General features: G+C 38.1%; 1 non-coding gene and 1 pseudogene across 1 annotated transcript; one reads left to right on the top strand and one right to left on the bottom strand.

Moving 5' to 3' along the window:
* The first annotated feature begins 27,094 nt into the window (after nt 1-27,094).
* LOC126021483 (U6 spliceosomal RNA) lies at nt 27,095-27,201 on the top strand. Its single transcript, XR_007499996.1, has one exon. It is a non-coding gene; the product is annotated as a U6 spliceosomal RNA (small nuclear RNA).
* A 71-nt stretch (nt 27,202-27,272) lies between these two features.
* On the bottom strand, nt 27,273-51,498 carry LOC126020206 (short transient receptor potential channel 3-like; annotated as a pseudogene).
* Between the last annotated feature and the right edge of the window lie 20,591 nt (nt 51,499-72,089).

Here is a 72,089-nt window from a genome sequence, read left to right as displayed (position 1 = left end):
ATTAGAACAGTGGTGACTAGATTTCAGTATGCTTCATGTTAGACATAGCACTCAATGATTTACCATTCTTCAAATCCTGGAAAGCAAACTGATTAAATAAATCTGAAAATATAATTTCTGCACTGAGTTTTATCCCATCCATGAATATTCTCTGCTCATGTTTTCTTTACTCCACTAAAATCTCCATCACATTGTTATTACCCCAGCATGATGTCAGCTCCCATTAGTTCCACTCCTGGGAAGCAGACTCGGCCTGTGGGAAATGTACACTAAATACTTGTTGAATCAAGAAACAACTGAGAGAAAAAGAAGGTGGACAGATCAAAGTAGAGCTGAGATGAAAGAGCAAGTCAGCCAAAATACCTCTTAACTTGCATTGCATGTAACCTGGGATTCAGAATTTACTGGAATATTCCTTCCTTCCTCTGAAATAATAACCTCAAACTTTGGATTTCTTTTTTTTTTAATTAAAAAAATTTATTTGTGGCACCATGACATACAATTCTATTATTTGAAGTTTATTAACATAAATTTTACAACATTACATTCTCCACCAAGGTCTAATTCCCTCCCTTATTGTCTCAAGGTCCTCCCAAGTCCTCTCCTTAGAAAATTTTCTTATTTTTTCCTTTATTGAAACATCCTGATTAGATATATGATTGTGATTAGGTTTCAGTCATGTAAAGAACAGCACCTTCACCAGTGCAACTTTCCCATCACCAATGTCCCAAATCTCCCTCCATCCCACCCCACCCCACCCACCTGTACTCCAGACAGGCTTTCCAGGTCCCTCATTAATTCACATGATTATGGTAGTTCTCTGTGTAGTTATTTTTATAACTGCACTCATCACTTTGTGGTGAGCTTCATGAAGTGAGCTGGAAGTTCCAGCCCTCCTCTCATTGTCTCTGAGGATTGTTGCAAAAATGACTTTAATTTTTCTTCAAACCCATAGATGAGTGAGACTATTCTGTGTCTCTCTCCCTCTGACTTATTTCACTCAGCATGATAGATTCCATGTACATCCATGTATAGGAAAATTTCATGTCTTCATCTCTCCTGATGGCTTCATAATATTCCATTGTGTATATGTACCACAGTTTCTTTAGCCATTCGTTTGTTGAAGGGCATCTTGGTTGTTTCCAGAGCCTGGCTATTGTGAATAGTGCTGTAATAAATATAGGTGTGAGGAAGGGGTTTTTGTATTATATTCTTGTGTTCTTAGGGTATATCCCTATGAGTGGAACAGCAGGGTCGAATGTGAGCTCAATGTGAGGAAGGGGTTTTTGTATTATATTCTTGTGTTCTTAGGGTATATCCCTAGGAGTGGAACAGCAGGGTCGATTGGGAGCTCAATTTCCAGTTTTTGGAGGAATCTCCATATCACTTTCTATAGAGGTTGGACTAGACAGCATTCCCACTAGCAGTGGATAAGAGTTCCTTTCTCTCCAACATCCCTGACAGCACTGATTGTTCTCATTCTTTGTGATGTATGCCAATCTCTGTGGTGTGGTGTGAGATGGTATCTCATCGTTGTTTTGATTTGCATCTCTCTGAAGATTAGTGACAAGGAGCATTTTTTCATGTGCCTTTTGGCCATTTGTATTTCTTTTTTATCAAAGCATCTGTTCATTTCTTCTCCCCATTTATTGATGGGATTAGATGTTTTTTTTCTTATAAAGTTCTGTCAGTGCCCTGTACATTTTGGATATTAGCCCCTTATCTGATGGGTGTTGGGTGAATAGTTTCTCCCACTAGGTGGGTGGCTCTTGTATCCTGGGCATTATTTCTTTTGAGGTGCAGAAGCTTCTCAGCTTAATGTATTCCCATCTGTTGATCTCTGCTTCCACTTGTTTGGAAAGTGCAGTTTCCTCTTTGAAGATGCCTTTAGTCTCAATGTCATGGAGTCTTTTACCAATGTGTTGTTCTATATACCTTATGGTATCAGGTCTAATATCAAGGTCTTTAATCTATTTGGATTTTACCATTGTACATGATGTTAACTGTAGGTCTATGTTCGCTTTTTTGCAAATGGCTAACCAGTTCTGCCAGCACCACTTGTTGAAGAGGTTTTCTCTGCTCCAGTTAGGATTTCTTGCTCCTTTGTCAAAAATTAGGTAATTATATGTCTGGGGAACATTGTCTGAGAACTCAAGCCTATTCCACTGATCTGAGGGTCTGTCTTTATTTCAATACCATGCTGTTTTGATAACTATTGCTTTGTAGTACAGTTTAAAGTTGGGGAAAGTAATGCCTCCCATTTTTCTTTTCCCTATGAGTGCTTTAGCTATTAGAAGGTGTTTATTGTTCCAGATGAACTTCATAAGTGTTTGATCCATTTCTTTGAAGAATGTCATGGGTATGTTTAAGGGGATCACATTAAATATATATAATGCTTTGGGGAGTATTGCCATTTTAATTATGTTAATCCTGCCAATCCATGAGCAGGGTATGTGTTTCCATTTCCATGTGTCCTCTCTTATTTCTTGGAGCAGGCTTTATAGGTTTCTTTGTATAGGTCATTCACGTCTTTAGTCAAGTTGACTCTAAGATAATTGAGTTTGTGTGGCAATAATGTGAATTAGAAAGCCTTCTTGACTTCCTTCTCTTCCCTATCATTATTGGTGTATAAAAAGGCCATTGATTTCTGTGTCTTAATTTTGTAGCCTGCCACCTTGCTATATGAGTCTATTGTTACTAGAAGCTTTTTGGTAGAGTCTTTAGGGTTTTCTAAGTAGAGTATCATGTCATCTGCAAAGAGTGAGAGCTTGATTTCTTCCTTTCCTATCTGGATTACTTTGATATCTTTTTCTTGCCTGATCGCTATAGCAAGAACTTCCAGTACTATGTTGAAGAGGAGTGGTGAGAGCGGACAGCATTGTCTTGTACCTGAAATTAAGAGGAAAGGCTTTTAGTTTTTCTCAATTGAGGATAATATTTGCCATTGGCTTGTGGTAGATGGCTTCAACTAGAATGAGAAAAGTTCCTTCTGTTCCCATCTTGCTGAGAGTTTTTATCAAGAATGGGTGTTGGAACTTATCAAATGCTTTCTCTGCGTCTATTGATATGATCATGTGATTTTTATTTTTCTTGTTGTTGATGTTGTGTATGATGTTGATAGATTGATGTTGATAGATTTATGGATGTTAAACCATCCTTGCATTCCTGGGATGAAACCTACTTGGTCGTAGCAAATGATCTTCTTGATCATGCATTGGATCCTATTTGCCAGGATTTTGTTGAAGATCTTTGCATGTGCATTCATCAGGGATATTGGTCTGTAATTTTCTTTTTTTGGCAGCATCTCTGTCTGGTTTTGGTATCAAGGTGATGTTGGCTTCATAAAAGCTGTTTTGGGAGTTTTCTCGTTTTTTCAATTTCATGGAAGAGCCTGACTAGAATTGGTAGCAGCTCCTCTGGAAAGATTTGAAAAAATGCATTAGGAAATCTATCTGGGCCTGGGCTTTTCTTTTTGAGCAGATGTTTCAATTTCCTCAGTAGTGATGGGGGTGTTTAGTTATGCTACATCCTCCTTACTTAAACGTGGAAGGTTATAAGTGTCCAAGAATTTTTCCATATCTTCTAGGTTCTCATGTTTAGCAGCATAAAGTTTCTCAAAGTAGTCTCTGCTTTCCCTTTGATTCTCTGCAGTATCTGTCGTGATCTCCCCCTTTTCATTTCTAATACAGGTTATCAGATTTTTCTCTCTCTCTCTCTCTTTCTTTGTGAGTTTTGCCAATGGTCTATCAATCTTGTATATTTTTTCAAAGAACCAACTTCTGTTTTCATTGATCTTTCGGATTATTTTTTGTTTTCCACTTCATTGAGTTCTACTTTCAGCTTTGTTATTTCCTTCTGTCTCCCTATTTTTGGTTCCTTTTGTTGGTTATTTTCTAATTTTTTGAGGTGCGTCATTAAGTTATTAAGGTATGCCCCTTCTTCCTTCATTTTGTGTGCTTGTAGAGCTATAAATTTTCCTCTCAGGACTGCTTTTGCTGTTTCCCATAGATTCTGGCAGTTTGTGTCTTCATTATCATTTGTTTCCAGGAAAGTTTTGATTTCCTTTTTGATTTAATCTCAGACCCACTGGTAGTTCAGTAGCAGGGTGTCTAATTTCCAATTGTTAAAGTTTTTCTTCTGTGTGCCTTTGTAGTTCACATCTAATTTTAGAGCCTTGTGGTCAGCAAAGGTAGCCTGAAAGATTTTTATCCTCTTGATTTTATGGAGGTATGTTTAATGTGTCAGCATGTAGTCTATCCTGAAGAATGACCCATGTACATTGAAGAAGAATGTGTATCCAGGTTTTTTTGGATGGAGTGTCCTATATATATCTACTAGTCCTCTTTCTTCCATTACTCTTTTCAGGGCTAGTATGTTTTTGTTGGGTTTCATCTGGTTGACCTATCATGTGTTGATAGGGCCGTGTTGAGGTCTCCCACAGTTATTGTGTTATTATTGATTTCTTCTTTCAGATTTGTCAGTAACTGCATTAAATAATTTGCTGGTCTCTCATTGGGTGCATTTATGTTTAATAGTCTGATTTATTCCTGTTGCACATATCCCTTGATAGTACATAGTGTCTATCTTTTTCCCTTATGACTTTTCTGAGTATAAAGTTGGTGTCATCAGATATTAATATGGCCACCCCAGCTTTTTTGAGGGTTTTGTTTGCTTGGATGATTTTCTTCCAGCCTTTTATATTGAGTCTATTTTTGTTCTGACAATTCAGATGTGTTTCTTGTAGGCATCAGAAGGTTGGATTCATCTTTTGACCCATTTTGCCACTCTGTGTCTTATTTATTGAATTTAATCCATTGACATTGAGGGAGATGATTGTCATAGGATTTAATGTCGTCTTTGTAGATAATTTTGCTGTGTTTATTGGTCTCTCTTGTCTTAGAGTAGTCCTGTCAGTTTTTTCTTTACGGCTGGTTTTTCATCTGTGACATTTCTGAGCTGTTGCTTATCCATGAAGCTATGTATTCTTCCTTCAAACCTGAATGAGAGTCGGGCTGGGTGCAGTATTCTCGGTGAGGCATTCATTTCATTCAGTCTTGTCTCAATAACCCACCACTGTCTTCTGGCCTTGATAATTTCTTATGACAAGTCTCTCTAACTCTTAGGGATGTTCCTTTGAATGTAATTTTCCTTTTTGATCTTTCTGATTTCAGTATTCTATCTCTATCTGTGGGACTTGTTATTGTAACAAGAACATGTCTTGGGGTATTTTTCTTTGGGTCTCTTTTAGCTGGGCATGCAGGATTTGATTGCATGTATTCTTTAACTCTGGGAGTATCTTTTTTATGATGTCTTTGACAGTTGATTCTTCCTGGAGATCTCCTACCTGGGTCTCTGGGACTCCACTGATTCTTTTGTTATTTCTGTTGATTCTATCAAAAACTTCTATTTTCATCTGTTCGCATTCCTTGAGTCCTTTTACCATTGCCTATTCGTTTGTCTAAAGGTTCTTTTTCAATTTCTTCTGCTTTGTTGAGTTTTTTTCTGCATCACATCTTCCAGTACTCCAATTCTCTCCTCAGCTGCTGTTACCCTGATGGCGAGGCCATCCATTGAGGTTTTCAGTTGAGGTACCATGTTTTTCAGATCTGTTATTTCAGTTTGGAGTTTTCTGATTTCTGTATTTGTGTTCTGTTCAGATCGATCTATGCTTTCTTTGAGTTCTACAAACATCTTCCATATTGCTATTTTAAGTTCCTTATCCGAGAGGTTAATCAGGTGGTTGGAATTTATTAGGTCGTCCGTGCTTTCGTCTTCATTCTCTGTGCATTGTATTTGCCTGCATGGTTTCCCCATTGTCACGCCTGTAGTGTGGTTTTTCCTGCATGTTGTGGTGGGGTTCATTGGTTAGAAAGAGTGCATGGCTGCGAAGCGGAGTGGCTGTGCTCTTCTGCTGCCTCTAGATGACAGTATTTTTTTTTGGGGGGGTGCTCTTCCTAGGCCTCTGAGTAGAGCTTCGAGTATTCAGGGAAGACAGACAAGCAAAGCAAAGAGTTTCCTTCAAGTCCTCAGGGTCATCCAAGGCACAGCAGGAGGGCGGAGCCAGCCAAGAACTCTCTGTAGTAGGCAGGATTGCCCGCAGGAACGCTAATAAAATCCAGTCTCAGGTGGCTGGAAGCACTATGGCCCAAGATGGCTTCTGTGCCCTTCTGAAACCCATCAGAAACCAGCAGGAATCAGTGTGTGTATGTCCAGACCCACCTCTCAAGCAGGCAGGATCACCAGCAGGAACGCAGATGAAATCCAGTCTCAGGCAGCTCTGAAGCAGGCAGGATCACCAGCGGGAACGCTAATGAAATACAGTGTCAGGCAGCTCTGAAGCAGGCAGAATCAACTGCAGGAACGCTGATGAAATCCAGTCTCTGGCAGCTGAAAACAGCATGACCCAAGATGGCTTCTGCCCCTTCTCCAAACTTTAGATTTCATTTGCTTATTCTAATAAGTACCATTCATCCAAAAAAAGCCTCTAATTTTCTTTTGTGTGCTAATTTATGCCAGGCAGGATATTTGATGAAAATGCAGGCTTAGAAAGATTAATTATGGTTGGAAGTCACCAGCACGATAGAATAAATTTTATCAAATATTTAATGCACTTTTAGCTGTAATATAATATTTCTAACTGCATTGGGATAAAAAGAATCCAAATTAAAAATAACAAGATAATATAACTTTCCATATTCATGTACCTATGAAGGTACAGAGTCAGTCAAGAAGGCTGGGTCTTCAGTTTTGGCTTCAGGATTCAGGGCATTTTTCTTTCCCTTTCTGCAATTTCAACTAATCTCTCTGTAATAATATTAATATTCATGTGTTAATGCAACATTAAAAGATGAATCTTTTAATATTAATTTTACAATGAGTTAGAAAATTGTATATATGAGAAAGTCTATGTAAAAGAATAGATCTTAAAAACTAATATTGAGCTAAAGAAGGTACTATTGCATTTCTAGAGTTAAATAAAAGTCAAAAATGTCTATCTAAGGATTGGACATGAGACAAAGAGTGGCCTAGAAGATCATCTTTTTCTTCTCTGTGTAAAGAAGTCTCAGCATTTTTTCTCAACAGTTATTCTCTGTCCATTTTTAATTTTTACTCTCATTTAACTGAGACTTTGGGGAAATATACCTGGCAATTCTCAAGGCTTACTCCTTGTTCTGTATCAGGGATCACTCCAGGAAGCACTCAGAGAAACATATGGGATACCAGAGATCAAAATCCAGTTGGTCTTGTGCAAGGCAAGTGCCTTACACACTACACTATTCCAGCTCCAGCTTAATTTTGGTTTTAATCCATAAAACCATTCTTTCTAATTGGACACCCCAAGCCCATTTCTTTTTTTTACTCATTTATTATGATTATTTTTTATTTAAGCACCATGATTACAAACATGATTATAGTTGGGTTATAGTCACAAACGTAACATCCCCCTTCACCAGAGTAACATTCCCCCCCCTCAATTACCCCCTACCCTCTTCCCAAGGCAGGCAGGCATTCTACTATAGTTATTTGTTTTTAAGTTCAGTAAACTGTTTTTTTTTTTTTTCTTATATAAGTGTTAAAAAATACAATAGTAAAAGTATGACAGTAGCAATCGGCATTGATTGCATAAGCCCAGAAAAATATGGGGAAAACGGAAAAAAATTCTTGGTCTGATTACAAGAAGGCCTCACCCCAGAAGTTTATTGGCATAAGAGTGACTCTGGGCTCCAGGCATACCAGTCTGTCCAACCCGAGTCATTCTCCGTGGTCCCAGTGAAACTTTTTCACACTTTAGCTCTTGTGGGTATCAGGTTCCTATATTTAAAGATTCTGGATTTTATGCATTTCTTTTACCTAAGTCAGGCTGATGTGGAGCATTTTCTAGTTTCAGCACACCACTAGATGCAGAACAATATGCCCTGCATGCAGGTTGTTGCTGAGTCATCTGGGTATTGAGAGCACTCTTTGAAGTAGAGTGCCACTTTATGGCCTCTCTTTGGCCATAAAGAGCGAAGAGCCAGAGCAGTGGTAGGTCTTCCCTGGTAGAGGTTTGCATCCTGTTATAGACAATTGTGGTTGTTTCCATAGATGGTGTCCATTGTTCAGGGGTGTATGGGCAATGCTTATTCTTCTGAGGCCTAAGCCAAATCATTATGCCAATGTTCAGGGTATAAGGCCTAATTGCATTACCAAATTTGTGTTCCCATCTCTATTAGATAAGAACCTATTTTGCATATGTATTATTTTCTCATTTTAATTTGCCTATGCAAAAGAGAAACAATGCCACATTATATTGTTGGTACATCTGGGGGCCAACGGATCAAGTCCAATATTCCCCATAACTTGGTTCAAACATGAATTCTATACAGAGGTACTCTAACAGCATTGCTTATAAAACAGATATCAATGGGGAAAAAGCAAATGAACAATCAAATAAAAAAAAGCATTGGGCAAAATTGTCACTATATAAGAGGATATTCAGAAAAGAGTTATAGATGTTAAGGGAATACATCTGACATATACAAAGGAGATACATATGTCCCTTTTATGTTTTAGAAATAGTCTAGGGGGAGGGTGTTATTTTCTGGACACCACTTTGGTCTGTGATTTGGCCATCTAGAGTCCATAAACAACTCACAACACCTCATATCAGGAAATGTCTTTGACTGGGGGCTTCTTAGAGACTGGTTATGGTAGCAAGCACAGGTATCCAGTGAAGAGAGTTGGAAGATGGGAGTCCATTGATAATAATAGATTGATAGGAGCAGAGTTTTGGTTTCTTCTCAGGCGGAGAGTCTATTTTTTCATTTTGGGAACTGTTTGGCTGTTAACTTGGAAGAGGATATTAATCTGCTTCATAAAGAGTGAAGAGCTGAGGGTAAAAATGGTTACATGTGGGGTGATAGACAGTGAGGATGAGAGTAAAGAACTAGAAATGAGCCTGTAGGGTGGAGAGACAATGTAGGGGTAATAATACAACATAGACATTCTGTATATTTCAAATATAGATGAACCCCTATGATATCCGATTTAACTATCTGTACTGTATAATGAAAGTGGATTAACTGATATGATATCCTACAAATTAATATAAATGTTTCACGCGGGGGGCTTCTGCCCCCGTGCAGTTTGAAAAGGGGAATAGAGAAGTCTTTGGGTGGCAGCCGAGGTTGCATCTTCCCCAAATCTTGCCCAAAGAGCCTACCGCATGGAGCCATGTCATATCTGTGTTGCCTGTTGAAGCTTCTGGCTCCCTGAGAGGCGTTTGCTTCCTAATTGATGGAAGCTAAGAATTCAACAGATACCTCCCCATCCCCTGCAGGAAGGGGAAGCCTGGGGTCTCCTTTAAACTGCTCCTCACCAGAACCCACTTGCTGGGACCCAGAGCAGATGGCCAGGGGTAACCCTGGGGCCCAGAAGGAAGGAGAGAGAAGGCTGCCCATTTGTTAAAAGCTGATGTTGGGCTTCTGTAAATCATTGTTCTCACTCCCCAAATTGTTTTTGAAACTCCTTGTTTTCTGCTTCTCAGAGTCTCAGATTTGATGGCTATAGTACCTTATCCCAGTTCTTTGGAGACAACTATCTACACAATGCCTGTGTAGGGACTATTTGGTTCTAGCATTCTTTCCCTAGAGATCTCCATGACGCAGAATGCCCCATGACACCAGCTTACCATCTAGAAATTGGAGATTTTATCTGTATTGCAGAGGTAATGTAAACATTATAGCAAGTAAGATCATCACATTACAATTTCTCTCTTTCCTCCCAGAGAGCAAAGCAAATTGCCTAACCTAGAGACATGCAGGGATGGGGGTGGAGGTGGGAGGTAAACAGGAGACATTGGTGGTAGGAAAGGTGCACTGTGAAGGACAGTGTTCATTGTGAGACTGAAACCCAACAATGAACAATTTTATAACCCTCATATTTAAATAAAGCAATTGATTTTTTTTCTCTCCAGAATATGTAGGCATAGAAATGAAAAAAATTAAAAGTATAAAAAAGAAACACAGACTAGTCCTATTAAACAAACATAGAAAACACATCAGTCTGTAAGGAATTTTTCATTTATTTAATTAAAATGTATACATATTTGTCATAACTGATCATAATACATTTTTTTCAGGATGACAGAAAGCAAAAATATTAAGAAATAGAAAGAATAATTCAAAATGGAGAAAGAAAGGGAGAGAGTTCATTAGCAATTATATTTGGGAAAATTATTATATTAGCAATAAAGTCATATTACACTAGCTGAAGGTTTAGTATGCACCCCCCCTTTTTTTTTCTAGAGATGGTAGATACACTTAAAAAAGATGTGTGTGTGTGTTGCAGTTGTTGTTTGCATAGGAAAAATGGAAGAAATTTAAAAGAAAGACCTTTGGCCTAAAAAAACAGGGATATCTTATTCCCAAAGTATTTTGGTATAAGACCAACATAAGGCTCCAGGAATACTCGGTTGTCCAGCCCATAGTCATTCTCAGTGGTTAGCTCTTCAGTCTCACAGTTGTTGCTGTCAGGATTCTGTAGTTATAGATCCAGGTTTCTGTACAGGTCCTGTGTTGAAGACTGGGTGGTGTGAAGTATCTTCTGGTTCCATCTCACCATCAGTTAGAATTGCAGAAAATACTGCCCTAAAAACAGACTATTGCTGTTGCCTGATTGTCAGAGTGATGATAAGAACTGTCTTTGGAGTAAGTCAGTGCCATGGTTGTAGTGAAACCTTTCTTGGGAGAACTAATGTTCCTGGTGCTGGTGTGGGAAACCATGTTTCCATAAGTGGTATTCTTTGTTCAGGGTGAAAGGTCATTGTCCAATCAACTGATGCCTAAGCCAAGTCATTATGCCAAGTGTTTAGGGTATAAGTTCCACTGCAGTATAAAAAATTTTGTGTTCCCATATCTATTAGATAACTTGTTTGCATCTGTTAACTTTTCCCATTTAATGTACCTATGTAAAAATGGACAATGCCATCAGGAATTACTAATGCATGTGGGCTCCAAAGTGTCTTGACCAACAGTCCCCAGAGCCTTTTGCTTACAGGAACTCTGAACAGAGATTTGTCTAATAATATACTGTATTGAATGGAACACAAGGATAGAGGAAATTGCTGCTCCATGGGAAGATATGATATTTGATATAGGTTATTCCTATTAAAGGGGTGTATCTAAAAATATTCAAAGGAAATTTACATGTCCTCTTTAAATGTTTTGAAATAGGCAGGGAGAGGTAAGATCCAGGACACAGCTTCAACCTTCAATTTGTAGCAGCAGACTGTCAGTTTCTTCTCATGCTGACAATCTATCTTTTCACTTTGGCAGCTGGTTGGCATCTGGCTTGGCTGAAGAGAATGTTCTATTTTGTGAGGAGATAAGGACTGAGAGTAAAAAAAGGTTAAATGGAGCCAAAGTGGTGGCGCAAGCAGTAAGGCATCTGACTTGTGCACACCGTCCCATATGGTCTCACAAGCCAGGAGTAATGCCTGAGCTTCACTGGGTGTGGCCAAGAAAGCAAAAACAAACAAACAAACAAAAGGTTAAATGTGGAGAAATAATATGAAGGGCTTGAAAAGGATTTGTAAAATGTTAAGCAAAAAGGAGGGGCAGGAGGGAGGGTCATCTATGATAAGAGGGGACAACACTATACTTCATAGACATTATATCTATTAGGGTCCGAAATTAGACTGACAATGGTATGGCATACAAAGACACTCATGCACTTACATCAACAGCCAGAGGATAGATTCATTGATTACATATGAAAAGCTATCCCAGGTGATATGGGACAGAACACTTGGAGAGAAGAAGAGAAAAAGAGAAAAAAAAGCTGGAAAGTCTGCTTCCCCCACCCCTTTTTTCCCCTTATAGGCTGATCATGTTTGTTACGTGTAAACTAGATTGAAGAAAGGCTTAAATTGTGTGTGGAGCATTCTTCAGAACTATCATGGTTTTCAAGTCTTAATAGCCAAGTGACATGGTAATGAGACTATACCATGGAATTGATATTATATCTATTACAAATGAAAATCAGAGAACCACTAGTTTAGTGAACGTATTTACTCATGCAACCAATCCATGGATTACAGTTAAAAAACAGATTTAGGTGATAAGGGACATAAAATTAAAAAAAAAAGGGGGGCCGGAGAGATAGCATGGAGATAAGGCATTTGACTTGCATGCAGAAGGATGGTGGTTTAAATCCCAGCATCCCATATGGTCCACTGAGCCTGTTAGGAGTGATTTCTGAATGTAGAGCCAGGAATAATCCCTGAGCGCTGCCATGTGTGACCCAAAAACCAGAAAAAAAAAAAAAAGAAGAAGAAGAAGAAATGGTTAAAGCCAGAAAAGGTTTTCCATTTTCTGGTCCAATTCTGTTTGGTGAGGGTAGACTTGACTTTACTGGGGAAAGACTACCTGGAATAGATTGTATATAGAGCATTCTAGAAAATACATGATTTGGTAATGAGCACTATATAGGGAGTATATACCATTTATTATTATCCAATGGGTCTTGTGCATCTGTTTCCTTTCCTAGAGGCAACCTATCATTATGAACATTATGGTATCAAGGTAGACTAACAACAGTTGTCATGCTAGAGCCCACATGGTTTGGGTAAAAAGGACTGATGAGGAGGGAAAAACTTTTTCATAAAGCCCATGAAGGTCCCGAGCCTGGGGTCCTGATGTGATTTCTCCTGGCTGGGCAGAATCTATGTGGTTCCCAGATGACAATGGATTCAAACGGTAGTGACACCAAGGATTTTTTTTTTCTTGGAAGGTGAGAAAGTTCCTGTCTTTTGCTTCATAAACTAGATAATCTATCAAAGTTATTTTTGTGTTATGATTTGTGTTGTGTTATGTTTGTGTTATGATTATCTAGGTTTAGACTATGCTTTAAAAACCAAATGGTCACAGACATCTATTTTATTCTATTCTTTATATTTATTTACTTTTTGTTTGTTTGTCTTCAGCCACACCTGTTTGATGTCCAGGGGTTACTCCTGGCTAAGTGCTCAGAAATTGCCCCTGGCTTGGGGTACCATATGGGACGCTGGGGGATTGAACTGCGGTCGCAGTCTTTCCTTGGCTAGCACTTGCAAGGCAAACACCTGACCTCTTAGCGCCACCTCACTGGCCCCTACTTTTTTTTTTTTTTTTTACCAGAGAAAAGACTGATTTAGTTCTGTGCGCCACCTCACTGGCCCCTACTTTTTTTTTTTTTTTTTTTTTACCAGAGAAAAGACTGATTTAGTTCTGTGCGCCACCTCACTGGCCCCTACTTTTTTTTTTTTTTTTTTTACCAGAGAAAAGACTGATTTAGTTCTGTGCACATGAAAATACATAAGGCAAGGAACCAAAGCAGTGGGCCAAAATGGCCTGTTTTATAGTTTTGAGATCAAAGCAGATAGAACAGTGACATTTCTGAAAGTTGTGGTTAGGAGTATTAATATGATCAGGAGTCAGTACTAATTTAGAGAGCTTAAGCGAACTCCTTGCCTCTAGTTCTAAAAAGGTGCATAAGGGTCTTAATTTAAACTTTTCCCATTATGATTTTAAGATCAATGGCACTATTTAATATCAATAAGTATCAGTCTATGGCTAAGAACAGAAAATCTTTGGAGTACTCAATAGCTTTTTTTGTCTTTTCTTTTGAGGGCCACACCTAGCAGTCCTGCTGGGACCAAACTCTTGAACTTGGCCTGCTGTGCTATCTCTCTGGTCCACCATAGCTTTTGTTGTTGTTGTTGTTGTTATTGTTGGGATTGCTGTTATTGTTTTGAAGCCAAAACCTGCAGAGATTGCTCCTCCCCCTCCGTTCTCATCTCCCAGCCCAACTGCCTAACTGATGCTTCAAAGAAGAGTATCCAGTTTCCCTGGAAACTGGGTACCCTCTCGCCTTTGATTGAAGCACGCTGGCTGGGGCAGGGATTTCCCCTCTTGATAAAGGCCAAAGTCTTGCTTGTCCCCTTCTAGGACCCTGCCATGGAGGTGAGCTTAGGCTGTGCTCACTACTTGCCAGTAGAGGGCCCGAAGGATTCTCACTTCTCTGATCATCATGTCTCTGGTTCTGTCCCCTTTGGCTCTGCATCGTTCCTGGGTCTGCCACACTAGGCCCTGCATTGGATGTCCCTCCTCAGCCCTCAACCATATCTGGTCGGCCATCCTGGGCCTTGCCTCTCTGAACTCTGGTTTTCACTCCCTCTGGCAACCCGGCACTGGCAGCTCAGACAAGGCTTCCTTCCATTCCGAGTTGCTCTTGAGTTGCTTCTGCCCTTGTCCCTGCCCCTGCGCAATACCTGGCAATTCTCAAGGCTTACTCCTTGTTCTGTGCCAGGGATCTCTCCTGGCAGCACTCAGAGAAACATATGGGGTGCCAGAGATCAAACTACAGTTGGTCCTACTCACTACACTATTCCAGCTCCAGCACAATTTTGGTTTTAATTCATAAAACCATTCTTTCTCATTGGACACCTCAAGCCCATTTCTTAAAAGCTGATGTTGGGCTTCAGTAAATCATTGGTCTCAGTCCCCAAATTGTTTTTGATAGTCCTAGTTTTCTGCTTCAAAGAGTCTCAGATTTGATGATGCAGAAGGCCCTGTAACACCTGCTTATCATCTAGAATTTGGAAGTTTTATTTGTATTGCAGAGGTAATGTAAGCATTATAGCGTGTCAGATCATCACATTACAATTTCTCTCTTCCTTCTCTGAGAGTGCAAAGTAAATTGCCTACACTAGAGACATGCAGGGATCGGGGTGTAGGTGGGAGGGAAATCGAAGACATTGGTAGAAAATGTACACTGTGAAGGATAGTGTGCATTGTGAGACTGAAACCCAACAATGACCAATTTTATAACCATCATGCTTAAATAAAGCAATTGATTTTTTCTCTCCAGGATATGTTTGCATAGAAATTAAAAACTCAAGAGTATGAAGAAAGAAACACAAAAGATTAGACCTATCAAAAAACACATAAACACATGAGTCTGTAAGGATTTAAAAATTTTTTTAATTTATTTAAAGAAAATATATGTCACAGTTGACATAACTGATCATAATACAATTGTTTCAGGATGATAGAAAACAAAGTTACTAAGAAATAGAGAATAATTGAAAACTGGAAAAAGAATGGGAAAGAGTTCATTAGCAGATATATTTGTGAAAATTATTATATCACCATAAAGTCGTTAATACAGTAGTCAAAAGTTTAGTATGCTCCCCATTTTTTCTGTCAAGATGGGAGATACACTAAAAAAAGATGTGTGTGTGTGTGTGTGTGTCAGTTGTTGTTTGCATAAGCACAGCAAAATACAGAAGAAATTGGAAATAAACAACTTTAGACTAAAAAACAGGGATATCTTATTCCCGTAGTATTTTGGCATAAGATCAACTCAAGGCTCCAGGCATACTTAGTTGCCCAGCCCCCTAGTCATTCTTGGTGGTCAGCTCTTCAATCTCACAGTTTTTGCTCTCAGCTTTCTGTAGTTAAAGATCCTGGTTTCTCTACAGGTCCTGTGTCGAAGACTGGGTGGTGTGAAGTATCTTCTGGTTCCTTCTCAACATCAGTTCACATTGCAGAGAATCCTGCTCTAAAAGCAGACTATTGCTGTTGCCTGGTTTTCAGAGTGATGATAAGAAGTGTCTTTGGAGTAAGTCAGTGCCATGACTGTAGTGGAGTCATATTTGGTAGAATTTATGTTCCTGGTGCTGGTGTGGGAAACCATGCTTGTTTCCATAGGTGGTATCTTTGGTTCAGGGGTAAATGGTCAATGTCCAATCAACTGGAACATAAGCCAAGTCATTATGCTAAGTGTTTAGGGTGTAAGGTCCCACTACAGTATAAAAAATTGTGTTCCTATCTGTATTAGATAAGAACTTTTTTGCATCAGTTAACTTTTCCCATTTTAATATGCCTATGTAAAAAGGGACAATGCCACAGGAAATTACTTGTGCAAGTGGGGCCCTGGTGTCATGAAAAACAATCCCCAGAGTTTTCTTTACATTCACACGAACTCTGTATAGAGATTTGTCTACTAGCATACTGTATTGAATGGAACGTGAGGATAGGGGAAATTGCTGCTACATGAGACAATAATCAGTATCAGTTATGCCTATTAAATAGGTGTATCTAAAAGAAATATTCAAAGAATATTTATATGTCCTCTTTAAATCTTTGAAATAGGCAGGGAAAGGGTAAGATCCTGGGCACAGCTTCAACCTGTGATTTGGTTTTTTGGAATCTAGGGAAGATGATTCCCAACAGTCAATATCAAGATGTTTCCTCAAGCAAGGGATTTCTAAGAAACCAAATCTGGTCTATGGTAAAGGGAGGGAAGGAAGAGGGGTCATCAAGAGCAAATCAATAGCAGCAGACTGTCAGTTGCTTCTCATGATCAGAATCTGTATTTTCACTTTGAGAGCTGATTGCCATGTGGTTGGGCTGGTGAGAATATTCAGCTTCATGAGGAGTTAAGGACTGAGAGTAAAAAAAAAACCGTTAAATGTGGTAAAATAACACGAAGGGCTTGAAAAGGGTTTGTGAGGTATTAAGCAAAAAGAAGAGGGGAGGAAGGGTTATCTATGAGAGTGGACAACACTATACTACATAGACATTATGTCGATTACAGATGGAGATTAGACTGCCAGTAGTATGGTGTACACAGACACTCGGGTGCCTACATGGGCAGCCAGAGGAAGATTTTTGGGTTATATCTGAGAAACTTTCCCAGGAGATATGGGACAGAACACTTGAAGAGAAGAAGAGAAATGGACAAAAAAAATAAATAAAATAAAGGTGGCAAGTCTGCTGTAAAAGGTTTTTCTTTTTTTTTTTCTTTCCCCTTTTTGCCCTTGTAGGTCAATCATATTTGTTAAGGGTAAACTAGATTGAAGAAAGGCTTTATAGCTTAAATTGTGTGTGGAGCATTCTTAAGAACATCATGGTTTTCAAGGCAAAATAACCAAGTAACATGGTAATGAGCACTGTCTGGGGAGATTATACTATGAAATTGATATTTTATCTACTATAGACGAGCATTAGGCAGCCATTAGTATGGTCAACATATATACTCATGTGACCAATCCATGAGTTAAAGTTAAAAATCAGACCCTTTGAGATGGGACATAAATTAGAAAATGAGAGAGAGAGAGAAAGAAAAAAGAAATGGTCAAAGCCAGGAAAGGTTTTCCATTTTCTTATCTAGTCCTCTTTGGTGAGGGTAGACTTGACTTTATTGGGGAAAGGCTACCTGGAATAGATTGTATTTAGAGCATTCTAGAAAATACTTGATGTAGTAATGAGCACTATATGGGGAGTATATACCATGTTTTATTATCCAATAAGTCTTGCTTATCCAGTTTCTTTTCCCAGAGGCAACTTATCATTATGAGCATTATGGTATCATGGTAGATTAACAACAGTTGTCATGCTAGCTCCTGCGTGGTTTTGGATAAGAGGACTGATGAGGAGGTTTAAGCTCTTTTATAAGGCCTGTCAAAACCTGGGTATGGGGTCCAGATGCCAGGTCTCCTGGTCCATCAGAGGTCAAGTGGTTCCCAAATGACAATGGATTCAAATGGTAGTGACACCAAGGATTTTTTGAAAAAAGGGTGAGAAAGTTTCTGTCTTTTGCTTCATGAACTAGACCATCTATCAAAATTACTTTTGTGCTATGATATGTGTTGTGTTATGATTATCTAGACAGTGATGTTGAACCTATGGCATTCATGCCAGCTGTGGCATGTGAAGGCCTTGAAGCTGGCATGAGGGAAGGTCCGCAATTAATAAATTTATAAAATTTATAGAGCTTTTAGATACTAAAATCTTGTTGTTACAGTTTAATTGATGTGCTGGCACTTTGAAGAAATTTGGTTTTGTGCGGCAGTTTGGGCACTCGGGCTCAAAAAGGTTAGCCATCACTGATTGAGGACTTAACTATGCTTCAAGAACAAAATGATCACAGACATCTATTTTTTTCCTTTTCTTTTTTCTTTTTTGTTTAAGTCAGAGAAAAGACTGATTTAATTCTGTGCACATGAAAATACATAGATAAGAAACCAAAGCAGTGGGCCAAATGGCCTATTTTATAGTTTTGAGATCAAAGCAGATAGAAGAGTGACATTCCTGAAAGCTGTGGTTAGGAGTATTAATGTGATCAGGAGTACAATTTAGGGAGCTCAGGCGAACTCTTGCCTCTAGTTCTAAAACGTTGCAAAAGGATCTTAATTTAAACTTTTCCTATTTTGATTTCAAGATTAATGGAACTATTTAATATCAATAAGTATCAGTCTATGGCTCATGAATTGGAGTACTCAAAAGCTTTTTGTTTTCTTTACAGGGCCACACCCATCTGTGCTCCAAGCACCAAGCTCTGAACTTGTCCTGCTATGTTATTTCTTGTTTTTTTTTGTTTCTTGTTTTGTTTTTTTTTTTTTTGGAGCCACAACCAATAGGGATTGCTCCTCCCCACTGCCTGACTTCCCAGCCCAACCACTGACTGATGCTCCCTATGCCTCTTCTCTGGTCTCTCTGGAAACTAGGCGCTCACCCGCCACTGATTGGAGCGTGCTGACTTGGTGGCTGGACTTCCACTCGCCATAACAGCCAACGTCTCATAGGCGGTCGACACTAAGCACAGCCATGGAGGTGAGTTTAGACCAAGTCGACATCATGCAGGTAGAGGGCCTGAAAAGTTTTTGCTTCTCTGCCCATGTGTCCCTTTTTGTCCCCCTTGACTTTACAACTTCCCTGGATCTGCCCTCCTTGGCCCTGAACCTGGATATCCCTGGATGTCTCCCCTTAGCTCCCTGGTTTTCCTGCCTGGGCCTTGCGCCCCTCTCAGCTCAGGTTCCCAACCCCTCTGGCAATCCAACACTGGCAGTTTCAGGCAAGGCTTCCTTCCAAGCCACTCTTGAGTTGCTGCATCGTGGTTGATGTTGCCTACTTTTGTCCCCAGCAGGTCTGAAGTGAGTCTGCTGGCTTATGTCCCCTAAATCGGCCTTCTCTGTCCTGGTCCCTGTCCCTGCGCATTAAGGTCACTGGCCCTTCCTCCCCTTCCCGCAGAACTGAGACACACCTGGGAATGAGCCCTGGGTGATCCTGCTCTTCCTGTATTGCCTATGGATGGGTTAGTTAATGGTGGTGCCATCATCATGTTTAGTATCTTAAGACATTCTCTCTCTCTCTCTTTTTTTTTTTTTTTGGTTGGTGTGTTTTCATTGGTGGGAGTGACCTCTCTAAAGACTATGAAGCTGCTTTTTCTTCTTTGGGTAGGAAGTTTTTGGTACACAACTGTGTGCATCCAGCATCTTAAGAAAAAATATTTGAATAGACAGTGTCATGTCATAAACCAGTCACCTGATAATGTGGTACCCTTATAGGACACCACCATGGAGGTGAGCTTAGGCCAAGCCAACTACGTGCCCATCGTGTCCCTGGTTCTGTCCCCCTCAGCTCCACAACTTTTCTGGGTCTGACCCCCTTGACCCTGCCCATGAATGTCCCTGGATGTCCCCCCTCAGCTCTCAACCTTCCCTTGTTGTCCTGCATGGGCCTTTTGCCTCTCTCGGCTCAGATTCTTACCCCCTCTGGCAACCACGAACTGGCAACTTCAGGCATGGCTTCCTTCCTTCCAAGCCATTCTTGAGTTGCTCCACCCTCATCTGTCATCATTGATCTTTCCTACATTTGTCCCCAAGAGGTTCGAAGTGAATCTGCTGGCACCCACATCCCCTAAATTGGCCTCCTCTGTCCTGGTCCCTGCCCCTGCACAATACCTGGCAATTCTCAAGGCTTACCTCTTGTTCTGTATCAGGGATCTCTCCTGGCAGCACTCAGAGAAACATATGGGTACCAGAGATCAAACTCCAGTTGGTCTTGTGCAAGGTAAATGCCCCCCACACTACACTTTTTCAGCTCCAGCACATTTTTGGTTTTAATCCATAAAACCATTCTTTCTCATGGATACCCCAAGCCTATTTTTTTCTTCTATTTTTTTCTTTTCAGTTTTTGACTCACACTCGGCAGCACTCAGGGTTACTCTTGGCTGTAGGCTCAGAAGTAGCTCCTGGCAGGCTTGGGGAACCATATGGTATGCTGGGATTCGAACTACAGTCCTTCTGCATGCAAGACAAACACCCTACCTCCATGCTATCTCTCCGCCCCCCCCCCCAAGCTCATTTCTTAAAAGCTGATGTTGGATATCTGTAAATCATTGGTCTCACTCCCCAAATTGTTTTTGAAACTCCCAGTTTTCTGCTTCACAAAGTCTCAGATTGGATGATTCAGAAGGACCTGTGTGTGACACCTGCTTATCTAGAATTTGGAAGTTTTATTTGTATTGCAGAGGTAATGCAAGCATTATAGTATGTCAGATCATCACATTACAATTTTTCTCTTCCCTCTCTGAGAGAGCAAAGCAAATTGCCTACCCTAGAGACATGCAGGAATGGGGATGGAAGTGGGAGGTAAACAAGAGATATTGGCGGTAGGAAAGGTGCACTGTGAAGGATAGTTTGCATTGTGTGACTGAAACCCCAAAATGAACATTTTTATAACCCTCATGCTTAAATAAAGTAAGTATTTTTTAAATTTTTTAAATTTATTTAAAGAAAATATATGACAGTTGACATAACTGATTTTATAGACAAATATTTGGATATCATTGTGTTTAATATTTTTGTCATATTTAGAATAGTGTCCAGAAGCTCTTTTTATTCCTTTATTTTCTCACTCCCACCTACTATTACTGCACATTTAACCATTTTTTTTAGTACTAATGACTTTTGTTTTGGCCAAGGTGGATTACATATCACAGTAATGTTTGGGAGGGAGTTTGAAGCTTCAGCAGGTAACGTGGGGATAATATTGGCTCCACACAGTAGACATTTTGTCAAGCTTAGGGGCAGTTGTAGCCCGGCTGCCCCCCCCCGGCCCCCCCCCCCCCCCCCCCCCCCCCCCGCCCACAGCCTTCTCTCCATTTCCTCCTGGTCCCCAAGGTTATCCCTGGCTGCCTGCTCAGGGTCCCAGCAAGTGGGTTCTGGCGATGAGCAGTTTAAAGGAAACCCCTGGCTTCCCTGTTCCCACAGGGGGCAGGGAGGGTACTGGTGAACTTCCGGCTTCCCGCAATTAGGAAGCAAACACCGCTGGGGAGTCGGAAGCGTTAGCAGTCAACACAGGGATGATATGGCTTCATCCGTTCTTTGTTTGGCAAAATCACAGACCAAAGTGGTGTCTCAGAAACAACACCCTCCCTCTTGACTATTTCTAAAATATAAAAGGGACACATGTATTTCCTTTGTGTATCTCAGATCTATTCCCTTAACATCTATAACTTTTTGAATATCCTCATATAGTGACAATTTTGTCCACTGTTTTTGTTATTTTATTGTTTGCTTTTCCCCCTATGAGTTCTGTTTTATAAGCAATACTGGTAGAAGAGTATCTCTGTATATAATGCATGTTTGAACCAAGATATGGGGAATGTTGGACTTTATTCATCGGTCCCTAGATGCACCAACAATAACTTGTAGCATTGTTTCTATTTTTCTTAGGCACATTAAAATGGGAAAATAATACATATGCAAACAAGTTCTTATCTAATAGAGATGGAACAGAAATTTGGTAATGCAATTAGGCCTTATACCCTGAACATTGGCATAATGATTTGGCTTAGGCCTCAGAAGAATCGGCATCACCCATACACACCTGAAAAATGGATATCATCTATGGAAACAACCACAACATTACCAGGATCTAAACCTCTACCAGGGAAGACTACTCTGGCATTGACTTATTCCAAAGAGTGCTCTCAACACTCAGAGGACTCAGCAACAGCCTGCTGGCAGGGCAGATCACTTCACATCTAATGGTGTGCTGAAACTAGAGAATGCTCCACATCAGCCTGACTTCAATGAAAGAAACGCATAGAATCCAGAATCTTTAAATATAGGAACCTGATACCAACAGTAGCTAAAGTGTGAAAAAGTTTCACCGGAGAATGATTCGGGTTTGGACAAACTGGTTTGCCTGATGCCCAGAGTTGGTCTTATGCCAATAAACCTCGGGGGTGAGGTATTTTTGTAATCAGGCCAAGGATATTTGTTTCTGTTTTCCCCATATTTTTCTGGGCCTATGCAAACAACATCATTTGCCACTTTTACTATTTTATTAACCCTTATCCTTTAAGAAAAAAAATTACTGAACTTAAAAACAAATAACTGTAGTAAAATGCCTGTCTCTAATACAAGCAGGGATTGGGAGGGGGGAATGTTACACTGGTGAAGGGGGGTGATCTGTTTGTGACTGTAACCCAACTATAACCATGTTACTTAAATAAAATATTAATTAAAAAAAGAAATAGAGAATAACTAAAAAATGGAAAAAGAAGGGGAGATAGTTTACTAGCAGATATATTTGTGAAAATCATTGTATCACCAATGAAGTCATTAATACAGTAGCCTAAAGTTTAGTATTCTCCCCTTTTATTTCTTTAGAGCTGGGTGATACACTAAAAACAAAGGTGTGTGTGTGTCTGTGTGTGTGTGTGTGTGTGTGTGTGTGTGTGTGTGTAGCAGTTGTCCTTTGCATAGGCACAGAAAAATATGGAAGAAATTGAAAATAAACATCTTTGGTCTAAAAAAAAACAGGGGAAACTTATTCCCAAAATATTTTGGCATAAGACCAACTCAAGGCTCCAGGCATACTCAGTTGCCCAGCCCCCTAGTCAGTCTTGGTGGTCAGCTCTTCAATCGCACAGTTGTTGCTCTCAGATTTCTGTAGTTATAGATCCCGTTTCTCTACAGGTTCTGTGTTGAAGACTGTGTGGTGTGAACTATCTTCTGGTTCCTTCTCAACATCAATTAGCATTGCAGAGAATCCTGTTCTAAAAGCAGACTATCGCTGCTGCGTGGTTGTCAGGGTGATGATAAGAAGTGTCTTTGGAGTAAGTCAGTGCCATGGCTGTAGTGGGGTCATCTTTGGTAGAATTTATGTTCCTGGTGCTGGTGTGGGAAACCATGTTTGTTTCCATAGGTGGTATCTTTGGTTCAGGGTGAAAGGTTGTTGTCCAATCAACTGGATCCTAAGCCAAGTCATTATGCCAAGTATTTAATAAGGTCCGACTCTCTCTGTGTTCCCATCTCTATTAGATAAAAACTTGTTTACATCTGTTAACTTCTTTCATTTTAATGTGTCTATGCAAAACAGAACAATACCACAGGGAATAACTAGTGCATGTGGGAGGCTGTGGTGTCATGTCCAACAGTCCCCAGAAACTTTTCTTTACATCACCACAGAATAGAGATTTGTATACAAGTATACTGTATTGAATGGAGTATGAGGATAGGGAAAATTGCTGCTACATGAGAAGATATTCGGTATCGGTTATGCCTATTAAAGGGGTGTATATAAAAGAAATATTCAAAGGAAATTTATATGTCATCTTTAAATCTTTGAGATAGGCAGGGAAGGGTTAAGATCCTGGGCGCAGCTTCAACCTCTGATTTGGTTTTGTGAAATCTAGGGAAGATTGCTTCCAACACTCCCAGATCAGGAAATTTTTTAAGCAGGCAATTTATCAGAAATCAAATCTGGTCCATGGTAAAGGGAAGGAAGAAAGAGGGATCACTAAGAGCAAATCAGTAGCAGCAAACTGTCGGTTGCTTCTCATGTTCATAATCTATGTTTTCACTTTGGGAGCTGGTTGGCATGTGGCTGGGCTGGTGAGAATGTTCTGCTTTTTGAAGAGTTAAGGACTGAGAATAATAAAATTGTTAAATGTAGAGAAATATCATGAGGGCTTGAAAAGTGTTTGTAAGGTGTTAAGCAAAAAAAAGTGGGGGGAGGAAGGTTTATCTATGATAGAGGGGACAACATTATATTACATAGACAATTATATCTATTATGGACTGAGATTAGACTGCCAGTGGTGGTATGGTGTACACAGACACTCATGTGCCTACATAGGCAGCCAGAGGATAGATTCGTGGGTTACATTTGAAAAACTTTCCCAGGAGATCTGGGAGAGAACACTTGAAGAGAAGAAGGGAAGTGGATAAAAAATAAACCTGCAAGTCTGCTGTAAAAGGTTTTTCTTTTTTTTTCCTCTTCCCTTTTTTGACCTTGTAGGCCAATCATGTTTGTTAAGGGTAAACTAGATTGAAGAAAGGCTTTATAACTTAAATTGTGTGTAGAGCATTCTTAAGAACAATCATGGTTTTCAAGTCTAAAAAACAAAGTGACATGTTAATGAGCACTGTCTGGGGAGATTATACTATGAAATTGACATTATATCTACTACAGAAGAACATTAGATAGCCATTAGTATGGTTAATATATATACTCATGTGACCAATCCATGAGTTACAGTTAAAAATAAGACCCATTGAGATGGGACATAAAATAGAAAAAGGGAGAAAGAAGAAATGGTTAAAGCCAGAAAAGATTTTCCACTTTCCGGTCCAATCCTGTTTGGTGAGAGTACACTTGACTTTATTGGGGAAAGGCTACCTGGAATAGATTGTATATAGAGCATTATAGAAAATATATGAATTGGTAATAAGCACTGAATAGGGAGTATATACCATTTATTATTATCCAATGGGTCTTGCTTATCCTGTTTTCCTTTCCTAGATGCAGCCTATAATTATGAGCATTATGGTATCAATGTAGACTAACAACAGTTGCCATGCTAGCACCTGCGTCCTTTGGGGAAAAAAAGATCTAATGAAGAAGGAAAATCTCTTTTGTATGGTATGCGAAAGCCCTGAGCCTGGATTCCTGTTGCCAGGTCTCTAGGCCCAGCATAGGTCAAGCAGTTCCTAGATGACAATATATTTAAATAATACTAGCACTGGGAACCTGGGATCCAAGCTGGAGTGATCTGAGTTACCCATTGATCAGTTTGAAGGCCCAGGGCCTGGGTTCTGAAGCCAGGTCTCCTGGCCCAGCAGAGGCCTTACGGTTCCCAGATGACAATGGATTCAAATGGCAGTGACACCACGGATCTTTTTTCTGGGAATGTGAGAAAGTTTTTGTCTTTTGCTTCATGAGCTAGACCATCTATCAAAATTATTTTTGTGTCATGACTTGTGTTGTGTTATGTTTGTGTTATGATTATCTAGGACTTGACTGTGCTTCAAGAACCAAATGGTCACAGGCATCTATTTTATTCTTATTTTTTTTTAACCAGAAAAAGTGATTTATTTTTGTGCACTTGGAAATACATAGGGTAAGGAACCAAAGCAATAGGCCAAAAATGGCCTGTTTTATAGATTTGTCAGATCAAAGCAGGTAGAACAGTAATATTCCTGAAAGTTGTGGTTAGGAGTATTAATGTGATCAGGAGTACTAATTTAGGGAGCTCAGGCGAACTTCTTGCCTCTAGTTCTAAATAGTGGAAAACGTCTTCATTTAAACTTTTCCCATTAGGATTTTAAGTTCAATGGAAGTATTTAATATCACTAAGTATCAGTCTATGACTTATGAGCAGAAGCATGAACAGAAACAGTAATTTGGAGCACTCAATATCTTTTGTTTTCTTTTCTTTTGAGGGCCACACCTGGTGGTGCTCTGTGAACAGACTCTTGAACAGGCCTGCTGTGCTATCTCTCGGGACCATAATAGCTTTTTTTTTAACTTTTTATTGTGGCCAAAGTGTGTTACAGATCTTTCAAAGTAATATTTAAGGTACATAGTGATAATGAATAAGAATTTCCACCACCAGTGTTGTCCTTCCATCACTGTTCCCAGCATGGGTCCCACTTCTCCCTTCTTTACCCCCCAGGATGCTAGTGTAACTGGTACCCACTTGTATAGATTGTTGTAAATTAGGTATTGATTCTGTTATCCTTAATCTTGCGTTTGGTGTTCCACTCTGATCATTTTTATTTTAACTAAATGTTCATATGACTGTCTAGTCCTGTGTTGGAGCCACAACTAGTAGGAATTTTTCAGGGTTCCCACCCAGCAATGTTCTGGGGACCATGGCTTGGTGCTGAAGATTGAACCCAGGTCTACTCGATACAAGGCAATTTGACTTAACTCATTCTGCTTGTTGTTCAGGTCCTCCCCACTTTTTGTCTTCATTTTGCCCCCCAGCCCATTTTTCCCTAAGGCCAAAGGTTCACGACCTGCTTCAGTCTGCTAAAGCCTACGCAGAACTTGAGACCATGATTGTCTCCTTCCCCTCATGCCTGACCTCCCAGCCCAACCACGGAACTAATGCTCCCAATGACACTTCTCTGGTCTCCCTGTAAACGAGGTGCCCACCTGCCTGCCACTGGTTGAAGAGTGCTGGCTCGGGGTGGGACTTCCGCTTGAGATAATGGCCAACATCTCCTAGGCTGGTGCAGGTAGAGGGCCACAACTGTTCTCACTTCCCTGCCCATGGTGTGTCTAGTTCTGTCCCACCTGGCTCCACAACATTCCTGGGTCTGCCCCCCTTACCCTGCACATGGATGCCCCCCCCTTAGCCCTCACCATCCCTGGTCGCCCACCTGGGCCTTGCACCCCTCTCAGCTCAGGTTCTCACCCCTTCTGGCAACCCTGCTCTGGCAGCTTCAGACATGGCTTCCTTCCCTTCTGAGCCACTTTTGAGTTTCTCCATCTTTGTCAACTATGACGTTGCCTACCTTTGCCCTCAGCAGGTCCGAAGTGAGTATGTTGGAGCCCTCATCCCTCAAATAGGCCTCATATGCCCTGGTCCTTGCCTCTGAGCATTGAGGCCACTGGCCCTTTTTCCTCCTCCTGCAGAACTGGGACACTACTGGGAATGAGCCCTGGGTGCTCATGCTCCTGTGCTGCCTATGGATGAGCTAGTTAATGGTGGTACCATCCTCATGTTTAGTATCTTAACAAGACTCTTCTCTGTTTTTTTTTTTTTTGGTTGGTGTGTTTCCATAGGTGGGAGTGACCTCTCTGAAGACCATGAAGCTGGTTTTTCTGCCTCAGGTAGGAAGTCTTTTTAGCACACAACTGTGTGCATATAGAACCTTAAGAAAAATAATATTTGAATAGAGAATGTCATGTCATAAACCAGTCACTAGATCAAATGTTGGCTAAGTGTTGGATGGGTGAGAGTGTGGTTAAAACTTACAAATCAAGTGCTCGCTTCGGCAGCACATATACTAAAATTGGAATGATACAGAGAAGACTAGCATGGCCCCTGCACAAGGATGCCATGCAAATTTGTGAAGCATTCCATATTTTTTCTATTGTTCTAAAAAAAAACTTAGACATCAAGAACTCTCATTCCTGTTTCTATATCCTGTGAGAAATTTCTTATGCACTTGGAGAAGTTAATGATTCACATGAAAAAAAATACATGAGTGACTTTGGACTAGAAACTATATTGAAAGGTGGAGGCAAAGTCTTTCTATGGTCAAAATAATAGCCACAGTTTGGAGCATGCAAAGTCGCTGTCATCCTCAACCTCCTGGTAGAAGCTGTTGATCATGGCAATGAGCATTTTGAGCAGTACCAACACCATGGTAACATTGTAGATGCCATAGAGGACATGACCAATATTCTCAATGAAATTTTGATCATATTTGAGCATGACAGATGTGACTTCAAACAAGCGAAATATGGACCTAAAGAGAGTCTTAAAACTTTCTTCTATACTGTTAAAAGAACAGGTACACAAAGAAGTAAACAAGTAGGTTTCAGTCATAAAAGCAGCTTTAACTTTAACCCCAAGGTAATAAGAAAAAAGGATGACTCTCTGATCATAAAGGCAAGAAAAACCATGATGAATAGGACCATGAACTGAATATATCCTTCACAATTCTCCCGAGAGTGATCTGTAAGTGCCCGAATCTCTCCGTGGCAGAAAGGTTATAGGCGATCTGAGAGAAGCTGAGCACAACAGTGATGGCATCAAGGCCTTCAGATATTATGTGAATGTCACAAGGCAGCCACATATCTCTGGTGTATGTGAAATAATGGATATCTGGTAGAAGTGTAACCTCACTGAGGTCACTCTTCTGGACCAAGCTGTTCATGTAATGCTGTGCCTTGGTGGCCTGAAGAAAGGCAAGGAAACTGCCATGAAGACAGCGATGAAGATGGATAGCATCTTGAAGTCCGGCACATTCCATAGCTGCAGAGCTTGCGGAGTCCTTTCAGCCACAGCTCCTTGAACTTAGACTACATCATCCCCAGAACCAAACCATGATGAGCATTTCTGTCCACATAAACTGAGTGGATTTCTCCCTGAAGATCTATTTGGGTAATCCACGAGAGTCATTTTGGGCAAAGTGGTGATGCCCTTAAATTGGTCAGAGGTGTTGTACACACCAGGCCCAGGAAGATGATGAAGAAAGCAGCATGAGTCACAAACTTCATATAGGGCTTCACAGAATCTTCTCCAGTCTGCTGCATGGGGCAAACCAGTAGCCAATGGCCAAGAACGGGAATCCCAGTGCCACAACTAGCACCACCAGACACTTGATGGCCGCTGTTTGTTCCCTCAGGTCAGAGAGGTTCTCATACCAGATAGTCAGGAGATGCTGTTAGCAGTTGAGATTAGCCACAAACTTCTTGACTTCATACTTAATGTCTAACATGACTCTACTGAGTGATCCTTTCGCTTGTTCAGCTCCAAAGACTCCACTGAGTCCAGGCCCCCATTGAGAATCACTTCAACCACTTCAGAGTTCCGACACAGCTCCAGCATACCCACTATGAATATTTGCACTACATGGAGAGTTTCTGGTAGCTGTTCTTGAAATCCTTCTCAATGTTGGCCAGATTAGCCATCTTGTTGCTGAGCTCCAGGGCAGTGAACATGGTGTCTTCACTGGACAGAGAAAGGTAGGCAGGAATGGCCAGTTCCGTGTAGGCATTGATCCTGGAGTGCAAATGGCTGAACGTGTCAAGCCATTGAGGGTCTACACAGTCCCTACACTTGCAGAAGTAGTTGTGGGGCCACTTGATACTTGTCCCAGCCACTATGCATTGAGGCCACTGGCCCTTCTACGTACAGGTGGAGGGCACTAAGGGTTCTCACTTCTCTGCCCATCATGTCCGTGGTTCTGTCCCCTTTGGCTCCACAACATCCCTGGGTCTGCTGCCCTTGGCCCTGCACTTGGATGTCCCTGAATATCTCCCCTGAGCTCTCACCATTTCTGGTCAGCCCGACTGGGCCTTGCACTTTTTTAAGCCCTCTGGCAACCCCACACTGGCAGCTTCAGGCAAACAGCTGATGATATTTTGGTAATTTTAATAAAATTTTTGGTACTATGCTTTATTTAGCTGCTTGGACCTGTAGATTCACACCCCTACGTGGCACAATAATAATCCCTTTCAGTTCCACATTTAGTTGGAAAGAAGAAACTTTTGAAGACCCCAAGTTACTAATTTGTAAATTATCATGAATTTTATTTTTGTTCTTTTAAGGCAATTTTATCCTATTTTAAATACCTAAAAATAATGAGTATTCCTTTTTAAAATTTATGTTGCATTTGAAAAGAAGACTTATAGTTAAAACATTGAACCAAAATTAAATAAATTTAGAAGCTATGGTCTCTTATTGTGATTATAAATAATTCATGTTAAAATTGTATCTGAGAGATTAACAAAAATTTTAGATCATTATAAAATATAAATTCTCTTAAAAGATTTATCAAGATTTGTAATCCAGGGCCTGGAGAGATAGCACAGCAGCGTTTGCCTTGCAAGCAGCCGATCCAGGACCAAAGGTGGTTGGTTCAAATCCCGGTGTCCCATATGGTCCCCTGTGCCTGCCAGGAGCTATTTCTGAGCAGACAGCCAGGAGTAACCCCTGAGCAATGCTGGATGTGGCCCAAAAACCAAAAAAAAAAAAAAAAAAAAAGAAAGATTTGTAATCCAGAAGAATTACAAATTTCAAGGTATGTTCTCATCACACACATTGTTACTTTGCTTCTTTTTCCAATAACTTAGTACTTTATCCCAAATAGTTCTCTTTCTCTGTTTCATACATATCATTTTGCAGGTTTTAAGAATATATCTCAAGTCCCCAGATTGTAACACATTATAATATTTCTTAACAGCACACAAGGCAATATAAAGCCATAAAACATACGTAACTCCTTAAACATTACAGGAATAGTATTTTTTTTACAGTTCCATATACATGCATATTAGCTTAAGTTAACCTCAAATTTTAAGTGGGTTCTTTTTAAGGATTAGAGTCAAAGGAGCACAGTAAAAATGGTGTTAGAGTGGCAATTGTTGTTTGCATAGGCCCACCAAAATATGAGGGACATGGAAAGAAATAACCTTGGCCTAAATACAAAGAGACCCGACCCCTGAAGTTTCCTGGCACAAGACCAACTCTAGGCTCCTGGCAAGCTAGATCGTCCAATCCAAGACACTGTCTGTAGTGCCAACACACTTTTATTTTTCACACAGTCTCTGTTGTTGGTATCATGTTTTATCCTTCCATTGTACTTTACCTTGTCCTCTTTCTTTGCATCCTTGTTCTCATAATTAAAAATAAAAAATTAATAAAAAATAATTTATTTCTGCTTCAGTGTTTTAACTGATAGCTGAATTGCAAAATTTGGTAAATGCAAATAACCACAATAATTTGCACACAATTTTCTATTTTTAGATACCTTTAAAATTAAAATAAATTTTCTAATAGAAATATAGACCCAAATTTTTTTTAATTTTTTTTTATTTAAACACCTTGATTACATACATGATTGTGTTTGGGTTTCAGTCATAAAAGGAACACCACCCATCACCAGTGCAACATTCCCATCACCCAAGTCCCAAATCTCCCTCCTCCCCACCCAACCCCCGCCTGTACCCTAAACAGGCTCTACATTTCCCTCATACATTCTCAATATTAGGACAGTTCAAAATGTAGTTATTTCTCTACCTAAACTCATCACTCTTTGTGGTGAGCTTCCTGAGGTGAGCTGGAACTTCCAGCTCTTTTCTCTTTTGTGTCTGAAATTTATTATTGCAAGAATGTCTTTCATTTTTCTTAAAACCCATAGATGAGTGAGACCATTCTGCGTTTTTCTCTCTCTCTGACTTATTTCACTCAGCATAATAGATTCTGTGTACATCCATGTATAGGAAAATTTCATGACTTCATCCCTCCTGACAGCTGCATAATATTCCATTGTGTATAGGTACCACAGTTTCTTTAGCCATTCGTCTGTTGAAGGGCATCTTGGTTGTTTCCAGAGTCTTGCTATGGTAAATAGTGCTGCAATGAATATAGGTGTAAGGAAGGGATTTTTGTATTGTATTTTTGTGTTCTTAGGGTATATTCCTAGGAGTGGTATAGCTGGATCGTATGGGAGCTCGATTTCCAGTTTTTGGAGGAATCTCCATATTGCTTTCCATAAAGGTTGAACTAGACGGCATTCCCACCAGCAGTGGATAAGGGTTCCTTTCTCTCCACATCCCCGCCAGCACTGTTTGTTCTCATTCTTTGTGATGTGTGCCATTCTCTGTGGTGTGAGGTGGTATCTCATTGTTGTTTTGATTTGCATCTCTCTGATGATTAGTGATGTGGAGCATTTCTTCATGTGTCTTTTGGCCATTTGTATTTCTTCTTTGTCAAAGTGTCTGTTCATTTCTCCCCATTTTTTGATGGGATTAGATGTTTTTTTCTTGTAAATTTCTGTCAGTGCCTTGTATATTTTGGAGATTAGCCCTTTGTCTGATGGGTATTGGGTGAATAGATTCTCCCACTCAGTGGGTGGCTCTTGTATCCTGGGCACTATTTCCTTTGAGGTGCAGAAGCTTCTCAACTTAATATATTCCCATCTGTTAATCTCTGTTTTCACTTGCTTGGAGAGTGCAGTTTCCTCCTTGAAGATGCCTGAAGTCTCAATGTCCTGGAGAGTTTTGCCTATGTGTTGTTCTATATATCTTATGTTTTGGGGTCGGATATCGAGGTCTTTAATCCATTTGGATTTTACCTTGTACATGATGTTAGCTGGGGGTCTAAGTTCAATTTTTTGCAAGTGGCTAGCCAGTTGTGCCAACACCACTTGTTGAAGAGGCTTTCCTTGCTCCATTTAGGATTTCCTGCTCCTTTATCAAAAATTAGGTGATTGTATGTCTGGGGAACATTTTCTGAGTATTCAAGCCTATTCCACTGATCTGAGGGTCTGTCCTTATTCCAATACCATGCTGTTTTGATAACTATTGCTTTGTAGTAAAGTTTAAAGTTGGGGAAAGTAATTCCTCCCATATTCCTTTTCCCAATGATTGCTTTAGCTATTCTAGGGTGTTTATTGTTCCAAACAAATTTCAAAAGTGCCTGATCTACCTCTTTGAAGAATATCATAGGTATCTTTAGAGGGATAGCGTTGAATCTGTATAACGCCTTGGGTGTATTGCCATTTTGATGATGTTTATCCTGCCAATCCATGAGCAGGGTATGTGTTTCCATTTCCGCGTGTCCTCTCTTATTTCTTGGAGCAGAGTTTTATAGTTTTCTTTAATAGTTTCTTATAGTTTTCTTTAATAGTATTATAGTATTATAGTATATAGTATATATATATAGTATATAGTATATAGTATATAGTATATATAGTATATAGTATATATAGTATTATTGAATTTAAACTGACAAAAGTTTTTCTTTACTGATATTCTGTTGTCTATGACCTCACTCCAAAATTCCTAAGGGGCGAGGTGGTGGTTTCCTTCATCTGTTTTAAAGCATTTAATTTTATTTGAGAAAGTGGCGATTGTTACACCTAGACAGGTTTTCCCAGACGCCAAGATATTAATGGTACATGAGGGGCAGTGGCCTTTAGTATTGGGGTGGACATGGCCACCACCGTTAGGTGTTTTGAAGACAGAAGCCCCCTTCAATTGCCCCAGTATATCCTGTCCCAAGAGATTAGAGGATAACTTTCTGGCTATGCGGGGTTATTAAAACTCCTAAATTTTTGTTTGAATCTTTCCATATTAACCACTTAATGGTTTCAAGAGAGAGTATACCTCCCCCTACTCCTGATACCCCCAGCCTAGTAGGCTGGGGGACCCTACTTTAAGGGTAAAGGGCCCTTCTCGGCAGCCCTTTTATTCCCTTGGGGTGATGGGGCAGAGGGATGCCTAGATTTAGTTTAAACGCTTTCCCATCCTTATTAAACTTAGATTTACATTCAGCCTGCCAGTGATACCTGTTTTTGTATGGCAGGCATAAGGTGGAGAGAGCTTTTCAGTCGCACCTTCCATCTTGTTAATTAGGGCACTTACAATATTTTAAAAATTATCTTGCAACCTTTTTTATCCACCCAATTTTGAGGAATTTCTAAAACCAGAGAAATTAATTTTATATTTTCAGTAGAAATTTTAAAAAGCCCATTTTCCTCCTAGCTAGTCAGTTTATCTATAAGCATAGACTATGATTTCCCTAGGCAATTTCTCTCTCTCTCTCTCCTCTCTCTCTCTCTCTCTTTCTCTGTCAGATAACAGATTCTAAGACTGCTTAGTTTTTTAAAAAAAGACATCTATTTTATTTTCAGTCATTTTTAACTATTTGAATTAATTGATTTAATAAAATCCTTAGTTTCAAAGTTTCCTAACGTGGAACCCTGAAGCCAGCACTTCTCTCTGACTGTCTTCTGAGCTGTGCTGCATCCTCAGCCTGATTTCATCTTATGTGTGGCTTCATCTGTGGATGGTTAGCCTTCCTTGGAGGTGAGTTGATCCACACAGAAAGGGAGGAGCTGGGCACATCATTTAGCCAATGAATACTGCCACAACACGTAGAAAAACTCACAATACAAGTGTGACTAAGGGGAAAAACAAAGGACAGCACTAGGCATAGAGAATAAAGATGGCAACTCTGATGACTGAAAAATGGCCAACCAACTAGTCAGTCTCTCTAATATTGAGTTTAGAGAAGAAATATGGAAGATGCTCACAGAACTCAAAGAAAGCATAGATCAAGTTGAACAGAACACTAATAAGAACCAAGAGAATATCAAGACAGAAATCAGAAATCTCCAAACTGGAATAACAGGTCAAATAACAGTTCTGAAAAATGCAGTAGACAAATTGAACGACAAAATAGATAATCTCTCCATTAGGGTAACAGCAGCTGACGATAGAATTAGTGCACTGGAAGATGAGATGCATAACAACTCCATACAGAGGGAGAGATTGGAAAAAAGCTTTAAAGAAAATGATCAAACAATGGAAAAATTACTCAAAGAATGTGAACAGATGAAAATAGAAGTCTATGATAAGCTCAACAGAAACAACTTAAGAATTACTCGAGTCCCAAGGACCCAGGAAGAAAATTTCCAGGAAGAATTTTAATGGTCAAGAACATCATTAAAGAGAAACTACCAGAGCTAAAAAATACATGTGACCAAATCCTGCCACTAAAAATGAGAACCTGGAAGAAATGGATAAATCTTGGACTCTTATAGTCTTCCATGGTTGAATGAAGAGGATGTAGCATATCTAAACACCCCCATCACTATTGAACAAATTAAAACTGTAATCAAGTATCTGCCCAAACAAAAGCCCAGAACCAGATGGATTCACTAATGAATTTTTCCAAACCTTTCAAGAGGAACTACTACCAATCCTGGCAAGACTCATGAAATCAAAAAACGGGAACATTTCCAAATAGCTTTTATGAAGCCAACATCACCTTGATCCCCAAACCAGACAGAGATGCTACCAAAAAAGAAAATTACAGACCAATATCCCTGATGAACACAGATGCAAAGATCCTCAACAAAATTCTGGCAAATAGGATTCAAGGCTTCATCAAGAAGATCATTTATTTGATCAAGTAGGTTTCATTCTAGTCATGCAAGGCAGGTTTAACATCCATAAATCTATCAACATAATACAACATCAACAACAAGAAAAATAAAAATCACTTGATCATATCAATAGACTCAGAGAAAGCATGTGATAAGGTCCAACACCCATTCTTGATCCAAACTCTCAGCAAAATGGGAATGGAAGGAATCTTTTTCAATATAGTTAAGGCATCTACCACAAGCCAGTGGCAAATATTGTCCACAATGGAGATAAACTAAAGGCTTTTCCTCTAAAATCTTGCACAAAACAAGTTTGTCCTCTCTCACCACTCCTATTCAACATAGCACTGGAAGTACTTGCTATAGCAATTAGGCAAGAAAAAGATATCAAGGGAATCCAGATAGGAAAGGAAGAAGTCAAGCTCTCACTGTGTGCAGATGACATAATACTCTACTTAGAAAACCCTAAACAATCTACCAGAAAGCTTCTAGAAACAATAAACTCATATAGCAATGTGGCAGGTTACAAAATTAATACACACAAATCAATGGCCTTTCTATACACCAATAATAATAGCGAAGAAATGGACATTAAGAAAAAATCCCATTCAAAATAGTGCCACACAAACTCAAATATCTTGGAATCAACTTGACTAAAAATGTGAAGGACCTATACAAAGAAAACTACAAAACTCTGCTCCAAGAAATAAGAGAGGACACACGGAAATGGAAACATATACCCTGCTCATGGATTGACAGGATTAACACCATTAAAATGGCAATTCTCCCCAAAGCATTGTACAGATTTAATGCGATCCCTCTAAAGATACCCATGACATTCTTCAAAGAAGTAGATCAAACCCTTTTGAAATTTATTTGGAACAATAAACACCATAGAATAGCTAAAGCAATCATTGGGGAATAGAATATGAGAGGAATTACTTTCTCCAACTTTAAACTTTACTACAAAGCAATATTTATCAAAATAGTATAGTATTGGAATAGATACAGGCCCTCAGATCAATGGAATGGGCTTGAATACTCAGAGAATATTCCCCAGACATAAAATCACCTAATTTTTGATAAAGGATCAAGAAATCTGAAATGGAGCAAAGAAAGTGTCTTCAACAAGTGGTGTTGGCACAACTGAGTAGCCACTTGCAAAAAATTGAACTCAGATCCCCAGCTAACATCATGTACGAAGGTAAAATACAAATGGATTAAAGACCTCAATATCAGACCTGATATCATAAGTTATATAGAATAACACGTAGACAAAACACTCCAGACATTAAGACTAAAGGCATCTTCAAGTAGGAAACTGCACTCTCCAAACAAGTGAAAGCAGAGATTAACAGATGGGAATATATTAAGCTGAGAAGCTTCTGCACCTCAAAGGAAATAGTGCACAGGATACAAAGCCACCAACTGAATGGGAGAAACTATTCACCAAATACCCATCAGATAAGGGACTAATATTAAAAATATACAAGGCACTGAAAGAATTTTACAAGAAGAAAAACATGTAATTCCATCAAAAAATGGGGAGCAGAAATAGACACTTTGACAAATATGAAATACAAATGACAAAAAGGCACATGAAAAAATCTCCGCATCAATAATCATCAGGGAGATGCAAATCAAAACAACTATGAGGTATCACCTCACACCACAGAGATTGGCACACATCACAAAAAATGAGAACAAGCTGTGTTGGCGGGATGTGGAGTGAAAGGAACTCTTATCCACTGTTGGTGGGAATGCTGTCTAGTCCAACCTTTATAGAAAGTGATATGTAGATTCCTCCAAAAACTGGAAATTGAGCTCCCTTATGATCCAGCTATTCCACTCCTAGGAATATACCCTAGGAACACAAAAATAAAATACAAAAATCCCTTACACCTATTGCAGCAATATTTACCATATCAAGACTCTGGAAACAACCAAGATGCCCTTCAACAGATGAATGGCTAAAGAAACTGTGGTACATATACACAATGGAATATTATGCAGCTGTCAGGAGAGATGAAGTCATAAAATTTTCCTATATATGATGTACATGGAATCTATTATGCTGAGTGAAATAAGTCAGAGAGAGAAAGACCCAGAATTATCTGACTAATCTATGGTATTTTAAAAAAGTGAAAGTCATTCTTGCAATAATTTTCAGAGACAAAAGAGAGGAGGGCTAAAAGTTTCAGCTCACCCCATGAAGCTCACCACAAAGAGGGATTAGTTTAGTTAGAGAAATAACTACATAGTGACCTATCCTAAAAATGAGAATGTATGAGGGAAATAGAAAGCCTGTCTAGAGTACAGGCAGGGGTGGGGTGGGGAGGAGGGAGATTTGGAACACTTGTGATGGGAATGTTACACTGGTGATGGGTGGTGTTCTTTACATGACTGAAACCCAAACACAATCATGTATGTAATCAAGGTGTTTAAATAAAATATAAAAAAAAAAGAAATTAAAAAATAATCAAAGTTTTGTAACGGAAAAGTTGCCCACACCTTGCATTTTGGGTCCTGCAGACAGGTTTCATTCACTTGGGGTTTCCTCAATTTTAATAATGATTCTATCTGCCCCAGAATCCAATAGCAAAGAAAATAATTTGCCCTCCCTCATGTTGAAAGATTCCCTAGGGGGGACAGTGGCCACTGGATATACCACTAGAGGGCCACTCTTGACTGAAATTACAGTCGTGGTATCATTTCCACTTTCAAAAACATCTTGAGCTCTCTGGTCCTTACTATCTTTATTTGGAGAACCTGTGCCCAAGAAATATTCAAACTGCTTCAATGAAGAGGAATATTACAGAATGAGAGGCAAGAGATTTTTAGGATTAGAGGCACAGCTGAGGAGAAATTAATGAACAGATAGCCAGAAAAGGAGAGACAGGAAAATAAAGCAGATAAGCAATGAGATAGAGAAAGAAGAAAAATGCAACAGCCATAAATTCGACTATATATATACATATATATATGTATATATCTATATCTATATCTATATCTATATATCTATATATCTATATATCTATATCTATATATCTATATCTATATCTATATCTATCTATCTATCTATCTATCTATCTATCTATCTATCTATCTATCTATCTATCTATCTATTGAACTGCATGAGTTGCAGGGTTCTATCCCTCCCCTGAAAAACACGGGTTATTTGAGCCCATATATATATATATAATTTACCTTGATCTGCAATGAGTTAGCGGCAGCTGGGAGAGTTCCCTTGTCCCGGAAGCATTCAGGGGTCCTGAAAAAGCCTTGCTGGGGACCAGAATATAGGATTCTGGCACCAGGTCCCCTGATGAGGCCGATGCAATGGTGGGTAAGGGTCTCTTTCAGCCCATGGCCTCAAGGCTGGACTCGGGAAAGAGGAAAGTTGTTAGCCACAGACCACTCACAGAGAAGCATTGTAAGAGCAATGTACTACTTTTATTGAAGGTAGGGACAAGGCTTAAGTGTAAAATTTAGGCAGGAAACAGAATGTGGGTAATACAGTTTAGACATTACAGCAACAAGATGGTAGCAGAGATAGTCACAAGGTACCCATTGCATCATTAATTTGGATGGTATGCAAAGATATCAGTTACAATGCCCATGGCATCATTAAATAAGGAAGCATGTAAAGATAGCACAGCAATGCCCATGGCAACATTAAATCAGGGAGTATGTAAAGATAGTGGTTGCAATGCTTGTGGCACTATTAGCCTAGACAGGTTGTTTGACCTGGATGACTTTCTCCTGCACTCATAACAGCAGGGACACAAGTCTCTAAACAGAGACTTTTTTTATATTCAAGGCCAGCTTGCAGAAATCTGATTTCTTGGCCTCTCTCCCCACATTTTATGAACATCCATGCCCATAAAAATCACAGATTCAGAGTTGATTCAGTAATGTACTATGGGAAAATTCATTGTATTCGAAAGCAAGACAAACTTGAGGTATGCTTTCCAAGAAAGGATTTGGCCATTAGGGAGAGAAAAAGGGATACTTCACATAAGGAGGGGTGACTAATATTTGGGAGTAAAAAGTATACGTTTCTTGGTATCTGTCCACGGTTAAGTTGGAAGCTTGGTGAAAGCCCACAAACTCCCATTCTTTTTATTTATTTTGGCTTTGGGGCCACACCTGGCAATGCTCAGTGGTTACTCCTGGCTCTGTGCTCAGAAGTAGCTCCTGGAAAGTTTGGAGGATTATATGGGATGCCAGGAATAGAACCAGAGTCCATCCAGTGTGGTTTGCATACTAGACAGATGCCCTACCACTGTGCTATTGCTTCACCCCCCAAACTCCATTCTTGAAGCCATGCACAGGGATGAGGCATCAGGAGATAATATTTGAATTATTATCAGGGCCTAGCATAGATCATCTGCTTCTCTTCACTTCAAGGGATTTTCTTTAAACTGTGTTGGTGACTCATGAGACTAGTTTCTTTCAAGGCCGCTGAGCTCCCCAGGAACTTAGAACCCCCACACCATGTTGGAAGATTCCTATTATTTGAGGGAGGCACATTGCATAGTAGAGGGCAATGGATGAATTAGGAGTGAATGTTAATTGAGACACAAGGGACAGTTTGTTGTCCAGTGTCGTTATCAAACGGTATCAGTATTTTTTGTTTTCAGGACTCCAGCATCTCCTCTGTTTATTATGTAGCAGGATCTTGGGTACCCTGGTTTCCTTTGCTGGGAAGAAAACATAGGAGAGAAAAAGAAGTAGGTTAGAGCTCTTCACATGACCAGGACATTTCTCCCTGGGCACAGAATTGAAATAGCATCTTAAGAATGAAATGGGAGATAGGAAGAAGATACAGGCAGAAGACAGAGTCTGGGAAAAGACTAAGGAAGAAACACTTGGGTGCTTCTGAAACTGACCTCTTCTCTGACCCAGGCTGCTTCTGGACTGGGCATCCTTGATCAAGTCCTTTTTCTTCCCTATCAAGGAGCAGCAAAGCATTCAAGCTTTCTTTCAAGATGAACAAAGACCTATTGTGCCTCTGGTTACTCTGAATTTTGTTCCTTTCCAGCTTTGATCATTGTGATAAAGTCTCTGTGTTGAAATTAGTAGGAGCAGGATATAAATAATGTGCACAAACCAACATGAGAATTGTGACAAAGATATTTGACTACTGATCATTACTCTTTCAACTGCTGACCATGAGTATCTGTGTCATTTATTTTGACATCTGATGGGAACAAAGATGGGGTGCTCTGTGCATGAAATTGCCATGTAGCAAATCCCACAGAACCAAATTACTATCTCCTGGAGCTCCTGCATCTGCCCAACCAATGAGAAGAGCTGTGGAAAAATGCTGCAACCTCTTCCAGCTGGACAAGTGGCCCCCAGCAGATGCCCTCACTTCTGTTCCTCTGAGTGGAATTTGTGTCCTGGACTTGAGATAAGCCCCTTGCCAGGCAGTGTTCCCTACAGGACAGCCTTAACCTGAAGGTACATTTTCAAATCTATTGACTAGGACAAGAACTAATTCCCTATCAGCCAAAACCACCATCATTAGCACAAGCTAGACCCTGCCTGATACTCATCAATTCATGGCAACATTTGGTGCAATATATTTACTCTATAAATGGGAATTTGAATTCTTGTATTCCCACTTATCTTTATGGATGTGACGTTTTTACACCTACCAAGGAGGAAGCAGAAGAGGGAGGAAAAAAGGCTCCGATAAAATTTACTCAGCAAAAAGTCTGAGAGGGTCATTGCCCACATCTCCAAATTTAGAAAGCAGTGTGACTCAGACTATTTGGAAAAAAATCTTAAAATTAATAAGCATAGCCTGCAGTTATTTATAAAATATGCAGCCCCCAAACCATGAATTCTCAGCCTGAGGACTATTCCTAAAAATCAAGGAAATAAAATGCAGTGAAAACTTGAGCGTGGTTAGGACAGCAGGTAGGGCACTTTTTTGGCAAAAGTCTGACCATGGTTGACTCTCGGCACCTTATATGGCCCTCCCAGCCCTGTGAGTAGTTATCCCAGAGTGTAGAACCAGGGATCTGGCTGAATACCACTGAGTACGACACTCCAACCAACCAACCAACCAACAAAAAGAAAATAAAAGCTCATTCTGATAGATTTGAAACTGAAAGAGCTGCAGAAAGTAATACGAAGAAGTGCGTGAGTAAAAAAAATACTTCAAGATAGTTAGAGCTATTATGAAAAGCCCACAGTCAACATTATCCTTAATGGTGAAAAACTTGAAGCATTTCCACTAAACTCAGGAACTAGGCAAGGCTGTCCACTCTCTCCACTCTTATTCAATATAATCTTAGAAGTCCTAGCAACAGCAATCCGACAAGAGACAGGTATCAAAGGAATACAAATTGGGAAAGAGGAACTCAAACTATCTCTTTTTGCAGATGATATGATGATATACATCGAAAACCCTAAAGAGCCCACAGTAAAGCTTCTAGAAATAATTAACCAATACAGCAAAGTGGCTGACTACAAAGTCAATATACAAAATACAGTAGCATTTCTCTACACAAATAATGAAGTTTAGGAGAGAGAGATCAAAAATACAACTTCATTTAAAATAGTATCAAAAAATATAAGATACCTAGGAATCAACCTTACAAGGGAAGTGAAGGACCTATATATACCAGGGAAACTTCAAAACACTCCAGAAAAAAATTGAAGAGGATCTAAGGAAATGGAAGAACTTCTTATGCTCATGAGTAGGTAGAATCAACATAGTCAAAATGACTATCCTACCAAAACTACTATATAGATTTATTGCAATCCCAATCCAAATTCAGACACCATTCTCTAAAGAATTAGAACAATCAATCATAAAATTCATCTGGAACCACAAAAGACCCAGGATAGCCAAACGTATACTAAAAAACAAAAAGCTGGGTGGCATCTCTTTATCTAACCTGAAGCTATACTATAAAGCCATAGTGATCAAAACAGCATGGTATTGGTACAAGGACAAAGCCTCAGACAGTGGGTTATAACAGAATTTCAGACATAACCCCCCAGATATATAGTCAACTAATATTTGACAAAAGAGCCAAGAACTTTAAATGGAACAAAGAAAGTCTTTTCAACAAATGGTGTTGGAACAACTGGACAACCACACGTAAGAAATTCAAAATTGACCCATACCTCACTCCTTATACAAAAATCAACTTAAATCGATCAAAGACCTTGAAATTAGACCCAAATCTATACAGTTTATTGAGAATAAAATAGGTAGAACACTCGAAGACCTATATATCAAAAAGGTCTTCGAGGTATGGAGCACCAATGGCAAGAACTTTAGCATCAAACATAAACAAATGGGACTACATCAAACTAAAAAGCTTCTCATGGCAAAAGAAACCCAACTTAACACAAGAAGACAGTTAACTGACTGGGAAAAATTTTTTTTCACCCAACATATCAGATAAAGGGCTGATATCCAGAATATACAAAACACTCAGAAAGCTGAGCCCCCCAAAACCAAAAAAGACATAAAAATGGGAAGACGAAATGAATAAACACTTCTCTGAGGAAGACCGAAAGATGGCCAACGAACACATGAAAACATGCTCACCTTCACTCATCATCAGAGAAATCAAAATCAAAACAACAATGAGGTACCACTTTACACTATTGAGAATGGCTCACATCAAAAATAATGGGAACAGCCTCTGTTGGTGGTGATGTGGTATGAAAGGCACCCTCATTCACTTCTGGTAGGAATGCCCCCTAGTCCAAACCCTATGGAGGTCAGTCTGGAGAGTGCTCAAGAACTCAGAATTGAGCTGCCATTTGACCCAGCAATTGCTCTCCTAGGTATCTACTCTCAAGTCAGAAGGACATTCATCCCAAAGTATGTGTGCACTCCACTTTTTATCGCAGCACTCAGCATAATAGCCAAGTCTTGAAACCAGTCTCCATGTCCAACAACAGATGAGTAGATCATTAAGATGTGGTATCTTTACACAATGAAATACTACATGGCAGTCAGAAATGATACAATCATGGACTTTGCAGCAACGTGGATGGACCTAGAACATATTATGTTAAACAAAGTAAGCCAGAAAACAAAAGATAAACACAGAATGATAGCACTATTTTGAAGCACCAAAACATACACCTTACATACAACTAATACTCAACAATCAAATAACAGGGTTTAACAGTGTAGAAACTCCAAACACTGTAACAGTCAACATACACTGGGAGCAGTGCCCAAAATACATGAAAGAAGAACACAAACTCTTGACTACACATTATACCACAAAGAAACCAGCAACACCAGAAACAGCAGTATAGAGAGAACAGGTATGTAATCAGTCTTCTACTACAAAGGCCCATAATAATCCCTTAGGGATCTTATACAGGATTACAGGTAAAGAATACCACAGGAAATCACTGACTCCAATGGAAATATCTCATAACAATATGTTTTAATTCCTTAATCTTACTATATTTAAAATAACCTCTCAGCTTTTCTGTCCACAGGCATTCTTGGATACAAAGGTGGACAAACTAAGATGGCACTTTGGGGCCCAGTCACACGAGATAGCATACCCAGCTTGCACTACGAGAATGCCCTGAGAAAACTCTTTAACATACACTTTATCTCTAGGTTATACCATCTTTTAGGGCTTGAAACATTTGACCAGCCAGAACACCGAAGTAACAACTGTGACCTATAGACTCATTCTACAGTACCTACTCATCGAACACATTCAAGCAAACTAGCATTCCCTTGCCCTTTCCTCCTCTCTTCTCACTACTTTCTTTTTCTTTTCTTCTTTCTTTCTTCTTTTTTACTTTATAATGTATTTTCTCTTTTCTTCTTTCCTGCCCCTTCCATATACTTTCCCTTTCTCCCCTTTGGAAATCTGACTATCCTTTCACTCCTCAATTCCATCCAGATTTCCCACCTTATTAAAACTCTTCACCCTCAGTTCTTAATCTATTAGGCATCAAGACTGACCTCCTACCCTGACGAACCAGTACCCAGCACCCAACTGAAGGGACACCCAGTTAAACCCACACCTCATCCCTGGCAAGTAAAGGCAACCAACTCCCCTGCTGACTCAAGCTGCACAGCCCTCCTTACGAACTCTACTTAGCATGACTGTTACTTAAAACCAGACTTAGCTCTAAAAGTATACCCAAAGCAAGAACTCTTCCCAAGACCTCCCTGCCACAAAACTTTTGCCAACCTCAAGAAGTTCAGGGTGTGTGATGAAAAGGCGCCCGGGAACCCACACACCACAAGAAAATCCCAAAAGACAATGGGGAAACCTATACTTCTATCATAAGTATAAGTCCTGTATTGCACTCTTTACCTGCTTTCCCCCAAATGTAAGATAGTCTATAGCATCATTTTGTTCCTTTAATTACTTTGTCACTTCATTTTTTTTAAATCTTTGAGGAAAATGGGAACAACTTAACCTAAGAGTAGGTTATCCTACCCCTCCAGCTGATGATAAGACAAAATCAGAATATTTATAACCCTTTGGTCTCTCCAAAAGCCAAGATCGTGTTTTTTTTTTTTTTTTGGTTTTTTTTTTTTGGTTTTTGGGCCACACCTGGTAACGCTCCTGGCTATGTGCTCAGGGGTTACTCCTGGCTATGTGCTCAGAAATTGCTCCTGGCTTGGGGGACCATATGGGACACCGGGGAATCGAACCGCGGTCCGTCCAAGGCTAGCACAGGCAAGGCAGGCACCTTACCTTTAGCGCCACCGCCCGGCCCCCAAGATCGTGTTTTACAGATGACTGGCTGATAGAACCACAAAGAAAGGCTTCATCATAAGTTCCACCCCTTGACCTGTGCAGATACTGAGATATCTATATACAGAGATTTGATTTTATCACCCAGGACGGAGCAGAAGTCTTCCAAACACCACAAAAGCATCAAGGGGAGAGTAAACGAACCTAAACGGAGTCTATAGTTAATCCCATGAATATAATCCAAGGGTGGAGAAATCCTGTATCTCTTAGGCCAAGGGAATTCCTTTCCGAATGACCCCAATATTTACTGTGCCTGTGCAGAAGGGAAAAAAAGGAAAAAAGAAAAAAGCACAAAACAATTTTTTTATCTATCTAGATTTTGTCAATTTCTTTGTTTTGGTATGGTTATTAAAGTTGTTGTCTCCATTTATATTTATTTTTTTTCTTCTGTTCTTTTCTTTCTTTAGGTGCTCTGCCATGCTTTTTATCTCAAGACCATGGCTTTTATGCAGTGCTTATCTTTATTGTTGGAGTGCTCACTGGATATTTTATTTGACACTTCTTTGTGTACTGTTGGGGTGTTTCACCTTCTTTCTCCCCTTCGTCTCTCAAACCAATGATGAGAGTCTAGAAGGTCTCCGCCCATTTTCGGCTATTTGATTTTTACCCCAGTTTATCATTTTTCTCTTCTTCAAACAAAACCACATAATTTGAACTATCTAGTCCCGCCTCCCAAGTAGAGGAGGAAACAAGGGAGGTACCAAGACCAAAACAGGTGTAGGACCACTAAGTAGTAAGCTAGGCTCAGAGGGAACCACGTGTTCTAGCAGCCCCGGGGGTGAGGGAGGAGCAAATAGGAGGAAGATGGGAACGGAGGCGTAGGGAGTATAATTCAGTGATGGGAATTCCCCTGATATTATGTTAATATGTACCTAAAATATTATTATAAACAATATGTAAGCCACTATGATAAAAATAAAAATTATATAAAAAATAAAAAAATACTAATTTCATGTGTTCAAGGCAGACAGATGAAAGAGCCATTTAGTGAAAGAACAATCTCATGTAAAATATCTGATGTTATACAAATTAGAAACAGGATTTTACCATTGGGCAATTATTGGTAAATTCCAATGTAAAGTGTTTATTTTCTAAATAAGAAGAGCTTTTTTTATTGGACATTTGCACTAAAAATCAGTTTATATTTGTGAAAAAAAGAAGTGAGGTCATGTTTGTATTGTTTTCCACAAGCTTTGGATGAAAATAGCACAAGAATTGTTGAATGACTTCCATTCTCTAGTACGTAGCATGTTTTACATACAGAGAATGTTTAATTAATTTACTGAGTAAATTTTAATGCTATTGCTCTTTGGCAGATGTTTTGACAAAACTGCCTTCCTCATTATAAAGACTCTACTTGTGAAAAGAAGTCAACCATAGCAAATGGACTTATTGAATTAACCAGCTCACCAATTATAGAGTAGAAAATTATTCATCCTCATATAATTTGATCAGGAAGAATCATTTATCTTTAGCAACTGTGTAAAATGAGATATTATGCTGTGGATAGCTGCAATAAAAAGTGACTATAGTTAGAAAACTTTTAAAATGTATTTGAATGCTGAATTATTGCCTGTTTTTCATACTACTTTATTATAAAAAAAGGTTAGTATTCGAGTAATTGCTCCACTGAGCCCTCTTCTTTCACCAATTCTAAGGCATCAGTCAGTTGTTTAAATGCAAAATATCTCTGTTATTATCATTGGCTGTGCAATTTCATGGATCCCTCATACTTACATTTCAATGTTTATAAATTAATGAATTCAGTGTCAATTCATTTCCTAATAAAACCAACATAATTTAATTGGAACCACTTCTGTATTATCATTATTATAGGTATATATGAGAGGCACTGTAGCACAGCATTTGTAAAGGTTGAGTTGACACTTAACATTTCTTCTGCATAATGCTTTGCTCAGCATTAATATTACTTCCCATTCTATTTATAGGTCTTTGTATCTTATCTTAAAGACCATGCTTTATGTAGGTGAAGATTTCTTTTCCATTACAGCTAGCCAAATGAATCTAAATAGGCTTATCAACTAAAATGGATATGCCAATTAACCAAAAAAGAGAGTTTTAAGCTCTCATTTGGGGCTACATAGATGAATTTTTCTTATATGCTCTTTCAAGTAGAGTGCAGGCCTTTAACTAAAAGTTATTTAGCTGCATTAAAATATATAAAGTATATGTAGGAATGTTGATGTATAAATTAGGGTAAAATAGTAGTATGAAAGTTACAGCAATAATAACTATCTGATAGTGCCATTAAAAAGATAACACACACTTAATATCATAAAATGTCTTTAACATTTCTTTTCTGTTACATTGGAATTTATATAAGTGGTAATTCTAGAGAGGAAAAGTGTCAATCTAATTTGTTTAAAATGGACAAATGAGAGAAAAATTTGATGGAAATATTTGTTGTCTTCTATTAGGTATATGAAAATTAATTAGATCTCTTTTGTTATTTGGAAAGTTATTGCAATAATTCTATACAAAGTCTTCTTCAGAATGGGGTATCTTTAGTTAGCTGGTGATCTTTCTGTCCTTGAAAAATCTACTAAATACAGAGTTCCTTAGAAGAGATTTTTTTCAGAATATAAAGTTTAGAAGAGATATATTTAATGCCAAAAATGCTTTGTATTTTGCCTTTAAAGTATTTTCAAGAATGTTATAAATAAATGTGAATGGATAAACACATTTTATGAATTCATATAATCTCTGTAAAATAACACCTGAATTTAAAAAATTGCATAATTCAATACAAAATCACATTTCAGTCATTAGGAAAAAAATTGCTGAAGTTTTCCATTGAAAGTTATTTTCTATCTTGACTCACTATTAGAAATTTTGCTGTCTTATGAACACATTGTGTATTATTTCACATTCAGTGTAGCATAAATTCAGAAATTTGACTGTTTTCATAGTGAGAGTCAAACACAACTAGGAAACTTTCCCACATTTTTATTTTAAATCAGTGTAAAATGTAAGAATTCCCTTTTCTACAAGTAGGGCCTTGAGTTTACAAAGTTTGTGCTTCAGCCCTTCGTACTGTCTTTTGGGGTTAAGAAACTTGATGAAAATGAACACAATCTATAAAGTCTCAGAATCCCAGTTACTTCTTGGCACACATTTTGTCCATCCATCCTCAGCTGCTGGGAAACTAGAAGTGCTGGCATATCTAACAACATTGGATGCTGCCTACCTTCTCATAGATTCTCTCAGCTGATTCAGCTAAGGTTATGACCTCATGAACAAGGATACCAGGGATGTGAGAAGGAAAATAAATTCATCCATTAGAAAGTGCTGAATTATTAACTAGATCTAATAAATATGCTGAGATCAATATAATCTCTGCCTGGGATAACATTTAGAAAGGTAATACAATTATACCCAGCTTTCTGAATGTATGAAATAAATACATGCTGATTTATTTGAAAAAAAAAGTTTCAAGAAGTTAAATAAATTTGCTTCCAGTACTAAGACATTGGAAGGGATCACACTGGATAAGAACTTGGTGCTGAAAGGAGGTAAAGTGATATGCCTGACACCCATTTGGTAACATTATTACAAACCATTGTGCCTAAAAGGAAAAAAGGAGAGAAAGAAGGAAAGGTAGGGTGTGGGAGAAGGAGAGAAGTCTGTCTTGGAGACAATCTGGAGTGAATGGGACAGGATGGAAACTGGGGACATTGGTGGTAAGGAATGTACAGTGGAAGGGATGGGTGTTGAACATTGGCATGAATGAAACCATCAACATATTTGTAACAGTAGATCATAGTAATTCAATTAAAAAACTTTAAAAAAATAAAGAAAAAATAAAAAAAGAAGTGTCTTATTAGAATGAATTAAGCTGCTCAGGGAGAGAATACTTATCTACAAGTTCTTTGGAGCACATTATTATGAGTTTCAGTGACATATATACAATATACATTTAAATGAAGCATATATACAAATAGCCAAGTTGCTCTTTCTCCTCCCCAAATTGACAAACTTGTTTTCATTGTAACCTCTGTAGATACCTGTCTTATTTTTTTTTTTTTATGGTTTTTGGGTCACACCCGGCAGCACTCAGGGGTTACTCAGAAAATACTCCTGGCAGGCTCTGGAGGACCATACGGGATGCCGAGATTTGAACCATCGTCCATCCTGGATTAGCTGCTTGCAAGGCAAATGCCCTACCACTGATACCTGTTCTATAAATTGCTACATGACAATCTGCTTCTCTGCTCGATTTCCTTAAAATATTAGATCAACTATATTATGAACCATTTATTCACAAAGTACATAAGTAGAGAGGTCGTTGGATTTCCACAATCCACAACAACAAATGAAGATTTTTCCATTACAATTATACCCCAAATGATTCTTATTTTATATTACTACATAGGAATTTCATACCATATCTTGTAAATAGAATATTTGCTATGTATTGGAGAGCTCTTGCCATTCTGCTCAAGAATCTAGGAGCCTTGCATGGACAAACTTGGCCTAACAGTGTGGGTCTGAAAAGTCAGTTCTTGCCCCAGTGGTAATTATGTTGAGATTGTGGTCACAGGATACTGAGAAAGAACTTGGGACCTATTGGATATGCAAGATATGTTCTCCATCCTTTTGAGCATTCTCCCTGGCCCCATCAGACTCCTTACAGAGTTCTGCTCTTAAAGAATATTCAATTTAGTTTCTTGAATAATTAAGAAATTTAAGAGAGATGTATGCCCTCATCAGGTAGCATTATACTTACATATCCACAATTATGGTTCATATAATATTTAGCAGTTTCTTATAAAGAACAATGACTACAATTATTATTCAGACACTTGTTATTTCTACTTACAACTAGAGTAATTCATGTAATGGTCTAATGTGTTCTGTAAACTAAGTAAAAATAATGAACTTCTAGTAGATAAGAGTGAACAGCAAAATAAATAGTTGGCAAGGCATAGGAGTCCTGAAAATGACACCCGTTCTTTGGCACTCATTTAATTTCACAGTGTAAATGGCATTTCCTTTCCAACATCATTTTACTAATAGATGTCTAGCGAGTGTGGTATTTGACATTTGACCAACATTGCATAGTAAAAGCTTTTTCTCCACAGACAAGTGGTTCCACATAAATAAATTACCAGGAGGCTTTTGTGCATCTTAGAACTCTATGGGATATTGGCCATGAAGGGTGATGTTTTAGGGATTTTACGTAGAGGATTTGGGGGAAGGTCACTTTTGGTTTTGTGCATCTAATAATCTTGTTAGACTCATTAATCTCAAAAATTGGACATTTCCCCTCAGAGGTTGTGACTATGATAATGACCGCTGTTCTTCCCATGATGCTTTTTTGCTTAACTTCTCCCTAGCTCCTCACATCCCTGGTTACCCAACCCAGGTGTCCAGGATCCTGCCACCTCACATGGACCCCAGTTTCTCATCTCCTATATAAGCGTTGTTAGAATTGAATAAATTGTACCTGTGACCTATTTATTCCTGATTATCAGATAGGAATGTCCTCAGTCCTGGACTTACTGGAAGGAAGAAAATTAACCCTGGCTGGCACACTAGGTTGGCTCACCACTCAGTTTCAGAAAAAAGCCTGAATCTTGAGTTTTTCCAGTCTCCAGTGCCATTACTGAATCTCCATGCATCTGGGGACAGGAAACCTGGGCCAACTGGATGGCAAGGAGACTACAGTCTGAATACCCTCAACGGAGTTTAGTCAGTGCCATGGGTCATCTTTTCCACCCCAGCCTGCCCTCAGCATCTGCCTGGGTAAAGGGCCACCAGAAAGGTGGGGGGAGAGGGGGAGGAGAGAACACTAGTCCTTAGGCCCTCCCATCAAATGAAAGTGGGGATATGCATGGTTCTCCCCAGCAGCTTTCCTTCCTTTTCATCAGTCCTTATTTTCTAGTGCCCACACAAAAATTGTATGTAGTTTACCATGATACCATAATGCTCATAACTTTAGTTTGCTTTTAGGAATGGAAAAAGGTTGCTTAAGACCAAGTAAACAATAAATTCATGGTTTATACCTCCTATACAGGGCTCTGTACCATATCACTTAGTTTTCTAGAAGGTTCTATACACAACCTAATCCATGAAGCCTTTCCCCAGTTTACCCTCACCAACCAGTAATGGTCCAGAAAATGGAAAACCTTTACAGTAGACTGCCGGCTGTAATTTATTTTTATTTTGTAAAGTTTGTCTATTTATTTTTAAGTAAAAGCATTCTGTCCCATTTCATTTGGGTCAGCTTTTCAATTGTAACCCATGGACCGATCCTTAGAGTCTGTTGATATACATATGAGTGTATATGTTCACCATACTAATGTCTAATATTTGTCTGTAATAAATATAATATTAATTGCATGGTATAGACTTCCCATACAGTAGTCATTACCATATTACTTGGTTTTTTTAGACTTGAAAATTATGATAGTTTTTAAGAATGTTCTATACACAACCTAAACTATGAAGCCTTTCTTCAGTTAAATTCGCCCTCATCAACTCTGATTGGCCTTAAAAAAGAAAACCTTTACATCAGACATGCCAGCTTTACTTTTTTCTTTTGTTGTCTTTTTTCTTTTTCTCTTTTTAAGTGTTCTTTCCCATAACACCTGGGTCAGCTTTTCAAATGTAATCCACAGATTGATCCTCTGGGTCTGCTGATGTATGCTCATGAGTGTATGTGTTTATCATACCTATGCCAGTCTAATGCCCATCTGTAATAGATATAATGTCTATATATAGTATAGTACAGTATTTATATATAGTTGTATATTGTTCTCTGCTCTATCATTGATAACCCCTTCTTCCCACCTTTGCTTATCACTTTACAAATCCATTTCTAGCCCTCCATGTTTCCCCAAATTTAAGCTTCTTACCCTCAGTCCTTAACTCCTCACAAAGCAGAAAATTTTCTCCACCCCAGCCAGATGTCAACTCGCTCCCCAAATGAAAAGACAGATTCTCAGTATCAGAAGAAACCGACATCCTGTGGCTATTGATTTGCTCTCAGCAGCCCCTCTTCCTTTACCCACCTTCACCATGGGCTTTTGCTTGTTACCATATTCGGCTGCTGAGAAGTTCCCCACTTGAAGACATTTCCTGATATGTAACTGCTGGGGGCCATTTTCCTTAGACTCCACAAAGTCAAATCACAGGTTAAAGCTGAGCTCCAGAATTTACCCCTCCTCCGACTATTTCAAATGACTTAAAGGGGATAAAGTCTCCTTTGAATATCTTTTTAGATACATTCCTTTAATAGGCATAGTGACTTGGCTTAGACTTCAGAAGATCAGGCATTGACCATTAACCTCTGAACCAGGGATACTATCTATGGTAGCATCATAATTTCCTACACCATCACCAGGAACAAAAATTCTACCAAAGAAGGCCCTACTACAGCCATGTTACTGACTTACTCCAAAGAGGGTTCTGATGACACCCTGACAACCTGGCAACAGCAACAGTCTGCTTTTAGATCAGGAGTCTCTGCAATGCTACCTAATGGTAAGACAAACCAGATGACACTAAGAGTCACCCAGACTCCGACATAGGATCTGTGCAGAAACCAGGATCTATAACTACAGAAACCTGACAGTAACAACTGTGATGGTGACTATGGGATCAGTCAACCTAGTATGCCTAGGGCCTGGAGTTGGAATTATGCCAGAATACTTCATGGGTAAAGTCCCCCTGTTTTTAGGCCAAAGGTTTTTCCTTTTGATTTCTCTCATATTTTTCTTTGCCTATGCAAACAAACAACTGCCATCCATAAGCATCTCTTTTCAGTGTATCTCCTAGCTTTAAAAAAAGGAGCTTACTAAACCTTCTGCTATTGTATTAATTACTTTATTGGTAATACAATAATTTTCACAAATATACTTGCTAATGAAATTTTTCATCTTTTTGTCCATATAATTTTTTCTTTTTTGTATTTCTTAGATTTTCTATTTCATTTATATTCTTTTAATAACTTCACTTTAGCTAAAACAAATGTATTATGATCAGTTATGTCAACTATGTGACAAACTTTCTTTAAATAAATAAATTAAAATAAAAAAGAGATGAATCTTCTAAGTCCTTTCCTGCACCAACTAAGATACATCATGGATGTGAGAGAATCAGTAAACCCAGACTTCAAAAAAGGTGAACCCTAGTTGTTTTATCTACATTTCTGTTCTTGGTTATGCCAGAAAACAGACAGAAGTTGCCTCCTGCCCTGTTCACACTGTCTAGCTCATCACTCTTTTATTCAATTAGTTATTTCTTCTTCACTCATTTTTTAATTACTCAGAATGCCAATATATATGGAACTCATTTTAACTTTGTTATTTTCCCAAATAAATGAATATTAATGTATTGCTAATTCATCATTATTCATTTGTTTTCCAGTTTTTTTTTTATCAAATTCATTACATTAATTGGTTTTCCATTTTGTTCATGTCATCCCCAGAACTGTATCTTAATTATTAGTATCAGGGGGTAAAATGTACATTTTATAAGTCTAAAATTTTGAAATTTAGGTTTGTTTTGTGTGAAATAATTAGGTGTAGACAAGAATGTGTTTGTGTGTGTGCGTGTTTTTTTTTGTGTGTGTGTATAAAACTCTTTTTGTATAGATGTTTTCGGCAAGAAGGTGCCTCTTTAGCTGTTGTTCCATACTAACGCTTAAAAATGTTTAAGCTCATATTAACTTCCCTAAGATTCATGCTCTGTGACATCTTGATATGTTTGGCTGCTTTTCTCTTCTTTCACATACATTTTCTGCTTCCTTGTTCAGTCTTGGGGCTCCTCTGAGCACGACACCATATTTATCATCATCTCCCACAGGACTTGACTCACCCCAGGCTCTCTCCCACACTTCATTTTTCTCATCCGTTTTGCTCTACTAGGTGACCTTTCATAAGCCATTCTCATGGGTTGAACTCAGGGCAGGAAAAGAAAAGAGAAGCTGAGACCATTTACAGAAACTCAGAAATGTTGCTGTCCTGGGAGTAAGCCAACCTTTCTTGGGAATGTTCATGAAGGATCCCAGAGAAGGATGACACCACTCTAGAAAAGTTCTTTATCACCCCTACTTTCTCCCACAGATCCATTAATTCACTGACAAACTCCTACTGCGGTTGAAGCTCTAAGAAGAAAAGTGAGGGAACGTGAAAAGAACCGGGGACTTAGGTTACTGAGGAAAGACTTTGTTGGTGTCAGTGATGATAAATAGACTCATGAACTTAGGTCTGGCACTGACACCCATGAAGCCATTATGGACACACATAGCAGGGAGCACCCCATTTTCATTAAGTGGGGAAAGTCTCTCCTGGGGAGGAACCTATAGTAAGGACATTTGTGAATCAGTCTAGGATTCTGGGGTGCCTGGCTTTCTCCTCAGGTGACCACAGAGCCAACCGGTCCTGAGGCCCTGCCTGCGGCTTCCCCACTGGCTCTATCTGACCTGCATCAATATTTGCTAAATTTCTTAAGAAAATGACCTTTCTGTTTTGACCAGGGCATCTGGCCTATAGCTCTATCTCTTAGGAAGGTTTTTCTCAGGAAAGAAATTTTGTTTTATCTTAGCATTTGCTCTGGGGCACCTGGCAGCTGCTTTTAGAGTGTTCCTTGAGCCAAGAATTTTTATTTGGCCTTTCTTTTATTCCTGCCCCCCCCCCCACTGGTGATTTGACAGTTTTATTGCATTACATCTATCTAGCTCTCTTTAGTTATATTTTGATATAGAAGGAACACTTTATTGTGATGTGAAACAAAAAACAAAGACTTTGTCATTTTGTTTGGTATGATTAGCCCTGAAAATAATCAGTTTATTATGATCAAACTTCTATTTTATCCCCCCAGTTTATCTCAATCCAAGTGTGTACATTTGTAGAGAATGCCCATTACCAGACTCCTTATAATAAATGTACTTATTTTTATGTGGAAAGAGGATCTGGAGGCCACACCTGATGATGCTCAGGGCTTTCTTTGATCAGTGATCACTAATAGTGGGTTTGGGGGTACTATGTGTAGTAGAGATGTCTGCATATTGGGCAAGGCTCTTTCCTCCTGTCCTATCTCTCTAGCATTTAAGGATATTTAAAAATAGCAGGGAATTTCTAGAAACAGTAAGTGTTAGTGAATGGCACTTCTATCTATACTGCTGCTTGAACATAATAATAAGAAATCATTCTAAATTATTATTATTATTTTTTTAAATTTCCTTTTAAATTTTTATTATTTTTTAATAATAATTTTTATTTTGACCAAAGTGGATTACAAATCTTTCACAGTAATATTTTAGGTACATAGTGACATTGAATCAGGGGCATTCCCACCATTAATGTTGTCTTCCCTGCACCCCTGTTCCCAGCATGCATCCCATATTCTCCCCTCTTAGCTTCCAAGGCTGCTAGTAGAAGAGGTCCCCTCTGTGCCTAGTTTGTTGTAGATTGGGTATCGAGTCTATTGTCGTTGGCTTTGGATTTGGTGTTTAAGTCTGATTATTTTTTTTATTTTTACTCAATGTTCATATGACTGTTTAGTCTTGGTACCCTCCAATATTTCCCCCTCAATTTGTGAGGCAGAACAAGATGGTTTGAGTTATGTGGTTCTGTTTGAAGGAAAGAACAAAAGAAAAAGGAGGAACAAAAAATTAAACAAGCAAAAAAACAGAAGGAGTCCTTCTAGACTCTGCAGTAATGGCTAACATTTTTGAGCCCGAGTGCCCAAACTGCCACACAATGCCTGGTCCTCCCAATGGTCAGTCTGGCCCTGTTGCCAGGTGAGCTGCAAAGCAGACACTGGCACACTCGTCTCCTGCCATGCTGCATATCTTAATTGCGTACTCCTTCCTGAGTGCCAGCTGCCAAGGCCTTCGCGTGCCACCACTGGCACACGTGCCATAGGTTCGCCATCAAGGTTAGAGGCTATAAATATCAATTTAAGAAAAGAAAGGGAAAAGGAAAAAATATAACAACAATACAAGAAAGATCAAACAAACAAACAAACAAACAAAAATCCTCCAAAGCACCACAGCAATAAAGACACCATGGAACCAAACCGATTCATCCTAAATTTTTTCCAACAAAATTCTACTATCAGAAAATAAAGACCTGACTCCCAGAAAACTATCACAAAGCACAGGGCTCTGTTTTTCTAGTTACCACTCTGTCCCCAGCCACTTGGACAATTGGTGTCAACTTCCTCTTTCCAGTGGCTGTTCTTATATTGACCTTGGCTCTGAAGACACAAAGGAATGGACTAGACATTATCCATGGGAGTGAAGCTGGAGATCTGTGATCAGTGATTTTAGGGTGACATAGGATGCTGATGGCATAATAGAAGGAACTTTGGTTTGATTATGAAGAAAACTAGGCACTCATGGTGGAAATGTTAAAGCAGTAGTAAGTTTACAGTAAGATTGGTGCTATTATAAATATTCCTGAAAATATGAAATATTCTAAATATTTGGAGAAATGCTATGAGGTTTAAACTGTAAACTTCTCTTACTGTAAGTATGAGTAACTAGATTCGTTTAAGTGAATATAATAAAAGACATTCTGGATATATGTTACAGTTTAAGTTTCATGTGAAAGTCCAGGAATACATTTTTAATTAGATCTCTGTGAATATATCAGTTGAAATGTTTATCATATTTTACTGCATTAACATAATACTTTACTTTTACATAATACTTGTAAATTTGATTTTATAAAGCTTCACATAATGGTTGCACTTATTTTTTAAGTGTTTAAAATCTGTGATGAGGGCCAGAGGAATATTTTGGCAAGTAGGACACTCATCTGGCATGCTGCTGACCTGGGTTTAAATTCCTGGCACTCTATGTGGTCCCTTGAGCCTGCCAGGAATGGTCTCTAAGGGAAGAACCAGGACTAAGCCTTGAGCATTGCTGGGTATAACTCCCAAACAAAAATCTGTGATGATTATGTGATGAAATTCAGTAAATACACTATTAACAACTAATGAAATAAATGACAGAAGCAATGAAATAACAAAGAAGTTATTCCATATAAACTTGAGAACTTAACTCCTGAAATGGAATTAAAAATGAAAAAAGAAGATAATTTTAATTTCAGAATATTTAACAACGACAACAACAATTAAACTAACTGATTTGAGGATAAAAGGGATGTTTTCTCAGAGAATGCAATTGAATTTTTGCATCTCAAACTTGAATAGAGCTCCAACTTGTATAAACTGAATCGTTCACTGTATCATAGATGGGAGACTATTATTGATCTGCTTTGGCAATGAGACAGATAATGAGGTGGGGAAAGACAGAACTCCGAGCTTTGAAGCTTCTGCAGCCGCATATTAATGATTGCATCTGTTAGCTTCTGCCTCGAGTTCTTCATCTGTATAAAGTTGCATAACCACTGTCGAGAGAGTCAAAAGGCTCCCATTAATTTGCAGTAGCAGCAATTAGCAGAAATGGTGCTAAGCTTTGCTAGATTTCAAGCTGTCACTATTTGGCCATTTTTATTTAGATTTTTTTTGTCAACTGGCACTATTGTTGGGTTAATGGAGACATATGATAAAAATGTCTTTTTTTAATTAAAAAAATTCTCTGGGAATAAAAATGTCATTGCCAAACTAAATTTTGTAGTTGAACTCAACTAGTGTATTATGATCTTTTGTAGATGGAAAGGGGAATGTGGCCTCACACAGTGGAGAGGAATGTCACCAGCTAAGGCTCTCATCCAGCCATGATAAAGAAATCTTGCAACCCAGGTGTGAAGAGGAGCGTAAGCTCTGTTGACAGATGAGTTAGAAGATTTTTTCTATTAGGAATTATGCTCCAATGAATGAATCACATTTCTCAAGGTCATTCATTTATAAATTACCAGCTTGAATTGGAAAACATTTTCCCGGTGGTGTGATGTCAAACAAGATGACAGAGTAATTTTCTGAAAATTTCTTTATTTTTTTAATTTCCCACTAACACATACACATGGAAAAATAGTTCATAGACAAATTCCTTTGCAAATAATTGAAAGACTCCATAAAGAGTTCGTGTGTTGCTGGAGAAAAGGAAATGAGATACAGCGTGCAACAGGGAAAATTTAGGACATATTCTTTCTGTCTCTACATAGATTCATAAAATGACCTCAAAGCTCTCAGTATCAATCAGGAAAGAAAGAGACTTGATGTTATTTCTCCATTTCTTGAGTGTTTCCCAAAGAGTGAATACCTATGTCATAAGAGTTGAGGGTTTGAGTTGCCAACTCTAGTCTAGCCTGTTGTTTTTCAGTCTTTTGCTGCCTGTGGCTCCTTTCTGTACAACTCTCTTTCCTTTATGGATTCAACCTGCTCTCCATGTTGATCTCCTCAGGCCCTGACTAAAAACACTTAAGTAGTTTCTATTTTTTACTGTGACCCCCTTTAAAATATTCTGGGAGGGCACCAGGAACCGCTTGGGTAAGTATTGATCTAGTATACAAGGGAGAAGATTACAAGCTGCTAGATATGCCAACCAAGATTAAAAGTAGAAGACTGAATGGTCCAGAAATCCTACATAGAATTTGCTAAATCAGAATGTCGAAGAGACCTTAAAGTGCTAAGTCTCATTGAAGCTGTATCTTAGGAGTCAAGTAGTGGAAATACCTTAGACATCCATGAAATGAATAAATAAAGAAAATCTGATATACACCTACAATGCAGTATTATTTGCCTTAAAAGAAGGAGATTCTATAATATGAGACAGGATGGATAAAGCTTGTGTTATGCGAGGTGAGTAAAGTAAAACATTGAAAAACGAATACTACATGAATCTATATATTGAAGAATAGACAATAATGACAATAAGATAATATTTAAAACACCCTTTCCTGTGGGCTCAAGCAATTGAACAGTGGATATTATTTTTCACTTATAGGTGGCTTACCCAGATTAGATGCTAGACATCTCATATAATCCCCAAAGCACACCAAGAGTGATCCCTTAACAGAACTAGGAATAATATCTGAGTACTGTCGAACGTAACCCCACAACAAAAAGAAAAGAAAGGAAGATTAATTAATAAAACAACGCTTTCCTTTGTCATCCCTTTTCAGTAAATAATATGAGGATTAACTTAAAGTTTAAAAATGACAAATTGAATATTTCTTAGATTCTTGCCATGAGAACCATGATGATCTCTAAAGATCTATTTCTTATCCACTACTCAAAAAGTAGAAACTATCAAAACAGTTGTATATAATATCACAAAAATATTAATTTTCTTCAGACTTGCAATGCTGGAAGATTTAGAAAGGAATTCATAGTATATAGAATAAAAATAAAGTGTATAGAATAAAAACAAAGTGCTGTTAAAAACTAAAACCTCAGAGAATAAGTACAATGAGTTAATGTTTTTCTTCTAACCAGGAACCTGGAGGACCCTTGCTCCCTTGTTCCTGATGTTGGAATATCAACATCTAAGTCAGAGTCTCGAAGCTTGTGATTCTCTGACTGTGACATCAATCATAATGAAAGAAAAGACAAGCATGCTATATCTATGAAAGCAAACCCTTCCCAGTGACCTTCAGAACCCTGTTGCCATGGTAAATTATAGTTAAAAGATGATATTAATTCTTCTTGATTGTTTTTAATGATCTATAATAGAATTTGAATAAGAAAAGTTAAGAATTGGTTAAATGAGCTGGTTGCATCTGTCACAATAAAAGATTTCAGTGTGACTGCTAGAGGAGAAAATTAATTCCTTTTCTGCATATAGATTTATTCCAGTGTTGAAAGTACTATTCAGTCTGCCTGAGGTTTACCATATGTCTTGTTATTTCTTTTCCTTTTTTCTACCTATACTTTTATTAATAAATCCAAGTTATTTCAGAAAAATCCATAACACCTGAAACTATCACACCTTATTTGTTTGTTGATGAGGAGGATGAAGCTCCCTATTTAAATAATTTATTTAAGATCCAAATACCCTATGAAATTAATGTAGAGACTGAAGTGACTCCAGTCACATATTTCTCTAGCTGTCCCTTTGATTTCCTTTCATCATCTGCCTATCATAGTGAAAATATGTGAAGATATAGCTTCTGTGTACTCTGCTTTTGATTAAATTTACATTACTTGGAATAGTGTGGGACAATTGTTTGGTGGTCAGTAAATTAATAATTGTTGAATGGAAGAAGGAATGAATGAACAAAACCCCAGAAGTAGCTCGTACTATCATCATCACTGAGGGATAATTCCTACTGATTTCTCTGCTACACCCTTTTTCTACCCAGATATTGAAGTTATTGTCATCTCAGTTCTGTACAACACTACACAGCCTATTAGTCATTGAGAGGAAACTGAGCAATTGACTCCTGGCATAAGGGCACACACATGTAAACCCAATAAAAGGGACAAAAAGTGCTATCAGGGTTTTTTGGAGACAAATAACTGCATCTGAAGCAAACTTGAACCTTAGAAGAATTTACTTCTGAGTCTTTAGGGAAAACCATGAGAAGAGGCTGAAAACCAAGAAACTACAATTCTAGGTGCATTGTGCGCTGGGACTTCTTACTCTTAGTAGAAGCATCTCCTTCTGCAATCTGAGGACCCCAGCTTATGATGATATGGTCTTATCAAGAATAAGAATTTTTAAGAATACTCCGCAAAAGGGATTCTGTTCAATAGGTCTCCTAAGACACATGTGAAAGACTATCATTCACTTTTCTTTAAAGATGTCAGGAATGAAGAGAAAGATTTCTTATAAAAATCATGACTCAGTTACTAGGACTATCCATATGTTTATCTATAAAGTTATTGGTATCTGTATTGCTTATATTTTATGTGATACATACCAAAATTTTATTTCTGGTACCTGCACTATACAAAGTCCATGCATATAATCTTATTGGATATAAAGCTAATTGATATAATATAAATTTTGTTGATGCCTCAATGGAAATAGATATGGTGTAAAAAGTATTTGTTCAGTTCTCACATATGAGATTCTTAATTGTAGAACTCAGAGACACAGAAATATGTCTTCATCACAGTAGCAATGACAAGTTGGTTTTCTTTACGAAGATTCCATGGAGCATCTGTTACTCAGTATTCAAGGGCATGCTTCCAGCAGGCACAGATGGAAACACAGGGCCCCTTTTGAAGCTGCATGGTTTTAATGAAGTGTATTTAATAGAGTGTGGCACTTTTCAAAAATTATGAAAGAGCCGTACTACAGAGGCATTTCGTCAACTTCTCAAATGCTTTGTTCAATTGTTCTACATCTGAAAGATAAGTTACTGACTTCAACAAGTTATACTTTACTCCTAAATTTAGCACATAGCTATTCTTCTCCTCAAGACACAATTTACTGTTCCCCTTCTTTCTCTCTCTCTTTTTTTTTATTTGGGTCACATCTGGAAGCACTCACATGTTACTCCTGGCTCTACTCTTAGAAAATTACTCCTGGCACACTCAAGGGACCATATGGGATCCCAGGGTCTGAACCCAGGTCTGCCACATGCAAGTCAAATGCCCTCTCGACTGTGCTATATCTCTGGACCCAGATTCCCTTCTCTTTGTAAAGGGTTATGGAAGCAGGATAGTGTTATCTACATAGTAAATTAGTAAAACTAAAGCACTTGAGTGTTCATGTAGAGGCCCAACTTAATATAAAGAAATTCTGCTCTTTATGAGATATTCTTGTAGACAGGAGACTTTTATGGATCAGTACTAACTTTTCTGACTTTTCTGGGTCAGTATTTACACTTTCCACAATAATTATTTTCATGTTTTTTGCCAATTGAAGAATTTTATATTAGAAGAAACAATACTATTCACTGCTATGGTTGGTGTTCCTCACTTATTTTAGGCTAATATATTAAATTTGTATATATTTTAATTAAAATCATTTTGCTATGTTATTTCACAGGATAAACACTACATGGGCAAACATTTTTCTGAGAAACTGTACATTTGTAATAGACATACATGTTCAAATAAAAAGAATAAATTTAATGTGTTACTCATGCAAATTTTATGTGATGCCACTATGTTTAAGAAATCAAAGATTTTTTTTATCTTCCACTAAATAACTTCTATTTCATTAGTTTTCTGTAAATATGCCCTATATGCTGTATTTACAATCCTGGGTGAACGAGCCTGAATCAGGGTTGCTCATGAAATAATCCAAACCACATTGAGGGTGAAATACATATAGTCTAGCAATCTTTTACCTTGTATAGAGAGTCAGTTGCCTGCCAGAATTGTGGTTTATATTGAGTACAGAGACCACCATTGGGTGGGAAAGTTAGGACAGAGTAAGTATAGATAGCTCAGGCTATCCTGAGCCATTCCCACCCAGGTTTACATGTAAGACCAACTTTTTGGGGTAAAACTAAGTTGTAAACAAACAGATACAAAGGAACCATGAGTGATCTTTGTGTTGGGTAAAATAGGGTGTAACCTAACAGTTTCTTATTTATTTGTTCATTATAATTCTCTGTGCAAATTTCATTTCAAAGGAAGATGATATTAACATTTTATCAAAAATGTAGAAGAGTAAATCAAGATCATTGCTTAAGTATATCCATCATAAAGATACCGAATGTACATCAAGCTATACACAAAGAGGATTACTTATACTAGCAGCCCAGGGGACAAAGGAGGGGTATATGGGATGCATGCTGGGAACAGGGGTAGAGGGAGGACAAGGGAATATCCCTGATTAAATGTCACTATGTACCTAAAATATTACTGTGAAAGATTTTTAAATTACTTTGGTAAAAATAAAAATTTCTCAAAAAAAAGTTTGGAAAATATTAAAATTTTTGTCTTTGCCCATGATGTCAGGGATATCTTGTTTCCATTTATAAAGATAATCAGTGAATGAAAGTTGACTAGATGGTTGGTTGTTGTATGGCTGGAAGATTAGTGGGTATATTGGAGACTTTGAATGAAAGGAGAGACAAATATGTAGTATATGTAGTTATGAAATATAGTTTATGAAATAACAGTCATAAGTAATTTCAAAGATGAGAGAATTACGAAAAAAGAATTGTAAATATTCAGAAATTATTTATTCATCTCTTAGCCTTGTTTCTTTTTCAAGTTTATTAAAGTATAAATTTTACATATTCCATCTATTTAAGAGGTAATTAAGAAATCCTCACTCTTTGCAGATGACTTGGTAATATTACATAAAACTCAGAAGATGCCATTAAAACTCTTAGAAAGAATAAACCTTTATGGAAAAAATCTGACAGCACAATAAATATACAAAAATACTGATTGCATTTCTATAGACAAACAATTAACTAGAAGAAAAAGAAATAAGAAATATGCCCTCATTTGAAATAGTATTAAAATATCAATGATAATTAAGGATTTATTTAATGAAGTGGATGATTTATAAGTCAAACTCAAGTCAGTATTGAAATAAATAGAAGCAGAAAAGTAATGGGAAAGGCCGGAGTGATAGCACAGTGGTAGGGCATTTGCCTTGCATGCAGCTGACCCAGGACAGACCTCGGTTCGATCCCTAATGCCCGTATGTTCCCCCAATCCATGAGCGATTTCTGAGCATGTAGACAGAAGTAACTTCTCAGCATCACCAGGTGTGACCCAAACCCCCCTTCCCAAAAGTAATGGGATCGTATTCAATGATTTTGAGGAATTAACATTTGGCAAAATGACCAAAGCAGTTTAATCAAAATAAAAATGACATTTTTCAAGAACTTAAAACACACTGTACTAAAATTTGGATGAAATTCTAAAGCTCCCAAAATAGCCAAACTAAGATAAGAAAAATTATAAGATGGGAGGTAGTGCATTTCCTGACTTTAAATTGTGCAGGAAAGCTATAATAACACAAACTGTGATTTTAAAGTACAGTGAGACTCTTCAAACTCATAGTAAAAATATTTGTATATGTATTACAAAACTTAAAAGAAATAAAAACTTCATTTAAAAATGGAGATGAACTTCCTTTTCCAAAGATGTTCATTATACATATGAAAAAGTGTGCATCATTATGTATAATCAGGAAAACACAAATCATAAAACCAGTAAGATAACGTCTTACACTAGTTAGAATGACTTAAAAAGAAACAGGCAGGATACAGTGAGTGTTCATGGATAGATAGAACACTGTTAGTGGGACTATCATCTTATTGAGCTTGTATGGATAATAAGTGGGAAATTTCTCCAAAACATCAGAGATGAATTTCCATATGAACTAGTAATTCCACAGATTGACTTCTACATTCTAGACATGAGAGCTTAGTTGAAGAGATGTTTGCAAACCAATTAGTGCAGTGTAGGGCATGAAAGGAATCTCACTGGTCCATGACAGATGCATGGGCAAAGATGCTGTGATCTTTATATTTGACAGAAGACTGTGCCACTGTAAGCAAAGATGAATCCTCTGGCTATCAAAATTAAGCAAAATAAGTCATAGTAAGGACAAAAACCAGTCGATCTCCCTCATCTGTGAAATACAAAACAGTTTTTGACAATGACTAACCCTTGGAGTTGGATCACAATGCTGATTAACAACTAGGAGGGAGAAGGGAGAAGAAAATGAAGGTCAAACTAGAGGTGACCAAGGGGCAGTGATGGAAGGCTGTGTGTACTTTGTTGGGGAAATGATGCTGCTACTTTGTACATAAATACCATAATTTTAAACACTTCTTTTTACCATGTTACCTGAACTACATTATTAATAACAATAATAGTAAAATTAAATTATATCACTCTCATTTATCATAAAATGTATTTATTTTATTAAATCCACTTATATACATGTATGAAATAAACAGACACCAGTAATATCAGAGACTTGTGGGTAAAATTCAACTATTACAAAAATAATCTGGTATAGTGTCTTTCACCCAGTGGTTTAGTGAGTTTATTTCTTGTATCCTAGATTGTCTTTGACACCTAGCAACTTCTGAGAGCCAAGAAAATCCATTCTTTACAATTCAAACATTATAACATTCCTTCCAATCTTTATCAACCTCTAAGCCTTGAAGGTAAAAGGAAGATTGTCAGATAATTCAGTGTAGATAAACTGGCTCAGATGACTTGTCACAAAGTCCAGAGCCAATACAGTGATTTGTTATTATAAATAATATATGAGATACAGTTCTAAATGGGTTAATAGTGGTTTACATTTTTATGCCATCATTTTTAATTGGGGGAAAACAATGAATCATTTAGGTATTTTTTTCTACAAAGCCTGGAAGGTTCAAAAATAAATGTGACCTCCATACGATTTAAGCCCCAATAGACTGTTTTTTTATTAAAAATCTCAATTAAACTTTCTGTAGGACTAGCAGGCTTGAAGGAAAATATTGTAACTTTCCCCTGCTGTCTTGACTAGAAATATTTCTAAAGTGAGCTAATGCTTTGTAGCACTGTTACAGAAATAGAGAAGGGCCAGAGTCTTGAGATGTGTCAAATTACTTTTGGAAATAATGACTTGTTGCCATGGTAACCTGAACTTAATGAATCTATCAGTGGATCTCAGTCCAGGTAGGAAATGAACTGGACCCAAAGTTTTTCAGCTGCTTGAATCAGTAAAGGAGTCTCAGATTCCCATTCCTCAAGGATTCAATCCTGGAATATCTCACAACAAATGAATCCTTAAGGTAGTGGAATGATTTTCTTTTCTCCCTCTAAATTGTAGAGGTAAATGACTACAGAAGGAGAGATTTTAAAGATATATTCTAATGTCTTCCTGTCCACTTTAAAGACATGTGTTTTCCCATTGCTGGAAAGTTACCAGTGGCTTGGATTTAGAGACCAAATCTTGCCATTTTTCATTTTGATTTCTACCACTTGGGGCACCCAGAGTAACAAAAGAGAGGGCAGAGTGCCAAGTGGTATATGCTAAAAAATTGTATTAAGACAATGATTTCCAAAGTTATTGATTGAGTTTCAGACCTACAATGTTTTAACACCAACTCTTCACCAGAATGGTGTGTGCTTGCACTTAGAGATTAGCAAGAATGACTCTCCCAGATTAGGAAAAATGATTGTATTTTAGCCTGTTGCGTGGCTTTCTGTCTTTGCAGGCTAAATTCTGGCATTGTCACTTCCTGCTCTTCAGAGAACAGCATAGTCTGGGAATCGATCTGTCATAACTTTAACACCTTATTTACATTATTTTTTTAAAAAATTAATTTTTATTGTGACCAAAGGTGAATAACAGGAGCCCGCGAGTTGGCGCTAGAGGTAAGGTGTCTGCCTTGCAGGAGCTATCCAAGGAAGGACCACGGTTAGATTCCCCCAGCGGCCCATATGGTTCCCCCAAGCCAGGGGCGATTTCTGAGTGCTTAGCCAGGAGTTAACCCCTGAGCATCAAATGGGTGTGGCCCCAAAAACAAAAAAATAAAACAAACAAACAAACAAAAAACCAAAGGTGAATAACAAATCTTCCACAGTAATATTTAAGGTACATAGTTACAATGAATTAGGGCCATTTCCACCACCAGGGTTGTCCTCCCTCCATGTGTCCCATATCTCCCTCTTTTGCTCCCCAACCCAGAATGCTAGTGTAACTGTTCCCCTTTGTGTAGCTTGTTGTAGATAGGGTATTGATTCACTTATTGTTGACTTTGGGTTTGGTTTTTATGTCTGATGTTTATGTTTATGTCTGATCACTTTTTAGCTCCAGTCAATGTTTGGTGGCTGTTTGGTGCTGGTACCATTCATTTTTATTTTCTCCCTCAATTCATGAGGCAGAACATTCATTTTCTCAGATGCTGTTGGCAAAGGACCAGATATGACATACATTTCCTCTATTTATTTTTGAAAGGCAGAAAATGAGCAATCCAATCATTGTGATTATTGAAGTCTACATAGGTTGTTCAGGTTTCTCTACAGATTTAATGTGGAATGGAGAAAGAGGGTTATGAACATATTTGAAGACTAGGTGACCAGCCCTCTGCTCCTAGAAAATCTGTAATGTCAGTGCCTGGTACTCACCTTTCATTAAACTCTGACATGCTATTTTCGAGGAGATGGTGGTCACAAGCTACCTGTCCCACCCAAGCTAGTGTAATGTGTGGCTCCAGTCACAGGGCTTCTATGTCAGGTCAGAGCCTGCCACGAGACATAAATCTCTTCCTTTTGTGTGTCAGAGGAGAAAATTTGACTTCTTATTATGTCATATGAGACATAATTGCAAGAAAAAACCCTCTAGCTTTGCTCAGAAATCCCATTTTTTCCATGGTGGGATTTGTATGTGCTAAAATCAGAAGCCCTGGATACTTGCCACTGAATCTGATGTCACAGTTTCCATGGTCTCAGGTGAAATGACCTGTTAGAGTCTTTGAAGCAAGAAGAATGGACCTCAGTTGTTCCAATCATCTTTCATTCAAGTTACTGAAAATTGGTCTTAGGGAAAGAAAGTCAAGTCAATGTTGGATCTACAAAGACAAGTATGACTTGACCTCCGGAAGTGATCGTGAAGAGAAAGAACCACTTTCTGGACAGCTCTGAAGTGATAGGGCAGCACTTGCCCTCCACAGAAAGCTTAGCAAAATCTGCTTGAAGCTAAAATGAAGCAAAAGTGTCTAGAATGATCTGGAGCCAGTAAGGAGCTTACAAGAAAAAATATTTTTTACTTCTAAAGTGTTGTAAAAAAAAAAAAAAAGAAGAAGAAGCAAAAGCAGGATGTTAATGCTACATGGAAAAATATAAGATTTTAGACCTAGAAGTTGGAAATGCTTAAAACATACCCAAATATACGTTAGCTAATGCACTAATGATAGAGGGACAAATGATTTTAGGATAGTGGTTCTCAAATAGTGGAGTGTGCTCCCCACGTGGAGTGCGAGGCACCGTAAAGGGGTCTTTGACCTCGGCAAACACTGTCATAACAAGCTAAGCCCCTTGTTTATGTCTCTGTATGTCTCTGGAGCTGAGAGTTGCTGTGTCCTGTTTCAAACCCCACTTCGAAAAGCTATGCATTGCAAAACGTGCTCATTGTAGCCATTAATTCAGACATGACCTCTGATTAAAAAATCAGCTCAAATTATTTTATATATTTTTGCTTTGCAGGTTAAAGTTTTTTTTAATAAAGATACTATTTACAGTCGTGGGGGGGCTTGAAAAATGTTTTCTTCTTCCTAGGGGGGCATGACAGAAAATAATTGAGAAGCACTGTTTTAGGAGGGCTTGACTAATGAAGACCAGTATAGTAGTGCATATGTAACCAAGTAATTGAAAAATATTTCAACTCTGGGCAGATATGACAGTCTGTTTGGAGGAAATAGACCATTCCCAGTGATACTAGGAAATTGAACCCAGGTATCCTGCATGAAAATTTGTACTCTAGTCCTTTGAGCTTTTACCCTGTTAAAAGATAAGGAGACATTAAGAAATGAAATAAAGGACACAGTAAATTCTATTTTAAAACCTGGTGCATTTAGGCTATCTTTGGAGTTGATATGAATTTCAGATAAAAACAAGGACAATTTGAGACACAACATTCTGTGGTCATTAGGAACATATGTAGAAAGGCTTGATGTGTTAGATTTGACATATAACGTAAAATCTAAGTTCAGTTACAATTTGGAGCAATAATTGCAGAACATTGCAATTAATTTCCTCCTTATTACTGCAAGAAATTGAGAAAGAATAAATCAATTTATTTTATTAATCAATTTTTTTGATATAGGTGATTTTTCAGAGAAACTTTTGTTCAGTCATATAAAGAGAGGCAAGTGTCTTCAGCAAAATTACAGCCTAAAGGTAAATGAACTGAACCAGGAAGAAAATTAAGACGTGATAGGGAATGATTGGAATAAACTATTCTATGATCATTTCACTGTATGTGGAGAGGCAGAGAATTGTATGGTGTGCTTTCCAGCTAATTAAAAAATGTATATTGCAGGCCTCAGCAATCTTAAAATTTCAAACAGACAAGCAATATAAGAGATTAAATGGAATCATAAGGAAATTCACTAAAAATGAGAGCTAAGGAAGAAAAATGCTACAATAAGTAGAAAATAGAACAAGACATTAAACTATTTGGGACCACACTCTGTGGAGCTGAGGGGATTTACTGGGATAGTCTTTCTTGGTGGTGCTCAGGGGACAAATATGATGCCAGAGATTGCATTCAGACTTCCTACATACAAAGCATATGTGTTAGTCCTTTAAACTTTTTCCATAACCTAACATTCATATTATAAACCACCTTCATCAATATTTGTTTTAGACATAAATGTTCTAAAAAGATATTTAAAAGAGCCCAGCAGTGAGATGAGAAAGTAAAGGAAGACCCATATACTTTCTGCACTAAAAAGAAATATATTAAAGTATTTTGATAACTAAAACTAAATGGGAAGAGACAATGAAGCCATTCACAACTTGCCAACATGAGGTAAGTTGTTACATTGATTTCAGAACAAGAAAAATTACTGAAAATATACGAACATTCTGAAATAAAATATTAATTCTCTAAGAAACATAACAAACTTAGGTGAGTATATAATTAAAACTGAGCTTCAAAATACAGGAGGCAAAAATTGATGACTTTCAAAAGCATCTTCATATTTATTTTAAGAATTCAAGACCCCTCTCTTAGAGTAGAACTTGTTACTAAAGGAATCAAATTAAATCATGACTGAACAACTCTGTCAATCATCTTAATTTAATATAGCAGAACAGAATACAAATTCTCATCAAATTCAAATAAATGATAAAACAAAGAAATAATACACCATTTACTGGTCCATTTAATGAGTATTAAAAATAGAAAAAGTAGAGGGGGGCACAGACATGGTACAGGGGGTAAGGCATGTGTCTTGCATACAACTGATCCTAGTTTGATCTCTGGCACTACATATGGTACCCTATTTGCAATTAATAAATTTCAGACTATTTACCAAGAGTGATCCCTGAATACAGAACCAGGAGTAAGCCTTGAGCACAGCTGGGTATGGCCCAAAGGACAATAAAATAAATATTTTACAAAATATTGTAAAAGGTACATTTTATAACAAATATATCTTTAAATATTATATTTAGAAAGTAAAAGTGCATCTTATATCAGAATGCAACTAATATATTCAGAAAGTAAATGATGATCTTATTAATAATAAATGATAAAAGGGCCATCAAGAGAAATTATAAAATTAATTGGAGCAAATACAATTAGAAAAATCAAATATGTGAAATATAGAAAAATCAGTATTTGGAAGAAAGAGTATGTCCCTAAAATTCATAAATTAGGAACAAATCTTTTTAATTAATATCCTCAGCTTTTATTTTAGGATATTAAGAGAAATAAGTATTAAAGCAGAAAACAACCAAACAAAATTAGTAAAACATTAGAAAGAAATTCAACCAAAATTATTTCTGACCTGTAATATATTTCATTTGCACTTGCAACTTTGCAGTAAAACCATCGTTTTCTGGAAAAACAGAATCCCTAGGATTTGTTGTATTGTTGTTTCTTTTGGAATGCATCCAGCTGTGCTCAGGACTTAGTCTTGCCTCAGTGCCTACGAATCACTCTTGGTTAGGCTCTTGGGGACCTTCTCTAGGGATTACATGCAAGGAAAGCACCTTCACCCCTGTACTGTTACTCCAATTAGCCTTGGCTTTTACATTTTTTTTTGTTATTAAGTATCACTTTCAAAGGTGGCAATTTTTGACTTAAATTTTTGGTGGCAATCCATTAACGTTCATGTTTTGCTACTTCCACGTTGTCTTGACATTTTCTTCTCTTAGATTATTCGTCTATGCCTTTCCTGCCCTTTTAGCTTCTCTAACATACATTTTCTACTATGTCTTCACAATGAGTGAGGGAGAATTTAGAGTCCCAACAGAGGACTTAAAATTGTCACAGGACATATCACTATCCATATCCAGAACATCCAGTAGACTTATTGTGATGCCTCAATGACATTCTTGAAGGAAATGGAACAGTAGTTAATGAATTGAAACGAAACAAAGTCTACTAAGAACTAGAGCAGCCTCAAACATCAGAATCTGAAGGTATTCTTTCCTCCCACTTTAAACTCAATTATAAATGTACAGTAATTAAAATGATATGGTACTGGAATAAAAATAAATCAGTGGAAAACAAGTGAGATACTAGAATTAAATGCTTAAATGAGGAACATAGGAACTAATGAATTTAAGGTAATCGGGCAGAAAACATAAAATGTACAAAATTAAAAATATTTTAGCAAAAGTGCTGTGAAAACAAAATAGCTGTATTTAAAAAAAGTTAATCTCTAATATCATGCACAAAAGTTAATTAAAGATGGAATTGTAAGGAGACGTAGAACAGAAGGTAAGACATTTGCCTTGCATGTCCATGTACTTGCATGCACTGACCCTGGTTTGATCACTGGAATTTGCATAGAGTTTCCAGAGCCCCTCTAGGAGTGATTCTTGAGCATGGGTTCAGGAGTAAACCCTGAGTATCCCTATCTGTGGACACCAAACAAACAATATAAAATGTGTCAGTTTTATGGGGTCTAAGCGGTGGACAAGCTGTAAGATGTCTGCATTGCGAGTGCTAGCCTAGGAAGGACCCTGGTTCGATCCCCTGGTGTCCCATATGGTCCCCCAAGCCAGGGGCGGTTTCTGAGTGCATAGCCAGGAGTAACCCCTGAGAGTCACCAGGTGTGGCCAAAAAACCAAAATACCAAAAAAAAAAAAAAGTGTCAGTTTTAGATATGAAACCATAAGGGATAAAAATCATTCAAGAATTAACAAAAATGTTGTGATAATTGTTTCTATGATATACTCAAGGAGATAACAAGAAAAAAAGTAAATTATAATAAAATCAGATTAATCAATCTGAAAAGCTTTCACACTGTGAAAAAATCTACCAATAAAAAATAGGCTGAGCAGATAGCACAAGTACTAAAGCACATGTCTGGTGTGTGTGCACTCAACTACAATCCGTGGCACCACAAAGTTTCTTATGAACCAGCATTGTGGACCTGGTGGCCCCCAGAACTGACAGCTCTGGCCCTGACATATTTGAACACCCTCAGGTCTGCATAGCATCAACAGGAGTAACCATAAAGTAGGTCTCTACAACACTTCTCAAAGTGTCATTTAAAATAATTACAGCCTTCTAAATGAGAGGAAAAATAGGATGCTATAATCTGAAATTGGGTAACATCCAAGACTTATACATAATATTTACGAGGAGCTCACAAAAATCAACAACCTGCTCAAAAATAACTGTCAAAACTGGAGATAATAGCCAAGTAGATGCTTTACCAAAAAGACATATGTGATAAAAAGACACAAGAAAAAGTCAGCCATCATTTATTATCAGAAAAATTCAGGTAAAAGGATAAGTTATCACCTCATAACTTGGAAAATGACTGACATCAAAAATGTCATGTTGGCAGAATATGGAGATAAAGGAATCCTCAGTCACTTTTGGTGGAAAGGCAAATTGAGTCAGATTCTATGGAAAACTGTCTGGGGAGATCTCAAAAATTAAGAATAGATCCATTCAAAGATCCAATATTTCCATTATGAGATATCTAGATAAAAATAATTCACAATTACATATATTCATGTACACACATACTTAAGTTCTATGTAGTGCTGTTTAGAATAGCCCAAATCTGAAACTACTCAAATGCCCA

Source organism: Suncus etruscus, chromosome 10, assembly GCF_024139225.1.
Source record: "Suncus etruscus isolate mSunEtr1 chromosome 10, mSunEtr1.pri.cur, whole genome shotgun sequence".
NCBI lineage: Eukaryota > Metazoa > Chordata > Mammalia > Eulipotyphla > Soricidae > Suncus > Suncus etruscus.
Note: the sequence above shows the minus strand (reverse complement) of the source record. Positions and strands in the feature narration are given on the sequence as shown.